This window comes from Crocodylus siamensis, chromosome 3, assembly GCF_052110815.1.
Source record: "Crocodylus siamensis isolate JL-2025a chromosome 3, ASM5211081v1, whole genome shotgun sequence".
Taxonomy (NCBI): Eukaryota; Metazoa; Chordata; order Crocodylia; family Crocodylidae; genus Crocodylus; species Crocodylus siamensis.
This window is the reverse complement of record NC_143397.1, coordinates 123,564,563-123,636,020: the sequence shown is the minus strand read 5'-3', so window position 1 is coordinate 123,636,020 and position 71,458 is coordinate 123,564,563. Positions and strand designations below refer to the sequence as shown.

The 71,458-nt window shown below is 42.7% G+C and overlaps 2 protein-coding genes and 1 long non-coding RNA gene across 5 annotated transcripts; 1 reads left to right on the top strand and 2 right to left on the bottom strand.

Moving 5' to 3' along the window:
• Positions 1 to 14,375: 14,375 nt before the first annotated feature.
• Positions 14,376 to 26,896, bottom strand: LOC149868766 (uncharacterized). 2 transcript variants are annotated; one of them, XR_016441328.1, is made up of 3 exons: positions 26,457 to 26,896; positions 25,449 to 25,592; positions 14,376 to 19,911 (listed from the first exon to the last, which is right to left on the bottom strand). It is a non-coding gene; the product is annotated as an uncharacterized LOC149868766 (long non-coding RNA). The 2 variants fall into 2 exon arrangements; XR_016441329.1 differs by lacking the exon at positions 14,376 to 19,911 and adding an exon at positions 21,154 to 22,233.
• A 13,749-nt stretch (positions 26,897 to 40,645) lies between these two features.
• Positions 40,646 to 58,112, bottom strand: ATPSCKMT (ATP synthase c subunit lysine N-methyltransferase). Of its 2 annotated transcripts, XM_090039130.1 has the most exons (6): positions 57,885 to 58,112; positions 54,467 to 54,557; positions 49,770 to 50,059; positions 46,883 to 47,020; positions 45,628 to 45,678; positions 40,646 to 40,865 (listed from the first exon to the last, which is right to left on the bottom strand). In XM_090039130.1, the coding sequence occupies exons 3-6, from the start codon at positions 50,004 to 50,006 to the stop codon at positions 40,665 to 40,667; spliced, it is 627 nt and encodes a 208-aa protein (XP_089895256.1). In that variant the 5' UTR covers positions 50,007 to 50,059; positions 54,467 to 54,557; positions 57,885 to 58,112; the 3' UTR covers positions 40,646 to 40,664. The 2 variants fall into 2 exon arrangements, with proteins under 2 accessions (XP_089895256.1, XP_089895255.1); XM_090039129.1 differs by lacking the exon at positions 54,467 to 54,557 and having other exon boundaries at positions 57,885 to 58,110.
• An 81-nt stretch (positions 58,113 to 58,193) lies between these two features.
• Positions 58,194 to 69,102, top strand: CCT5 (chaperonin containing TCP1 subunit 5). The gene is made up of 11 exons (XM_090039128.1): positions 58,194 to 58,436; positions 59,922 to 59,982; positions 60,070 to 60,234; positions 60,693 to 60,891; positions 63,100 to 63,292; positions 63,530 to 63,679; positions 63,863 to 63,982; positions 64,478 to 64,663; positions 65,981 to 66,118; positions 66,332 to 66,512; positions 68,810 to 69,102. Exons 1-11 carry the CDS (start codon positions 58,332 to 58,334, stop codon positions 68,935 to 68,937), a joined length of 1,626 nt encoding a protein of 541 aa, XP_089895254.1. The 5' UTR covers positions 58,194 to 58,331; the 3' UTR covers positions 68,938 to 69,102.
• The last annotated feature ends 2,356 nt before the right edge of the window (positions 69,103 to 71,458 follow it).

Below are 71,458 nucleotides of genomic sequence, written 5' to 3'. Positions count from 1 at the left end.
CAGGTGGTGGCCTGGTTCCCCAGCCTCTTCCCACCCACCCCCACCATGGCATGGGGGAGCTGAGAGGAACCATGCCTCCTTCCCCTTTCCTTATCAAATGCTTGCAGTTCTCCGCTTTCTTTGGTCACACCAGTACAAGCAGTCCATTGCCAGCACGTGATGATTGTGTCAGGTCTTTACCAACACCTCCCACCTCTCAATCTGGTCTGGTAGGGCTTGGAGCCAGCACACTGAGCTGGGGAAGGGCGGCATAAAGCCCCTCCCAGACCCTAGCTAGAGTTTTCCTGGGGTGAGGCAGTCCCCCTCAGGCTGTTTTCTCACTGTGCCCCATGCCCCCACCCCGCTCCAGGGATGAAACAGCTAGGGTAGATGTCCCTCTCCCACTTGTGGCAGACCCGACTGCAATCTCCAGCCAGGTTTCCCACCTCCACCCCTTTGTCAGCCAGCCCTCGCTGCCCTAGCTAGAAAGTAGAGGGGTAGGGCCAGCCCTGCTCTCTGGAGCAGATTGCACTGCCCAGTTCAGGGATGAAAAGCATGCTGGGGAACTCTGATTCAACTTAAGCCAGGAAGGGGTCTGGGACAGAAGTTCCATAAACAGTTTGACCCAAATCAGTTAAATCTAATACTGTATTCAACCAGGTGTCTCTCAAACCGGCTTTGGCCATTTTGAAACTGGTTTATGTGCACTGAGTTGTTGTTCTGTTACAGGTTTAAACCAGTTTCTGATCACTTAAATTGGTTTATGTGCAACTTCTGGCCCTATCTTATTAGTTTCCCTTCCTATAGTTATGGTGGGGGGGTAGAACCAGGGACTCGCAAGCAATCTGGAACAAGAAACAAGGCCTCCCTTTTATCTGGGAGTTGCAAAACTCCTAGGCTGCACTGACTTCTTCCTTCCTACTTGTTCCCATTAAATTTTTTACGCATTTAAAATAATAGAATTATAGAAAAATAGAGCTGGAAGGGAGCTCAGGAGATCATCCAGTCCACCCCCCTGCTCAAAGAAGGAGCATCCCTGACTAAACAATTCCTGACAAGTGTGTCTACTGTGCTCTTAAACTTCCAAGGAAAAAGACTCCACAAGCTCGTAAGGATAAGGGTCAGCAGCATATGGCCTGTGGGATGAATCTTGCCCATGAAGTCATTAGACTCAGCTCATGAAGATGCAGGACTTTGCCTGTGCCCATGCCCATGCTGGGGCTCAGCAGGGAGCTGGAAACTGTGCCAGTGCTACTGTCACTTCTCCCTGCCTGCTCTCCCCATTCCTCAAGGTGGTGTGAGGGTTCAAAGTGGAAGCAGCTTTCACCTCCCCACCCAGCACAGCTCCTTCTGGATGGAAATTGTGCTCGCACTGCATCCAGGGAACAGAAGCAGCAGTGGTGTGGAGCTGCACCAGACGCTGTTTCCACAGTGCTTCAGTTTCTCCACATTTTCTGCCCTGCCCCAACTCCCAACCCTGCCTAATAGATGCAGCACCCAGCTGCATGGCTCCAGTGGGCACCCAGAGAGAGCCCCCCAGCCTACATTAGGCTTGTTTTGGCCCACAGCTTGGAAAAGGTTGTCAGTCCCTGCTCTAGGTAGCCCATTCCAGTGTTTAACCACCATCCTAGTGAGAAAGCTCTTCCTAAATGCCAGTCTAAATTTTCCCTGTTACAATTTAAGACTTATTTCTTGCCTTGTTGCTATGGGGAATAATCCATCAACAACTTCCTTGTAGCCATTCTTCAGCTATTTGAAGACTTGTCAAATCTCCTCCTCTCCAACTAAATAATACTAGTTCTTTCAACTTCTTGGAAGTCATTTTTCCTAGGCTTTAATAATTTTTGTTGTGCTCCAGTGGACTCTAATTTGTCCACATTTTTCTTAAAGTGCAAAGGCTCAAGAAATAGAAATAACTCTGGGAGTAGGGACCACAGCCTAAGCTTCCCAACCCCAGATTTGGGACCTAACCACCAGGCTACTGAGTCAGGCTTCATCTTGCTTCCTCTTCCATGCCTTGCTTCCTAGTGGTTTCACTTAAGCAGGAGGGATGGATGGTAATCATCCCTTTTTACTCAGCCAATCCTGCAGTTTGCTGTTTGGGACACTCATAGGAGATGGAAAAAAGTGGGTTTGAATCCTCTCAGACAGAGGAGGGCCTAGAAGCCAGATTTTCCTCTTCCTGATGTGGCAGGTTAGAAAGTCCTTTAAAGAAGGCAGAAGGTGCAGCAAGTCCTGCTTGCTGGTGGGGAGTTTCAGGATGCTGGGAGTACTGAAAAGGGCCTAACTGAACAAGAGCAGAAAGGGCAGAAGAAGGAGCTTATAGAAATGAAAAAGCCATCACAACCAAAGGGAGAAAGGCACTAGTTTTCTTTACCACATGAGCAGCAGTATTTTGTTTGTTAGCCTAATGGGGAAAAGGTCATGTTTTTCTTTGTTTCACCTCCTCTGCTGAGGAGGGCTTTGAATAAGAGGACTTGTTTTGGAACTTAAAAGAACCCAAAAGACAAAAAAAAAACCCCCAAGACCAACTTGCAAAGGGCACTACTGGCACACACCTGAGCGAGTGCTCTAACTTCTAGTAGTATTCAATCTATGGCTTGCAGGCTGAATCCAGCCCCCAAAGCAACTCGATTCCACCCACGACACAGGAGATCACCAAGAAGCAGCGCAGCCTGGAACATCTCTTTCCCTTGCCCCGTGCCATGCCACTGATCCCCTCTACAGCTTGCTTGCTCTCTCCTTCCCTCTCCACTCCCAACCTTAGCAGCTATCTCCCTCTCCTACTCCACTATAAAATAGGAGCAGTGGCCTACAAAGTCACCATGTCACAAGCACCCAGCCCACTGCTCTAATCTATTGGACAAGTTGTGGATGGCACTTCTCAGAAATGGGACGCTGTATTCTGGATCATAAGTATACAGAAGAACTAATGATCTAAAGATGGGAAATTAACACACACCTTCATACTTAGAGTTTCTTATTGGAAGTCCATGGAGCTAGCTGGGCTTTCTGGATAGTCTCTTGGAGTTACCTAGTAGGGCTGTGCGAAACGCCTGCATTTCATTTTGGTTTTGGAGGGACAGTGTTTTGTTTTGGTGTTTCATAGGGCTGTCCGAAATGGCTGTTTCATTTTGGTTTGAATTCAGCATTTGAGGGACAGTGATTTGTTTCAGTGTTTCAAATCACTGTCATGTTTTGTTTCAGCTACAACTGTTTTGGAGCCATTTTGAAATTGATGGTGTTTCAACCATAGGCTATAACAGGGGATCACCAGACTGCCTACAACTTCATCATTTCTTGTCCAATTTTGATGAAACTTGCAGGAATGCTAGCTCTTTCTAAGGTCATGAAGCCTGCCAAGTATCAAGGAGATAGGTGCAGGGTTTTTATGAAACTGCATCTCAAACTGTTCAAAGCAAACACGTCACTTGCCAGCAGCAGCAGCCTGCTGTCATCCTGCATGAAGATCTGGGGGCCTGCTCCCCTGGGAGGAGTCTGGCACAGCCCTGCGGCCCCCCAGTTCTGCGTGCAGGATGACAGCAGGCTGCTGCTGCCAATGCCAGCACTGGGTTCTTCCTGGCACTCGGTATGCGCCAGGCAGACTCGGGTATTGGCACTGGCCCCAGCCAGAAGCAGCAACATGCTGTCATCTGCATGTTCCAGAGCTGGCGAGTGTCGAGTTAAAAATAAAATAAAATAAAGTAAATAAAAAAAGCCCCGCACTCACTGGCTCCAGCAACAGAGATTGGGGCATCTGAGGCCTCATCGTAGCCGAACCCCCCCATGCAGCCCGGGGCCATGGGGGACAGCAGGGACTCTGCCCCCCCACCCCCACCTGGTACCCATGTGGCAGCTACACCATTGTGTACTGGCAGTGTGGCCAGCGCCAGTACCCAAGTTTGTCTGGTGCATGCCGAGGTACAGTGCAGCTTGGCAGGGTACTGAACACTGTCTGGGAGCTGGGGTGGCTCCAGCAGTCATCCAGAGTTCCTGGTTTGATCCCCAGCTCTCGGATCATGCCCCCAGCTCTTCCTGGGGCTGCAGGCCCCCAGATTTGCCTGGTATTTCAGCAGGCTGCTGCTGGCTGGGGAAATAGCTCAGAGCCAGCAGTGGCAGCCTGCTGAAATGCCATGCAGATATAGGGGCCTGGGCCCTCTGGGAAGAGCTAGAGGAAGTGGTCAGAGAGCTGGGGGAAAGACTAGAGGGGGAGGGAAGTGAGCCAGGAACTGGGGGAATGTTTAGGGACCTGAACCTGCCTCTGGCTCGATTCCCCAGCTCTGGGGTTGGAAGAGACATCATGGACAGATCCTAGTCATTGGCTGGCTACAGATGTAAGTACCAGAGCAGTCCTTCCCACTCCTCCCCCTTCCTCTTTCCCTGCAAGCCTGCCTCTGAAACAGCTCCAAAATGTTTCGGAAAATTTTCAAACTTTTTGGATGGCCCATTTTGTTTTGAAGCCGTTTCGGAGCCCTGGGTTTCATTTCAGATTTGGTGTTTTGACCGTTGAAATGTCCGAATCCAAAACAAAATGAAACTGCCACCAAAATTTTGCACAGGCCTAGTATCTAGCTTTCCCCATTTCATTAGAGGCCCTCACCCTAGTCAAACTGGATTGCTCAAAGTGCCTAAAGTCTACCCATTAGCTGCATAAGAACCTTATATGGCTAAATCCAGTCAACTTAGCATGCTTTTGTGAGCTGATTGTGTGCATTGGGCCACTTTAGAATAGGTGCCTCTGAGACCAAACTGGACTAGGCCCTAAGAGAAAAGGGATTGTTGTTCCAGGTTGCCAGTTTATCGCCTCCCACAACAAAGGGGTATTCAGCAGGCTTTATAAAATTGTCCTTCCTGCCCTGGAGCATGCAATAGATGTGCAAAGAAAGGGCGCCAGAGGCTGAGATCCTCTCTCTCGCTCAAGGGGCATCAGCAGTAAGTCTGATGAAAGGCTGATGAAGTCTGAGGCAATGGAACAACACTGACAGGAAAGCAGAGGGGGTGGATGCAGATGGTGTTATTTTCAAATGGAATCAAAGATGTTAAAAAGTACCCTGTCACTGTACATTGGGCAGTTACACGTGGTTTGAGGTTTCAGGTATAGACATCTGAGCCAGCTTGGTTCTATTGCAACTATCAGAATTAGATATTTCTACTTTTTCCTGACAAAAGATACAGAAAAAGGAGGAAAAAAATCCCACAAAATTAAAATATTCTCTATTTTATACTTTGGACAAGCCCTTAATTTTACCAATATTCTTCATCCTTTCCCTTTTAGTTGTAAAATGTTTTAATAAGATACACCCTTCAGTGTGACAGCCTTTTAGATAGTGATAACCAATCTCTTCCATAGAAGAGGAAAACACAGTACTTGGGATGGGCTGAAGCTGTTGTTGAAAAAGCCTCATCCATTTTCCTTTAAGACAAATAACTCACAAATGGGTAGAAAAAATAACAAGAGTAGAAGATGCAGCTTCTATCTCAGGTGTTGAATGTTGTAACCTCAGTGATGGTGAAACATGGGCAGAGCATCCAGTCGTCTCAATTACTCCAAGACCTGGTCATGTTGCAGCAGCATCAGAACATTTAAGATGCTGTTTAACCGCTTCATGGGTCATGGGCTTTCAGCACTGATGCAATAAATGCAATCTTGTCTGGCTACACCACACTTTTATTAAAACAGAAGGCAAAGAAGTATAGGAAAGTAGAAAGAAAAACACTTAAAAAGGAACACGGCTTACATTCCAGAACTCGTTTAGATTTAGGAAAATCCTTAGAGGTAGAGATTGGATCCAGGCAAACGATCCAAAGAAATTTGTTTTTGATGAAACAAACAAAAAGGTTAAAAATATTGCAGGATTTTTTTTTTCCTTTTGTGGTCGGGGGGGAGGGGGGCCGGGAATTGCCTCATTTGACCCAAATTCACAAATAACTTTGATCTACTCCAAATTACATTTTCCAAGAAGTTCACAGCTTGTCAAAATAATTTTACCCACAAAATACCAATACCATCCAAGTCACTCTGTGACCCACGCAGGTCTGAATCCTTCCTCTGATCTTAAGAGGCAATGCCCCGAGGTCTCCTGGCAAGCACTGTAACCCTAGGAGACCACAGCATTGACAGGCATGATGAAGCTTTTTTCCTTTTAGCCCCTCTTTGGTCCCCTCAAGGCTTCTTTTAAAAAGGCAGTGGGCACAGGGGCCTCACTGTCTGTCTACTCTTTATGCCGAATTTCCAACATACCAAGTTTGGTCCAGCTTTATTCTACTTATTGGTCAGTCCTGACCAACACAGTTTTTGGGTGCTATTTATAGACTTCTGTTCAGGCTAATCCAGACTAATGCCATATTACTTTGGTCAACATGAAAGACAATAGAAAGAAAATGGCATTATGCACTTCTGGCTTTACACCCCTACCATAGCTCTGGATGTGTGAATGGTTTAGGTCAAACAACCCCCAATTCCATATGCTGTGGTTTGGGGAACAGGCCAACTGATAGTAATGGTGCCTTCTTGCAGCGACAGAGCACCTATTCTCTGCTAAGCTAGGAGGAAGGCTGTAGTTAGGATCTGTGTTTTTCCTCCATCTGTTCCAGTGGTAGGTTTGAGGAAAGAAGGGCAGAATTTCATAGAATCACTGGGTTGGGAGGGACCTCAAGAGTCATCTGGTCTAACACAGGAGGGGGCCAACCCCTAGCCTCAAGCCCAGGGCCATAGCTTTAACAAGCCAGCACACCCATCCCTAATCTATTGCCCAGTCCCAACTGGTAAATGGCTTCATACCTCTGAGGAATAACATTATCTCATGCATAAATTTTGCCTTCTTCAAGCCATCCTCCCCAGTCTAAATATGGTGCTGGGTCTATAGTGCCTAGACAAAAAACACCTAAGCACCCCCTTCCACTGCAAATGCATGCACAATTAGAAATCAACACTGTACTGTGTCACCTACTCAAAAAGAGAAAGATACACAGTAAATAAATGTGAAAACAACCCTGCAGTAAAAGCTTCTAGACAAAGTTTACATTTATGAAAGGAAAAAAAGGCTTTAGTCTAAACTAGAAGCTGCTTGTATCAAAACTATAGAAGAAATAAGCCATGTTCATGCACTAACAAGCCATGCTAATGTAATGAAACAAAGTCTCTTTGCTCTGAACATAGTGGTTTGTTGATATATTTATTACTTTGAATATAATCAAAGTATCTTTAATATAGTACCAACTATTTTTGAACCCCTGCCATTCCAGTCAAAAGTCAATGGAAACTAGAAGTGCATTGCACTTCTCAAAAATCAGACACTTTATTTTCAAATGCGTTTAACAGCTTTTTCATTTTTAGATTACTAGGCAAAGAATAATGGGGCTTTTCCTTTAAAGTACAGGACAAGTTGGCACAGCAGATTAGTTGAGGTAATCTGTTACTAAAATGAACATAGAAAAAGTGTCTATTGGTTTGAAAATAGACTTGGGACCTTATAATGTTGCTAAGCCCAATGTCCTGGTACATTCTGGTTCCCCAAACTTAAAAAACATCATCTCAGCCTGTACATTTCTTAAAGTATATATTGATATTGTTTGCACATACCAATGTTAAGATACCTACAGATGAAAGCTCTTAGAAGCTTTAATAATGACCAGAGCAATGGCCATATACCAGGACTGTCCACCTTCTAAGCACCCAGGGGCCCCCAGGTTGTATGACATACATGCGGACACTGCGCCCACACCCTCTGCTCCCTGGTCCCATGCTCCTCCACTGCACCATGCCACCCCATCCCATGTTTTGGGATTGGGGTAGGGTGGAGGGGGAAAAAGGGGAGGAAAGAGGGACCAAGAAGTGGAAGCCAGGAGGAAGGTAGGAGAGCCTTGATGCCTTGGTTGCTGATGCACCTGGAGTTAAGGGAGAACAAGAGCTGGGTTTTGCAAATTAACTCATGGGCCACGTGCAGTCTACAGGCTGCTAGTTGGACAGTAGTAGATACTACTGACAAGACTGATGCAAGATTTACAGAATGCATCGTATACCAGGGGAGACACATAAGGGGTGCACATGCACCCTCTGAGCATGGTCATGCAACCCCTACAAAAAGGCACCAGTGACACTGTCAGCAGTACCTGCCGGCAGTCACCGCTCACAACCCCTGCCACCAACACTGCCAGCAGCATCTGCGAGTGGTCCATGATCCCTGATGGTGGCAGTGTCTCCAAGTGGTTGCCAACCCCTGGTTGGTGCTTGTCACCCACCCACCCCCATCACCAACAGCGTCTCCGGGAGCTCCACACTTACTGCAGCCGTGCCCCCCCAGCCACCAGGGCCATGCATTGTTGCCCCTAAGAGCGTGAACAATGTGTTCATGCTGTACACACATGGTTGCCCCTAAGAGCCTAGTGCAGGGTACTGTTGAGGTTTCTTACTATTTCCATGTGAAGTCTTGTAGAGTTTCCAATTACTGTAAAGCCATTTTTAATACTTGTGACAGACTCTTCAGGCACCTCTGTGAAGGATTCCTGCAGGTACCTTTAGAGCCTGCAGCTCCCACAGGGACCAGTAGCTGCCCACATATAGGTCCTACTACAGAGCTCATCCTGAGGTGATGATAATGTCTCTGTACATCTCCAAGACAATTTTTAAATACCCATACCACATTTGCTATGGTTCCTGTATCCATATTCTCACACTATAGATAGTCATGCTTAGTGTATTATGGTACAAATAACATTCTCCTGACAAAAGGCCAAGGCCTGTCTTTAAGATACAGTCCCATCGCTCTCTACTATACCATCACAAATCCAACAGCTCACTTCTTATGTTCTGTATAGATGTGGACACCTCCTATGCCACAGCAGGCTACAGCATTTTCTCAGCTACACAATGGCCCTAAGTATCTGGCACATCTTTGTATTTCACCATTAAAAGCTACACAGGTCAAAGCTTAAAGTCAAGGTGGAAGCAGAAAAGCCAAGTCAAATATTTGAGACCAGCCATCTCAAGGCAGAGAATAAAAAAATACTAACTGTGAAGTCCTTGTATTAGTTCTGAATTGTATATGGAGAGTTGAGCTTTAATTTATTTAAATTGATTAACTATTAAATATCTTATTCTCCCTGCTCGTATTGGCAAGATACCCAAGACATTCATAAAAACAAAGCAAGTACCCTAGTCCCATCTACTGGCCAAACAGCACCCTCAGACCGTAGTGTATGTCATTCTCCAAAACAAATTAGACTTTCTTAATGATAATTGTTTATTAATTTAGTAGTGCTTGAAGTAATTAAAGATAAATAGCTTCATTTAGAAAAAATCCTATATTTGTTAATTAATAAGCAATCTAAGATTTCTTCTTTGCAGTGAAGAGAAATTCTGTTCAGTTGCTATACATTAATGAGCTAAATGCTAGACAAAGTTATGCGGAGGTAAATTTTATGTTTATTTTGTAATAGAGTATTTAAATAGCAATAGTTTTATTTTACTGAGTGTAAGTGATAATAGACCATGTTTATGATATATCAATGCTATACAGTAAAATGTTACTCTGCATCATATATCTTTCATTATGCTGCATTATAAAATGCTTTATAGAACTAAATAATGCAAGAAAATGGTAAGAGAAATGTTGCTTAAAAGGTTGTGTGCAAAAAAGCCTTTGTTAATTACAGTTAAAGGAAACATGCAAGAAGAATGGCAATGCTTATACATGTCACAAGATCAGGAAGCCCAGCCCTGTAAGCTCTTCCAGTTCAGACTTTCTGCAGTCATATTGGTCAGGGCTCAGGTTTTAGGATAAGATGAGTATGTCAATGTTTATCCACACAGCTCTGTCTCTCCTTTATCTCATTACAGGATGCACAGGAGATGAGTACAACTAGTTGATAAGCTGATTATTAGAAGGCTTCTAAGGAGGCCGATCTCTGCAGTTAGTTATCATCCATGTCCATTTCCTTATTAGGTAGAGTAGTGTTGCTGCTCAGGAACAATATTTGCCAAGTCAGGGACTCGTTTGCTGCTGGACCATATGGTCTTCCTACTGCCTTAAAATATTTTCTTCCAGAAGTTATGATGCAATCCTTTCTATAAAGATTAAGGCTTCATACAAGCCATTAGCACTTAGATTCTAGACTTCAAAAGGAATTGTAGCAGTGTTGTTTGCAATTAAAGAAAGTATCAACTAAAATACTGTATTGATTTAGAGGAAAGGCTAAGATCGGAAAAGAAGGACCTTGAAGGTGGTAACAGGTGTTATCTCTACATGGCTTAAAGTTCAAACCTGAGGTCCCCCTTTACATGGCTTGAACTAGTTAAGGTACCTCTTCCTGTCTATCTTAGATAATTACAGCAATGCAACAAATAGGAGAGATAAGTTGCAGGTATACTAATTCCTCAAAGAACTCAGCTCTGCTGACCTAGGTTCAAGTCCTTACCTTAATTGGGCTGGGAATGGGCTTGACCTTGGGCCTCGTACCTCCAAGATAATGATTCTCAACCAGGTGCCACAGAACCCTATAATGCCTTGAGATCCTTTCACAGGTGCCACACAATGTTAGCACGGTTAGATTTGACAATATTATTCGCAGGATAAAACACAGAGACAAGCCCACCTTTGGAAGTATACCACCTGAGAAAAGAAACTTGAAGATTGAGACCGAATATCAAAGCAACCCTCTAACCTGCTATTTAGGATATTTATGTGGGGGTTGAATATCTGGATTCCAGTTCCTGATCCAATGAATTGATTATTTAAGTAGTGTGGAATAGTCATATCCCTTCTTGGTTAGAGTGCTTTCCTGGGCAGTGGGAGATAAGAGCTGGAAGCCACATCAGGGTCAGTACAAGGGGGGGATCTCCAAGCTCCTCCTCCAGTAGTTTCACAAGCCTAGTCTTATTTCCTTTACTTTTCCTGCAAGTGCCTAAAGCAAGTTATTTTGCGTTGGCTCAATTGGAACATTCTATTGAATAAAATAAAAAATATTTAGTCTTTCATTTCAGCAAGGAACACTGAAAACAATGAAAATTCAATGAAAAAAAAAGAGACCCCCCTCAGTATCCTATGAACATCCTATGATACAGTTCTGTGTAGTGCTCCGAGTCTTGGATATATTGAGACTGTATTACTGGGTCTTTCCCAGTACAAAAAGAGAGAAAAAATGCATTACAGCAAGACAGAGATGGAAGGGACATGAATTAGACCTATTCCCCTTCTGTCACCATTACTCATTTGATTGAGTACTCCCTCTCATAAGTGCTACTCAACATCAGTAAGGATGTCTATCATATGTATGATCCATTTAAAGAGTCTGCAATCCCTTTACTATCACCCAATAGACTCTTCTGAAATTCAGAATCCACAGGAGGCAAGCAATAGTAGAGGGATAGGTCTTGTGTGATGTAGACAGAGCTGGTGATTTATGTAAGAAATTCTCTATTCGCTGAAAAGTTAAGTTCCAGGATCAGAAACACTATTTATAAAAACAGGTCATGTTCAGCAACTCTCTCCTGCTACCCTCCCCACCCTCAAAGTTGAGAAAGTTGTAAGGTATTTAAATCATTCTAAAAAGGAAGTTATGCAACTTCTTGTAATGATTTTTATTTAAAACATTTAAAATTTAACAACAACAAGCAACTGTGACAGCTGAAAATTATGTCTGTGTGATAAAGGTGCTTGCTGAAGGCTCTATGAAGATTAGACCAAGTGTTTTTTCTGTCATTTGTTTAAGTATTAAGCTATATGTTGTTGTTACAAGCCCAATTAAAGTCAAAGATGTAGTAAGGCCTTGTATGCAATGAGGTCTAGTAAATTTAGCAAAGCCTTATAAAAGTTGTAGTAGACTTTGTAGCATAGTTAAAATTAAACTTATCAGAAGAATGAAAGGCTTGTACTGCTATTGGTCAGTCTAAAGACAATTTGAAGCAGGGAGAATCTGGATGGCTGTAGGTTATCAGCATAGCTCCAAAGTTATAAATTGGCTGGCACATCCAGAAATCATTTAGAAGGAAGATGCAGCTCTGTAAAAGAAGCTCCTGACTTAAGATTAGCTGCTGGCCTAGATTCAGTGGGACTGTGGATCTTGAGGAGCCCAAGGACTGAATACCAGGGTCCTTCCCAGTACCTCTCGGACAGTGCTGATCGGAGACACCTGACTTTGTTGAGCTTTGCAGAAGATAAACTTGTCATATATCAGGCATCAGAGGGCACTGACAATAAGTTGCCAACGTGAATTATTATTGTCTGTCCTTGTTTTGTTATTTATACATAGTTGTGCATTTGTTGAGTCAGTAAACCTTTCTTACCTTTCTACCCCGACCATACTCTCAATCCCAAACCCTACGCGGGATGGGACAAACAACAACCACCATTTCCAGTTATACTAAACATTTTGGTCAACCTGTTTTCATTTTTGTTTTCTTTCTTCAACATTTTGCTAAGCAAACTAAAAAGAGAAAGAAAGCATGTATGCACATGTAAGACAAAGCACATGCAATGCCCAAATAGTTAAAAAACAAGCGATATGCATATTGTTTATTTTTATATAGTATTGGGTGTGCATGCAGGTTGTTCATTTTGTTTTTAACAGTTTGGTTCAAGCACCAAACAAATAAGATAAGAATTATTGTGTGTGACCTGGTTGTGATAATTCATAGTCTTGGACATCAGTGCTTCTGGGCCATTTCTTCCTAGTGCCTCCAGGCTGTAGACATAGGTACCAACTCTATGCCAATATTTACCAGATCCTACATAGAAACACTTCCCTGGATTAGGAAGCTATAAAAAATAGTTTTTTCTTTTCAAAGTGATGTGGCTTTATAAGTGCGGACTGCATCCAAGCACCAATTAGACACTCCATGGATGAGAGAAACAAATAAGTATTGTTCTGCCCTTGTGGTTTTTGAGATTCACTGCCTTTTCCTACTAAAGCTTCCAGATAAAATGTTGATAGATCTTCAACAAGAAGTAAATACTAAAGTGTGTACAGACATAAGCAATAACACTATAATGGTCATAGCAGCTCTCATACAGTTAAGAGGAAGACAGGTTTCAGGGATGAAGTGTGGAGGAGACATCAGGAATTAGCTTGTGTGCACCTATGGATTGAAATGCTAGGTGCACTAGAACAGAGGTTCCCAATAGGGCTGTGCAAAGCTTCGGTCCCCGATTTGATTTGGTGGAGATTTGGTCCAATTTGGTGGCCGAATCCAAATCGAATCAGATGATCCTTTAGTTACATCAAATTGAATTGATTCAGAGATTTGGACATAGACACAGCTTTAAGTGTTTTTTCTACATACCTCTAGGTAGCAGGGGCTCATGAATGCTGCAATGCTGGGGCGCATGGAGCATCCCACAGAAGCACTTCTGGTCCACTTTCGGGGCTGCTGGGGACCATGGTGGGGGGCCCCTGCATGCCCCTCTAGCTCAGTGACTGTTGCTTCCTGTTTCTGGGGGGGCACCCAGGATCCCCCTGCAGCCAATTGCCGAGCCAGGGATGCACAGGGGGGGCCCCCTGGCAGACCCAGAAGTGGACTGGAAGCACCTTCTAGTCCACTTCTGGGTTTGCCGCTGAGCATGTGGAGGCCCCCCTCTTCACTCCTGTGGGATGCTCCATGCACCCCACCACGGCAGCAATCGCAAGCCACACCAGCTACCTCAAGGTATGTAGAAAATGTTTTTTTTAAGTTGTGTCTTGGAGAATCAGCACTTCAGACATAATCAGCACTGAATCCTCAGATTCAGATTCTGCCGAATCAAATCAGGGACAGTGATCCGAATCAAATCACTGTCCCCGATTTGGGTCGAATTCAGATCCAAATCAAATAGGGGCCCGCTTTGTGCACACCTAGTTCCCAGCCACTGGGCCGCTCAGTTGGCTGCCGGGTCACGGCATGAACCCACCAGCTCGGCCCTGTCTGTCTGTCTGCCTGGGCGAGAGTCTTCTGTCACTCGCAGTCATGTACAAAGTTAAAACTGGACAGCAGGCAGCCCTGGGAGGGAAGCAGCTGGCTCCATGAGTCCCATCCCACTCCTGCCACCATGACTGTGCCCAGTGAGGCATTGCCCACACAGCAGGTACCAGGGCCAGTGCCCAGCCAGGCAGGACCCCTCTGGCCCCACCTGTGACTGGGAGTGGAGTGGATGCAGGTGGGGAAATGCAAGGGGTGGAGAGCAGGGAGGCAGGTCTACTTCTTGCTCTTAGGGAAGGCAGCAGAGCCCCTTCTTCCCAGGCAGCCCTAGCTGGGTCCCCCTGGACCACCACCTGCGCAGCCCCCTCCCCTGCATGATTCCCCAGTGCCCGCAGCTGCAGTGCCCCAACCTGCACCCAGGTACAAATGTAAGCATTTACAGCTGTACATATTTAAATATTTACAAGTTTAAATATATATATTAGATTGTTTCTATACCCTCTCCACCAACTTTGAGTGAGTTTGCTGCTCCGTAGTATAAAAAAGGTTGGGAGCCACTGCACTAGAAGCATCTTTATAAATGGTTCTCTTAGCAAAGAGCTAGTTTAGCTTTCTAAACATGGATTCCTCTTATGTTACGATGTAGCACATGGTGCATGAAACTGTGACAGCCAGCATGAAGCCAAGACACTGCAGGCATAAAAAGTGAAAGCAGTCAGTCATATGAAGGAGAATATAATACAGGGTCCAAGGAAACAGCAAACAGTGCCAAAGTGCATTTTGCTGATTTTAATGGGGAAAAAAGAAAGGGAAGAGTCAAGAACGTCAACATAACCCGGTACAACATTAGACTACAATACAGTACAACATTAAATATCTAAATAAGATTATCTAAATAAGGATACACTGCATTTTGCAACCAAAACAAACAAACAAACAAAAAAAAGAGTCAGTTCTGCTATCAGTTGAATTAAAAAGAATAGTCACTTTCTTTGTCTTAGAAGAAAAAAGACAAAAACGGGGTAGGTTAGAAAAGATAGCAAAGGAGGGAGAATAGAAACAAGGAATTTAGTATAGATTCCCAGGGCTCACAATGGCTGGCCAGCCCCAGACAGATGCCTTGAGCTGGTAGGTAGTCCCCAACAGCTATGACTCTGGTCTCTGGCTTACTATCCTGGCCCAAAATATTATTGAGATGGTCTAGTCAGGGTCTTTTTCTTTACCAATGTATCTCGGGCTAGGCAGAGCTGGATAAACCATCTGACTGCATCCTGCTGGAGCTATGCAGTTCAACTGGCCTCAGGATCAGGTTAAGGTCTGCCAGACAAAGGCAGACATAAAGGACAGGAAAGATACCTTGGAGGACAGAAAAGAGCACAGGAGGGAAAGCTAATAGAGCAGGTCCTCATACCCCAAGCAGGAGCCCTCATGGGTAGTGGCAGTCAGACATGCCTACTGGCACTCTTTAGATTAAGTATTGTTGCAAGCAGTGGGGAGTACACCTCCAGGGGTGGCTGCGATTCCCTCAGGTGGTCACACTGCAACCACCTTTCAACCCCAGATCCCCGATTTGGCTTTTATCTCCCCCTTGCACACCTTGGTATTACAATTAATATGCCTTTCAGGTATGCCGAGTTCTGCTGTTGGAGCCTTACTCCCTCTTGCTTCTCCCCAGGCTACTGGTGTGACTAATATGAGCAGGGCTCCATCTTTCTCTTACCCTCCATCCTGGGTTACAGCTTCAGCCCCTGTCAGGTTCCAGCCTGCTCCACTTTAGTCCAGGTTCCTGCCCTATCTGGGCTTCAGCTCTGTAGAGGTATCAACCTCCCTGCCTCAGAGGAAAGGGTAGACAAAAGTAAAAACAAAGGGGGAAAGAAACTACAGGGTACTGAGCACACTGCTCTGTGGCCTCCAAACATCCCTTTACCACCACCTGGGTCTACCAGGTGGGATCAATACAACAAACAACAAGAAGAAAAAACCCCCCAACAGTTTACCATAAACAGCCCTTTGGGCAAACTTACTCTTCAGACCCTTACTGGGTTAACCTAATAGTCCTCTATCCTTAGCACGTACTCACTCTCTCTCTACCAACAGAAGCACCTCTTACTAGGCTTGTGCTCCCTCCCTGCACCCCAGAGAGCTTTGTCCTTCTCTGCCACCAGGGCCAGCCAACAGCTTTCCCCTGGAGAAGAGTATATATACCAGTCAGCCCCTCCCTGCTGATCAGGAGACCTGGCTTGCTGCTCACCTGGCCCAGGTGCTGTTAAATTCCCCCATCCAGCTGCTCCTTGTTCTGCAGCCAGCTGCTTGTAGCCTAGTCTCTGCAGGGAAGGAGCCCATAACCAAGGACCAGCTGTCCTTCACTAGGTGGTCCCTGCTCCCACCTGCAGCAGGCAGGTTGGCCCCTTTTGTTCAGGGGGTTTGTGCTAGGCACTGGGAGCTCCACTACCCTGGCTGCTCTGACAAGACTGCAGGTAATTGCCCTCCCACTCAGAATACAAAAGTTCTTGTTTTAAAGGGACCTTGCTGATTTTTCTTCCCTGGCTTGCTTTCCCCTGTAACAGGGTTAGGGTTCCCTGATACACTCCAGTGATATTCATGGTGTATAAATGAAGGGCCAAGGCCCTGGAGAGAATTATGGGCCTCGTGGCCTTTCCTCATCCACCAGGAATCTCCTTGCCATTCATTCCCTTCTGAAGTCTGGTTCTTCAGGATCCCCAAAAGGGGTGTTGAGTGACATGTACCAGAGGTTTCCAACCTGCAGCCCAGTACTGGGTCACAAATGGTTGGCTGCCGGGTCATGGCATGAGTCCCCCATTCAGACCCCCAGCTGTCCACCTGGGTGAGCAGCTTCTGCCACCAGCAGTCATGTGCAGAGTTACAGTTGAGTGGCAGGACAGCTCTGGGAGGGAGGCAGCCAGTTCCACGTGCCCCATCCTACTCCTGCCACCATGATCCCATCCAGTGAGGCGCTGCCCACACAACAGATACCGGGCCCCAAGCCGGGCCAGGCAGGACCCCCCAGCTCTGATCGCAGCTAGGAGCGGAGGGATGTAGGGAGGGAAATGCCCAGGGTGGAGGGTAGGGAGCCACTTGCTCCTAGGGAAGGCAGCGGAGCTCCTTCTTCCTGGGCAGCCACTGCCTGCACAGCCCCCTCCCCTTCAGGGTCCCCCAGTGCCTGCAGCTGTGGTGCCCTAAGCTGCAGCCAGGTACAAATTTAAATATTCACAATTTAGATATGTAATTAGATTGTTTCTATACCCATCCTACCAAAATTCTTTGAGTGAGTTTGTCAGTCCACAGTATAAAAAAGGTTGGGAACCACAAATATAGACCATCCTGTCATTATCTCATTCACTACTTAGCCTGGATTTGAAGCATGCAAATTTTGATTCACTGATATTTGACTGACACAGGGGGAGGCCTCTAACCACCACTTAACCCATTAGCCTAACTAGTAGGGCACTTGCCCAGGGCATAGAACATGTGGGTCCTAGACCCCCCTCGACCAAAGCGGTTTGGACCCTGCATCTTCCATTCTCTACTTTTCCTTCTCCGGTGTCAAGGAGTTATTAGCTATGGTTTTTCCTCACCCCACTTTCAAGTACTTGTGTGCAGTTATTTATCTACCTAGGCAATCCTATTCCATTAACCCAAAGAGTCAAGAAGGCCATGGTGGAGATTTCTGAGCATGCTCAGAGCAGTAAACATGGGTACACAAGTAGAAATAGGATCTTAAATTGGAGTAAGTATCAAAAACTCCTCTTTTGTGGCCACATTTGGACCTAAATAGCACTTAGATACATAAAAGTAAAATACTTTTTGCCCCTAAATCTCTGAAGACATGTTTATGTCATATCTGTGGTGTGCCCTGGCAGAGGTGCACCTGAGCATACCCCTCCCATCAACTACTTGCACATACCCCCATAATGGCATCAACAGCATATTTCCAGGTTTGGCACATGTGGGCAAGCGGGGAACACTTGATAACATCCCTTTTCAAGATGTTAGAGACATGATGTAGACAAATCTTAGGTGTGATCCTATTCCACCCTGCTTAAGTCCCTGAAGAGAATGTAATGTTGACTGTTATACATGGTAGCTCATCCTATGCTCAGCCAAGTAATAATTAAGTCCCAACTTTCATGCTCTAGAAGCCAAGTTTGCATGACTCAATATTAAATCAGCTTCCTGACTGCCTAATTATATTCTGATGATTTTGCATTACAGAGTTTTTCAATTTGAGGGGAAATATTTTCATAAACCAGTGCCCACAAGAGGTTTGTGTTATATATTCAACATTTGGGGCACTTAAAGAATTCTTAGAATAGGCAGTGATTCAAAATACTCAATAAGAATTCTATTTATAATTGTTGGCTGAAGTCTGAACCTCTGTTATGGGAATTTTAGGAGGAACTTCCAGTAGCAGATGAAAAAGATTTGAATCTTTCAGCACTGGCATTTCCTTCAGATCAGTGTTAATTGAAAAAAGGTAAACATTATACCTCATCAGAGACCTATACTTGTAAACGTTTGTTCAAAGTGGTGCATTTACTAAATGCATCTTCAATAATTCTTGAAAATCATGTTATGAAATAAAATGCTTTATTCTGATGGGTCATCAAATGGACTTTACTCCAGAAACAGTCCTCACAAGAACATTATCCATATTGTAACCTAGGGTGCAATTTTTATGCCAGCACCTACTGCCATTTTTAACAGCAAGAATGAGCTTTAGGAGCTGTGTTTTGCACTCAGATCATTTAATATCTTTGCTATTTTTTTCCATAGTCCCTACTTGAACAAAATTCGTAATTAGGTTTTGAACTTATTGGCATGAGGACTAAAACCTTAGCTTTGCCAACACTGGAACGGAGGATGAATCATGGCATGGGAAATGGTGGGTGTAGTTTGCCAAAGATAACTTTGTAATCTCAGGCTGACGCTTCCTGGCAACTTTTCTTTGGCAGACTTAAGGGTGACCGTTCAAACCACAGAATAGAAAACATTTTTTTCTTTTTAACTCAGGGATTTTTGCTGATTCCATTCCTACAGTAGCTGATCATCACCTTAAAACAGGACTAGGTCCAAAAAAAGGTACACATTCTCCTAGTTATACCATACTAGTGTTTTGTGAGGGATGATGTCCATTTCTCCAGGCTGTTCCAGGTGGTCTGTTCAGACAACATTTTGATATGCCCTTCATACAGCATAAGAAGGAGAGTATCTTTGCATTAAACTTTAGCTTCTGAAAAGGAGTCCACTTTTCAGACTTTGAGGCTGCCTTTAAGGCAACCCACAAGCTCCAAAATATTCCAACAGTGTCCACCTGAAGAAACATTTGCACCATTTTTTTCCTGGTCACCACGTTTGACATTTTTTTTTTATGACTGCAGATGATTTTCCTGTGCATGAGAGATTCACAGAAGACTCTCTGTTAATAGGATCTTTCAGGGTGCATGCTCCCCACTAATCTGTGGAGCTGTCTGTCATGACATTTAAATATGGGGCTTCTGGCAGACAAGAGGCCAATGACAGAAATAGTTGGTTTACCCTTGGGCTGCTTGAAGCCATCATTTCTGGTTTATATTTAGGTTTGTGTTTGTGTTGAAGGGGTCTGTGGGGAGTCCTTGCCTTCTATAGAAAACTTTATTTCTGTAACTAAAGGCCCCGGGTTGTGGTTGGTTATAAAAGACCTCTCCTCTGTAGGACAAGGAGTTCCCAATGAGCCTTAATGGGTGACAGAACTGCAAAGCACAAGACTTGGAACAATTGGAGGGGCACTGCAGAGAGCCTAGTGCAGGGTTAAGCATGGTCAGGAAATGGGAACTCAGGATTGTCTCTCTGATCCGAAGGGTTATGAGCCACCCTAGACACAGAAGACTTCAAAACTACCTGAGGAAATGTCTACCTTGAAATCTCTTCAGTGATACCAGTGTGAGTATTAAAGACGTACAGCTGTGAGTAGCCAGGTCTTAATAAACTGAAACAGAAGTGGGCAGCATCCAAACAGGCCTGGTGTTCCAGCAAAAAGAAAGCTGTAGGGTAGAGAAGACATGTTTCAATAGCAAAACTCTAAATATTCTAGGGAATCACGAGTGTGCTGAATTTAATGTACCTCCCACCAGAATCAAATAACTGATGGAATCCCTTGATATGTTAAATGAGAAGGAGAAGATATTTAGAATACCTCATTCTCTACTAAAGCTTGTCATATCCTTTAAATTTCTCATAAACAGTGGCTGCTGATTGTTCTGATGTCCTTCTGATAAGAAGAAAAAACCTGGTTTGGATATTTGGGAATTATGTATTTACTGTTAACAACAATTCCATATTGTAATTCTGGACTTCTCTGTTTCCTGGGTCTCATGCTGTTTGTCTCTGAATTAGTCAAATAACTCACTCGTACTTTTGTTCTCTTCCTTCCCCCCTTCTCACTCTGTGCATGCGTGCACATGCAAAAGATGATATCTCTACCCTGTCCCCTACCACGTAGAACACTGGCTCAATATAGACCCAGAAAGGAGAGTGCTGTCTAGTTGTTCAGAAATGCTATTTCTTGCAGCATCTTTGAAGAACCTTCTGCATTTTGTGTCCTGAGGACTGAGTAAGATGAACTGCATTTATCTGGTACAATCTAAGGAGTTTACAACTTGAAGTGTTATGCTGTATGATGGAAACTTAGTAATTATTGAACAATATGAATCACAAAGATCACTGCAAGTGGGCTGCTAACTATATGGATGGATTTTTAGAGCAGACTCAGGATGTCAGGAACCTAGTTTCCATTCCTAATAGCAGCACAGTGTGCTTTGTCCAAATGCAAATGTGCTATCCTACACAGAGGTTCCCTGGTGATACCACTGCCGTTGGTTATGTGTTGGGGTTGGCAACACATAACAGCTCACATTATTTAAATGAGAAGGCACTGGTGGCACCATATTCTCTTGCAAACCCTGAGCCCAGTTAAATTCTGGGCACACTGCAAGGATTATTTAATATCTCAGCCTTTCTCTGAGATGGATGGGAGCAATTAAGCTATTGCTTACTTCAGTTTATATAAGCTTATTTAAGTAAGTACCTTGGGGTGGAGCCTGTCTCTCACTATACTTGCGGTGCCTAGAACAGTGGTTTTCAGCCTTTTTAGACCCAAGGCACCTCACAGCAGACTTGAGGAGCCCCTGGATAGACTTGAGGCACCGCTCAGAAAATGTCCGCTCTTGGTTTTCACTTGGGTTTTTGACTACAGAACAAATGAGAAAAGCAATTCTGTTGCAAAGAACGCAGAAAGACCACAACAGCTTAGAATGTTTTAAACACTACAGATTTCTATTTGAAATCTCTGGTTTTATCATGTCAATAAGGGTTGAGCACCTAACAGAGCTAACATTGCATGGCACCTGAAACATGTGAACAGGGTGCCTTTCACCTTGGTTGAGGATCACTGGCCTAGAAACAAAGGGGCCTGTACAGTCTGAAAATTAGATGCATCTTTAAATAACTATAAGCCCGCTAGTGGTGCTCGCTTCTACACAAAATGTTTACTGTGCAGTTGACTAATTAACTGTGCAGCACATGTTTCAGTGTCTACACAGGCACACCTATTAGGGTGCACAAAATTAATAAACTCTGCAGCAGGGTAGTACTTGTATATACAAGTACTACCCTGCTGTGGAGTTTTTTTGTGCGCAGCAAGATGGTGACCAGCTGGTTGGGACACAAGGATGCTTCAGTGCCAAAGGCTGCTTGCTGGTTAGCCCTGTGCTGAAGCACTGTTGTATCCCAGCTAGCCCGTCTGTAGCACATCAAGGGTCTCCTGCCAGCTGGGGTTGCTGCGACCCGGTTCAGTGTGCTGCAGTCCAGGCATGCATGTAAAACACATGCCTGCAATAAGCTGTGCAGTTTACTGCTGCCCCTTAATGGCACATGTAGACGCACCCACTATGTACTGTGTTTTAGTAACCATCCAACCCTGTTGTATATGGGTAGTTATGCCTTGCATGTCTGCATACAGTTTGTAAACACAGCCATGTAGAACCCAGCTGTGCCTATCTGGCTTCACATTAGTCTGTCATGTAAAGATCAAAAGACAAAATAGGCCTGCAATTGGTGGGATTCTCTAGGTGCTGCTTAATAAAAATAACAGTGGATCATTAATATTTTAGATATTTATCCAGGAAGCAGAAACAATGGATATGTTCATCTAATGTAACAAAACGAGTACTAACATGTGCGCCTGCCTCGTATTCAAGCCTTGATTCATCAGTGACAGAGGTCTTTAAAATTCTCTTTCTTGTTCAGTGGAGTTACTATACACTGAACTGGATCCCCCTCAGATGGTGGTCGTAGTCAGTTTATCCCTTTAAACATACAACAATCCAAGAGACATAAAACAGATCTATGAAAATGTTATTTTTTTTTTCCAAAATAGGTAGTTCTGTGTGAGCTATCAAGAAACAGTATTGTAAATGTGCACTCTTTTCAGTGTTCAGGTCTTCAGGATTGCATTATTACAAATGGGTGTTTATTTTTAGCCTTTCCCCCAATTTATCCCTTTATGCTAACATTGTTCAAGTTTCTGAGGGTCAAACAGAGTTCAGTACTATAGGGAAACAGTTAACTGCTGAACAGCTCTGTCAGACTCCTGTATTTAAGGAGACAAAATTGCATATTACAAGAAAATGGTTGTTCAGCTACTTTTCATTAACAATTTGTCTAAAAAGAGACAGACTCAACTGCATCTATTGAAACTTGGAAGCAACAATTTTCATGTGCTCCATAAGGATTATGCCATACTTCAAGCATATGACAAGCTACAAATATTATGAAAATTCAGTACTGAGCTAGTAAAGGACAGCAGCATTGTTTTGTCACTGTTTAATTGAATATCAATAAATAGTACCTTTTTTTTTTAGATACATGGTTTGCCATTGATCTGAAGTCTCCCTCTGAATTATTGCAACAATTTTATTTTATCTTTCCAGCAAGGTAAAACATAATTATTTCTAAAGGACAGCTGCTAAGTATTGTTAAGATAGTGAAGACTAAGGAGTAGAATAGGATACTTTATCCCTGTGTTTTCACATTAAGTGTACAGAGGGGAATGGCTAAATAATGCTATGCCCAAGGGGCAGATAGGTGAGATGACCAGAATGAGATTGCTAAATTACCTAAGCACATGTCAAGAGTGTGTATAGAACGCCTGGACCCATGTAGCATTAGTTCAGAAGCTAATTGCTTCTGCAAGTTTCATTACGTTCTGTACTGCTTGGCTGACAGCACAACAGCTGCATAGACCAATCTCTGAATCCATATCCACAAAAGCCATCCCTGCTGGTGCTAGAACTGAGGGCATCTGGTTGTCCCACAGGACCATGCTTAAGGAAGTTTCCCCAGCCTTTCAATACACTTGCAGAGCTGATCAATATAGGGAGATGCCATACAGTATAAAGCCCACTGCACCTGAGGAGCATACCTTTCTGTGGAAGAAAAATGAGTTTTTTTTACCACTGTTCCTGCACTAGATTTACCTTGGAAGATGGTTTTAGTCTCCCCCTGGAACTTCAGAGGAGCCATTCTCCTACTGTAGGCTGCTAAGGAGAATTTGTGGCTCTCACAGGTTATGATAATTTATAAAACCCTGAGGAAAGGGGAGGTTATTGTCACTTTCCCCTCTTGCAGAACTCCACAGAAAGATGTCCTGTTCATAGTTATGTCAGAAACAAGGAAGAGCTGGAGCTACAGTATTTTCCATCCTCGTCTTAAGTGCTATGAGTGCAAGGCTCCAGCAGCATTCCGATCTTCCGCAAAGAACAACAGCTTCTCCATCAGATCTGTCTCTATTTCAGAGTTTTAGTAGCTGGTTCTCAAATGGGGATATGGGCTGCTGTTTGGGTGTGTTTACCCAGTCTGTTCCGAGAGGTAATATCAAAGCAGGAGGTATTAGAAAATTGTTTTAAAGGGCAGAAGGAGGCCAAAATTAACATGTGCACACCCGGTGACTGAACCTGTTTAAATTCCAAGATGTGGACAGTTGTTAACCTAGACTAGACTAGTGATGACAGCAGGTCACACCTCTGGAATCTTCTAACATACTTGATGCGTGAGGACCTGATTGTTTCTTAGTGGCTGGTGAGAGTGGGAGATGGGGCAATATCAGTGCTAGTTCAGTAAAGGCAAAGCCTTAGGCTCCAGCAGGATGACCCCATAATAGTGTGGGGTCCAGAAACAGGAAGATCAGAAACAGGAGCAGCAGAAATGACCTGAATTGTAAGAGAGTTTGTTGGCTTCTACAGAGCTCCAGGGAATTGACAGTCTTCAATTTATACCAAATGGCCCCGTATACTATTACTAAACATTAGTGTCACATTGTCACAGGGTACTACCTCTGGAACATTTACAGCCTAGCTTGAGATATGTTACCAAGATTATTTTTCCTTTTCTTTTAAAATGAGGTGGCAATAAATGTTACTTTTTCCAATGAAGAACAAATGCACCAACAGCCATATTTCCTCCTATACTAGCTGCCTTTTTTTTTTTTTAACCAATTATATGTTAATGAACTTATTTTGCACCAGAATCATTTGTTTTCTAGACATCACCCATTTTTCAGAAGAGACAGTGAACTAAATCCCATCTCACTTTATGTGCCTAAGTAGTAGTAGATGTGTAATTGCAATTTTTGGCACTTATGCACAGTTAGAAAAATAGGATCACCCTGCCTGTGTACCTGATGGAAATAAAGTGGAAGAAGAGTGTCTTCCCATGTTTTAGCCCAATAGCCTAGTGACTAGGTAATTGTGCAGGGAGTGGAAACTCATGTTCTAGGCCACCCTTCATTTAGAGTGGGTTTGAACCTACATTTCATAGCAATGTGTTCTAACCACCAGCTCTCCTCTTGAAGCTGGCCCACTATACCTTTCATTTCATATTCATTTGATAAGATGCATATATGTGTGTGTGTGTGTGTATATATATATATATATATATATATATATATATATATATGTGCAAGTAAGTCATGCAATTGCCTTATACTCTTCTGCTTGGCCCCACATCTTCCCCATGCTTAGCTGTCTAGTGGACCAGCTGCAAAAGGAGGGTGGGAAAGAAGCCTGTATAATGCCTCACCTGTGACTTGATGGCTAGACCACTGGGCTTGCTGGAAGCAAGAGACACAAGTACAAACTATCTCTGAGCAAAGGAAACCAAGGACTGGGGCTTTCTGCTCCCTGGACAAGTGCCCTAATCACTAGGCTATTGGGATAAAAAGTGGCCTGTCAAATATCTCAGAGTTTTGGACAGAAGACTTATTTTCATCTTTTCAAGTACTCTACTGGCATGAAGTTTTCTAAAGCAAAAACTATGCTATGGATTGTTTTCCTAATTTTAGTGCTGTTTAATTATTTTAATCTAACACTATCTATTTCTGCTCTGGCATGTATAAAGAGCCATATGCTGAGTTCTCTGTTTCTGCTTTTCAGGGCTTAGGTACCTTTTTCACTTCAGCTGGCCCATTTATGTCATTTATGCTGTTTTCCATAATGTTTTGTCTTATGTAGCTCTTAAGCCTTACCTGACTGAGTTAATTGATTTCTGATTCCTGTATCTTGTTGCACATCATGCAAACACATGTTGAAGAGCTATGTTGTATTACAGATGAGCTAGATCAGTTGATTGTGCCGTGATACAGCATCACCACCACTTGTCCTGCTGCTTTCTATGAATGCATTAAAATTAGATATTAAACACTTTAAATCCAAACAGCATTTTGCACAACAGAAATATTTTGAGAAATGGAAGCTACACATGGTAACATAGCATGATGCTCCTGTTGTAACCAAGTGTCTTATTTGTTTAGTCCCATTACTACAGATAGGCACTTCCATGCAATCCTTTTTTGAGAATGCTAATCTTTTAAACTAGGTGGAAAAAATCAATGAGTAATCATTTTAGTCCCTTGTATGGCCATTTGCAATAATATCTTCCATTATTTATTGAATACACTTCAGACACAGAGAGCAAACTGTATATTTGAGACAGCTTTCCGGTTACTCTCCCTGTCTTTGACTTCCTTAGCTTGCCAACCAGGGACTTTGGAGTAGCTTTAATAAGGTTTCTACATCTGGCACAGTAGACATGATACATTGCTTGAGGGTGACAACATGTGCTGGATCCAATACCTATGTTGCTACTATGGGAGCATTTAAATCTCACGATACCAATTAGTCAAAGGATAGTGAATCTCTCCTTGGATTATCATATCAGCCTGTTGAATCTTATGCTGGATTTAATAACTCCTTTGCTGAAGAAATCTTCCTCAACTGCGAAGGATATAAAGGCCTGATTCTTCTGTGCCTGACCAGTTGTGTAGCAATTTATAGCATTCAAAGGAGTTCTAAGGGCATCGCCTGGGTACCAAAATCAAAACAGTAGTATTTTGCAGGGGTTGTAACCAGATGTATACGACCATCTAAGAAAGGAGTAAGGAAGTGAAATGTGTGAGGGGGAAAGACCATATGAGAGGAAGACGACAGCTTGTAAAAGTGAAAAAATCAGATGATTCTGTATGATGTGATCTTACCAAGAAACTTGGTGTCCGAACAACATTTTCATCAATCTCTACTCTTATGCTTGTGAAAAGGCCAAACTGTTAATCTCCCTTTCTCTGCATCCACCAGCATCTTCAGTACAAAGAAGTGCTAGCTTCTGTTTGGAATCTCACCTGGACAAATGAAGACAAAAGAAACTGTTACAGATATGCTTCACTGAATATTCTCATTTATGTGTGAATATTGCATTTTGCACAGAAAATTTGCCAGCAACACCAGATTACTTTTTTTTTTTAAATCTGTCCACATTTGATCAAAACAAAATTAGCCTCTTTCACTTTGAGCAAAATTCTTCCACTACTGCATGATCATCTGCTCGGGTCGTGGCCTAAGCATTCTATTTCCACTCAGACAGACCTGGCTTTATTTGCATAATAGACATTTTTGCTGCACAAATTTCTCTCCTTTCAGAGTGCTATGAGTGTATTTTTAGCCAGTATATTACAAATGTAAATTTAGCCCAAGTGAATTATGCATCAATTTCATGGGTTGAATCTCCTAGGCAGTGGAAAAAAGTATTTTCTCAAGATGAGATTTCAGAAGATTTTTTTTTTTAAAAGGTGGCATAATTTCTTATTTATTTATTTTTCTGCATATTTCAGTTACCCTCTGTAGTCTCACCAGGGAAACAAAAAGAATAATTATTCTACAATCTGTACAACAAGACATTTAAAGAGAAGCCAAAGGAGTGAACAAGCATCTACAAAGAAAAGTAAACTTACAATATCACATCTGGCATTTTAGATAAAGCATCGCTCTTGAATACAATTACCATTTAGTAGTTAACGCATCTTCAGTGATATAGGAGATAATTTAGTGTTCTACTTTTCAAACAATGATGTGAAACTTTTGGTAATAAAGGACAGTTTGAAGGAATGGAAGATCATAAAATGGAAAATGTAATACATCTAGATGGCAGAATGGAGACAGCAAGGCATATGAAACATTAAATGGGACTACTATCACTGTAATATTTTAGAAAGTGGCAAGATTCCTGGTCCAAATGTCCTAATATAGTTGAATAATAAGGCAGGGCTAGACATCCCAAGTAAAAGGACTTATGCATTGGAAAATGATATTATTAATAAGTGTCTGATACAATACAAGACAGGCTCAAACAATAGAATTGGGTACAACAAATATGCTTTGACAAATCCATGTAGCTTAAGATATTTAAATTATCCGAAAAACCAATGATATTCTCTAAGCAAGTGTCTAGAAGTGGCATTTTGTGTCATTACAACATCTTCACGTTTGTCAAGTTGCACACAAATCTCTTTGACAGTAATAAACGTTTGTTTATGACAGATGTTCATTTGACGATGATCAGTTTAACCAACACAAAACTGCAGTGAACAATACCAAAGCCATCTACTGGGTAAATAATCCACTAAATTGATGTGTGTGGAATCTTGAGGGATTAACGGCTTTAGCTAATCCTCCTAGAGTGAAAAGGCAATAACACAACTTGACATTTATTGTCTCTAAATATGAACATTCTCTAAATTAAACCATTGCTTTTCCTACTGTAACTAGTACTAGCCAGGAAGCAGGGCATAACAGAGAGGGGCAGGGAAAAATTTAGTAGCTTCCGTGTGGCAGCAAAATCACTTCTCTGCCTGTCATGCCCATTTATACCAGAAGCAGTCAGTGTGGTAGAGGTGATCTTTTATTAAAGCAACTAGACAGTTACAAAACAAAAATTCTTTATTTCCAAGCTTTCGGGCTCATGTGGCATTCCTCAGGCAAAGGAGAATGCAAAGATAATAAAACTTCTCCCAGATAGAAATGAAAATTCATATTGTACAAGAGAGCTGGAGGGTGGTGTAAGTTCTCCTGGCTGGAAAAGTTCATTTTATGCAAATTAGGCTCATTTGTCTAACCAAGGCAGTTGTTAAATATGTTCCTGGTCTATGTATCTTCACAATGAGATCTGTAAAGCTCTGGTATAATCTAAATGCATGACAGCAAGTTAGGATGCCACCACGTGGATACTCAAATTGGGGTGCTGAGCTTTCTAGTTGGTAGAGTCTGGGGCTGCTGCACAGACACCCTATTCAGTTTTAGAGAAAGAGAGACCCTGATGAAGAGTCTAAGAGACCCTGATTTAGAGTCTAAGAGAAAGAGAGACCCTGATGAATTCCACGCAGGCTCACATCCAGCCTGCCTTGCTGGAGACAAGGTTGTCATGATGTGGAGCACCTGAGGGGAAGGGACAAAAAAGGAGGGGAAAATGAGAAGACACAAGACCCAAGAGAGAAAGGTGTGGTCCAGTGGTGTGAGTCAATGTGCTGGGATCCAAGAAAGAGCAGCAATATTGCTTATAGTGGCTGTGTTCTTTGAGATATGTGGGTTTCACAGGCCCTAGTATAGAGTGTATATGCCCCTCACATGTGCAAAATCCAAATCTTTTTGAATAGCAGTGTCTCCTGTGGCGGCTGCTCACAACCGTCATAGCCAAAAGTAGAAAGAGCATGAACGTTAGCCTCAATCTCTACTCAGTTCCCTCACAAGTAAGAATCTCAGGCAGACAGGTTTGCATCAGTGGGAGAGGAGGGTGTGCCATAGGTCCCGAGGAACCACAGCTTGCATTGCTACTGCTGAGTGATCGTCCACACAGATTTCTATGAAAAGCGGGATGCACATGGTGTGGTGCATCACTCCATAACACAATGCATATTTTTCTCCAATTAAAAGAAACTAGAAGCTTTACTAATATGCTAGGGGTTTAGGTCTATATTATTCAGTCTAAGATCCAAGCAAAACAAACGTAACTGCGCTTGAAGGGCCTGACTGCCAGCTCCAGGGTGAGGCAGACATCTAGTGCCAGGGTGGGGGGGGTGCAGCTGTTACCCCACAACCTGGCCATGGACAGAACTGTTCACTGCACCCTGACATGGGAGTCTCCCAGACACCCTCCCATAGCCCCAAAGTGCCCCTCATTGTCCTTTTATGCATTGCTCCTGCCACCTCCGATGCCCCCTGGCTCCACTGTGTCCCCCAGTATCCCAAATATCTCCTGTACTAAGCCTTATTCCACCATGCCCAAAGCCTCCTTGATGCCAGCATGCCATTTAGCCCCACTAAGTTCTACCGTACCATCACAGCTTAAAAGAAACATTAGTGCCAAAGTTTTTCAGTTTCAGGGCAATGCGAGCGGACCTTAATGCATGAGGAGGAGGCCTGAGGAGGAGCTTTAAGTCTCTTACTTGGGCCTGATGAAGGTGTTTTAAGCCTAGAAATCAGCCATGATCATGCAAGACACCAGTGCTGCCACTCTCAGACACCAAGTTCAGTCTTGCACCTACAGCTAAGTTTGTGTGGGTGCAAAAAATTTAGGAGTTTTATGTTTCATTACTGTTCTGAGAGTTTACTCTCCAGTGAGTTCTCAGGCTGTTTTCTTCCAATACATACATTTATTTAGAGGGTTTTATCTTCCTTCAATAAATACATGCAAATTCCTCAACTTCACATATGAAAATTCCTTCATGATTAACAGGAATGATTTGTATTTGTTTAAGAGAGAACAGACCTGGGTATCTTCTTTTTGAATAAGGTAGAGTAGATATGTACCTTATAGACTAAGATATATGTAAAGAGCACAAGCTTTTGTGAACTCTTCTCACTGCACAGCAGACATCGTAACTCAGTAGTATTAGCGGAGTCTATAGCCAGTGGGCTGGTCTCAGAAGATCACTTTTAAATTTTCATCCACCCTATGAATATGCTGTTATGATAATCCCTCTGTAAGATAGTAGCACTATGTTGCTACAGTTTACAAGGAGAAAATCCTAAGGATAATAAAAGGTACAACTGTCCAATTTCCTTCTAATCCCCTTATTTCCCTATTGTCTACCCACTTGCCAGAACAACCTGATGTAGATAAACAGGTTTTAGCATGCTGATTTCATCAGTATTATAGACACTATTACTAAGATGATTAAAAAATTGACTTATAAGTAAATTAAAAGCAATTTGTAGTTAGGAAATATGGTATATAGTTTCTAAACAATCACATAAGAGACACTGAGAATGACCAAACAGTATTTTCAATTGTTCTTACAACTGTTAACACTGGCTAGGCCTCACTGGATAGATATGCTAAAATTGACTAAAATGAGAGATAACCATGTAGTTGCTTCTATAAAATGTTATACTCAGGATTCAAGGAAAGTAACTTTGAATGTACTAGTCTGGAAATGTTACTATACTACAGTGGTGCCCAACTTTTGGGCAGTGCCCGATCTGTCCACTGTCCAGTTTTTGCTGGTGGGCCTGATCCAGTGTGTGGGGTGGATGGGCATGGGCAGAACCTAATCCAGGCATGGAGAGGACAGGAGACAACCCGATTCCAATCCAGCCACATGGGGGCGGGGAGGGGGAGGCATAGCCGCACTTTGATTTGGCAGCACAGGGAGGAGGGGGTGTGACCTGGCACTGATACAGCTGTGAAGGGGGAAGGAATCACATTGGGGGATATGTCCTGGCTATGTGGGAGGAAGGCAGCATAGACCGGCCCCAACCCAGTCACACAGGGCTTGGAAATATGGTAGCAGGGGAAGAGTGACAGTATTAATTGCCACTAATCCCCCATAGTCAAATTTCCTGACCTTTGCAGGCTGGATGGCATGGCTCTGTGGACCAGATATGACTCAGGGGCTGGGAATTGAGCACCCCTGCTATAGTATAGTACAGAGTAGAATAAACAATGCACAGCGATACTGTGTGGGTGTGTCTACACATGAACCTTAACATGGCTCGCTGGCCGCCTGCCCTGGTCAGCACCCTGGACAGCCCCTGGGAGCCTGCGGCAGCGGTCAGGCAGTGCCAATCAAAGGGTTGCAAGCCTCCAGTCCCCACAAAAGTGGTCAGTCTAGCCCCAGACCAGCCCTGGCTCTGACCCCAGACAATAGTGGCTAGAGCCAAGCCAGTGGGGCCCCATGCTGCCATCAAGTGCCGCCAAGATGAAGAAGCAATAGGTGCTGTTCTGCAAGTGCCAGGGGCTCGTCTCTCTTCTTGGCCTCCCTGATCCAAGGCTGAGCCCCCGACTAGGGTCAGCAGATGCAGTCCCAGCCTGCCTGCTGTTTTGGAAGGGAGTACCAGTGCAGGCTTCTAAGGGCACCTGAATCCCAGATGGCAGCGAAGTATCCCGTCCCTACAGGACTGCATTGCCTGGCCAGCAAACCCACCCCAAGGAAGAGCCATGGGGGAGCTGCTAGCAAAGGCCCTACCCACCCTATGCTGCCTCCTTCTCCCTGCAGGGAGTTGCAGGGGGGCCTTTTCCCTATGCTTTGACAGGAGCCCTCATGCCTTCTGCCCCCTCTGCTGACTTACCGCACACTGGCAGGGACTGCTGCTGCTGGAACTGCTGCTCCTGTACCTGCACTTGCAGAACAGCACCCACCACTTTTTCATCTTAGTGGCACCCAGTGGCAGCACGGGGCCCCACAGGCTTAGGTCTGGCCTGCTCATTCACATAGCATTAAGGCACCTTACGACGTCTACATGTGGGTTAAAGCACCTTAACTAATCATGCCTAAATTTGATATTTGCTTTATGCAGGTATTAACTTTAGGCACAATTAGCCTAAATTCACCATTTCTAAGGTGCATTCAGGGAACACACATGTAGATCCGTGCTCTTAATGTGCCTTAAAATGGCTAATTTACCTTAAATCATCACATATAGATGCACCCAGTATGCCTCAAAAATCTTTCTGTCTCTCATACAAAGATTTAAAATATTCTATCAGTTCCAGGGAAATTCCTTAGTGTAAAGGTAGAGAATATGACCCCAGTCCAGGGGTAGACAATTATTTTGGGCAGAGGGCCACTTACTGAGTTTTGGCAAGCCATCGAGGGTCACGATAGGCAGCCAGGAGCAGATAAATATTCATTTTCTAAATTTTTTAGGGGCCCCGCGGGCCGGATAGAATGGCCTGGTGGGCCACATCCGGCCCCTGGGCCACATTTTGCCCACCCCTGCCCCAGTCCATGGCAGGTTTGAGGTTAATGAGCTTACTTGTGTGTATAAAGGGTTATAAATACATAAGGTGTGTATAAGGATATGTATGCTGGTTCTTGATGACTGCCACAGCAAGCAGATTTTTTTAACTAGCGGAATTTTTTTAAAGCATCCATTGTGCCCAAGTGACAGACACATGACAAATACCTGAGTCAACCTTTGGCTGCAGCAGCTTCTGCTGGCAGGTTAAAAAAAAAGGTGGCTCAGAGCGCGGGGTAGGAGTCCCTTGCTAAACCCTGAGAACTATGCACTAGTAGTTTCTTTCACCTTTTCCTTTCCATATCTTTATTTTATAGCAGTCAGCTTCACCTTCAGAAGCAGTAGTCCTGCTATTTGAGTGAAAGGAGAACAACCAGTCATTGTCACTAATGGTAACATTCCTGTTTCCAAATCATCACCTTTTGTTGTGTTGAGTTATTAATGTTCAAACTGACCTGCACATTATGAATTTACTGGGAAATTGAATGAGTGCCTTTCAGCAGCCTGGCAATTCTTGCACTAGCAACCGAGCTTCCTCATTGTCCAAACGTATTTAACCACTGTGCCAAATTACTTTTATAGCACCTGTATGGTAAAAATAAAGTTCTCATTGTTTATTATAAAGCCTATTGAGATAGTCTGCTTTACTGGGGGGGCGGGGGGGCAGGGGAATCCTCAACAATTGGATTGCCTTTTAGTTAAAATTTATTATCATTGCAAAGCCTGAATTACCCAGCAAAAATACAAAGGGAAAATCTCCAGTTGTGAAATTACAAATTCCTGCTGTTTCTCAGAGCCAACAACCACCATTTGCAAACTATGTCACTGCCAGTTTGGGTGGCTCATTCTTCTGCAGCATTTGACATTTTGGGCAGTTGAGGTTAACAGAAGCATTAGATTTATAGAATCTGGCAGATGTGAAATAGAACTTCCACTCTGTTTCGTACTGGGAATTTGCAGGAGATTGGTGTATATTTTTATACCATACCATTCTGTGTTGCTATTTCTTAGTCTCCGTTCCTCATGTTCTTGCCTCACCAGAAGAATAAGACGGGTTTTCTTTTCCAGTTAATGCAGAGTAAACAATGTTCCTTCACAAATCTGCAGTCCTCCTTTCCCAGTTTATTTAACCAGAAAAAAAAAATCTGGTAAAAACAGGATGGAGTTACTGCATCTTTGGTGCAGAACTTTCCTCATTAAATTATCACCAGGTATTGCACTTAAAAAAGTGTCCAGAAACAATCCCCCAGAACAAAATCACCCAAGATAACAGGGTTGTTTCCCCCCCCCCCCTACACAGCATGGATAGTTATTTAAGGAATTATACACTAATGTTTTTATGTGGATCTTTTATTGGCTTTGTTTGCATGGCAGTGTGTAGATTTATTTTATTTTTCCGATTTTATCTGTTTTCCTAAGTTATTTTCTTGGGAGTCAGCATATTCTTTAGATGTTTTATGCCCATTGTAGTTTTGATTTTACAACAGTAATTATTGGGGGGATTTTTATGGGTTTTTTTTAAATTTTTGCTATTTTTTTTCTTTTTCACATTTGCTTTCTCTCATCTGTTTTGGGATTCCTAGAATTTTATTTACATAGTATTGCCTTTTATTTCTATCTTGTTTTGGAAGGGGGGGTTGTTTTCACTTTTGTTTTAACCTCATTTTTGTCTCTCTTTTTTTTTGTGGTTTTGGGTTTTTGGTGTAGTGTTTTAATTTTTTTGGGGGGGGTGTTGTTTCCTTAATGTTTTTGTTTAATCTTTGTCTGGCCAGAGCTTGTGTTATTTCTTCTCTTGGATGTAGGAGAGTTTATGATTTTTACTATATTTTTATACTATTTTGTGTTTATTTTTTGGCTTTTTCCCCTGCTAGTTTTTCCCCCTTATCTGGGAAAGATTTTGAATTTTCCCCCATCTTCTGCAAGCTTCTCTTATTTTTCATTTTGCATGTTGTTTTTCTTACCCTTTTCTATTGTGGGGTATGCTTTTCTCTAATTTATTTTTTCAGTTTTACTTCCCTTTCCCAAGTCATTGCTTCATGTGGTTCTGTTGTATTTTTAATCTGTTTTTCTTTTTTCTATTTCAGTTTTCCTAAATTGCTTTTTCATAATTCCCACCCTCCTTGTTCTTTTTTCTTGTTGTTTGTTCTGGTTTTGTCTCTACATCCTGTTTTCTCAGACTGTTGTTCTTCTGCATCTGTTTATTGCTCATTTTTATTCCCTATGTGTTTTTATTGATGTGTTCATTTCCATCATATTTTGGAGCTTACTTATTTTCATATGGCTTCTTGTATATGTTTCTTGTGGACTTCCCATTTTTTCAGTGTCTATTTTCATGTGATTTTTCAAATTTTGTGTTTCACTCTACAAGGTGCTCTACTCCATATCTCATTCTCACCTCCTCTGATATTCTTGTTCATCTAATTTGTGTGCACTTTTTGAGGGATTTCTTTTTTTTTCTGTCATTTATTCTAGTATTTTGCTCCCCTTATTGTGTTGTTCCTTTTTTCATTCTGCCTTTTTTGTCTGGCTTTGACCCTTATTTCTTGTTTTTTGGCTTTTTTTTGTGCAACTCCTTCAAACTTTTTCTGTATATTTTATAAGATTTTCACTCCTTTATGTATTTTATGAAGCATTTTAATTTTCTTAGCGCTTTGCCAGCTTTATATTTTTTATTAGTTTATCAGGTTGTTTGCCTCTCATATTTTCATAATTGTGTTTTACTCCATTGTGTGTTATATTGCTTCCAACATAGCCTGCTTCATTTATCTAGTTTTCCTTCCACTTTTGGGGACTTTCATATTTTCTAAACATTCTTGTTCCTTGTTTTTCCTGTTAGATTTTTGTGCTTTTTAATTCTGTTTTCATTTCTCATGTTTCAGATATAGTTTTATACCTTTTGTTATTTTGTAGAGAAAAGTATTGCAAAGGACATATTTGTTTTAATTATTTTCATCTGACTTACACATTTTCTTGTGCTGTTAGCATTCTTCTAGTCTTTCTTTGATTCTATTTTTTTTTTGCAATTAGTGTATGTGTCTAAACACCTGCCTGCTATTGTGTATAGGCTTTGTCTATTTTTCCCCTTTTGTTTTCCTCATTTTCCTCACTCTTGTTCTGTATGGTTTGCTCCTTTTGTGTGTGTGGGAATGTGTTTTTCATCACCTCCTACTGAGACTGATACACTGAAACAGTGGAACTGCTTGCAATGCTCTACAGTCTGACAAGCTACATGGCAATGGGAGTGTTACTTTTAGCAAGGGAACCTATGGTAAACAGCTTGAAGAGGAGAGGCCAAGGAAAACAAAGTGCCAGCTCCCCATATTTGCAAGTTGGGCAGGAACCTGACCATCTCACCTTTTGTGAAAATGTATTCTCAGTGCAGGAGAGGGAAGATCCCACCTAACTCAATGATGAAGCCTTAGATCAGTAAGCAAAGCCTAAGTGATGGCAGGCATCAAGCACACCATTGCTTCACCTAAAAACTGGTATCATTTGAAGAGGATTTTCCTCCAAGTTTGTTCCACAAAATGGATAGGATTCTATAATGCTGCCGTAACTCATTTTGAAAGGAAGATTTTACAGAAAACCTTTGGTGCACAGTATGATCCCATAACGCAAAAATGGCATGTAAGAACCAAGAATATGTTATATCAAATGTATAAAGACCCAACCCCGACAAAGGAAATTAGAGCACAATGACTACAGTGGCTGGGCAACATAGAAAGAATGGAAGTGATCCAGACACCACAGAAAGTACCGGAGGGGAGAATGCTACCTGAAAGACCAAGATGAAGATGTCGGATGATATAGTGTCGGACCTACAAAAATTAAATATGGATGACTGGGGGATGAAAGCACACAACAGAAGGGAATGGAAGAAGATATGGAAGGCAGCCACAGGCCTCTAGAGCTGATAGTGATAAACTATACGCACACTACACATAATGCTGTAAGTTGGAAAAATCTGTTCAAAGTATAAGAAAGGGGGCATTGGGTATTAATATTCCTAGTGACAGTGAGTGTCCCTGGATGCAAGACTAAATTGTATAAAAAAGGATGGTCAACCCAGAGACCCCAGGGGGAAGAGTTGGCATTCACCTGATTAGCAAGGATTTTAGTTTTCCATTTGTTACAGAAATCTGTGGTGAAACATGTAATCCACATTTTTTCAAGAATTACCATAACTGAGTGAGAGTAGGTTCAGGCTTTATATGAGGAGGCATTACTTTATGGATAGGGCTGACAGGCTCCCAATGGAGGTTGGATAGCTATCTGGCTGGGGTATTATTATCCCAGCACTTGTTCCTGCCCAGGGCACGGGGTCAGACTTGATGATCTGTTCAGGTCCCTTCCGACCCTAGAAACTATGAAAACCATGGCAGTGTCCTGCAATGAGCAGCGCTATTTCTGCTCTCTCTTTTTGCCACAGTTTTTGTCTTTCAATGAATCAGTGGTGGAGGGAGTGAGCTGCTGATTGGCTGAGAGGCAAAAACTGAAGCAAAAATAAGAGAGAGCAGAAATGGTGCCATTTGCCATGGGACACCACTGCACTTTTGGTAGCTTGCAAGGAAAAAAGGGGTTTTTTTGTGTTTTCTAAGCATAGATTTTCTGTTTTTTCCTGCAGAAAACTAGATCTCTGCTGATCAGGAGTGACACTGTACAAGAAGTTAACAGAAGAATAATTATGCAAGACATGATATGTGAAGACAACAATCATTCAGTGATATGCCCCTGCAAATGAATGTAACGAAGAAGAAAAAGAAATTTTATGAGACCCTACAGGCTCTCATTAGTAGAATCCTACAGCATAACATCCCTGTCATGCATAAAGATGCAGCACTAGGGAAAGATATGGTATACATTCAGTGACTCTTTTGGCACATATGGTATTAGTTCACGTAACAGCAACAGGAAACAGCTTATGGACCTTTGCCAACAAATTATCTTGTTGTGGCAAGAACTGATTTTCCTCCCCAAGAGGTTCACAAAGCAACTTGAGGCTCACTAATCAGTCTAGCAAAGAATGAAATTTAAACAGATCAGTTTTGAATTTGTAGAAAGTTTCATTCATCTCTTCAACACATTCACGCAGGGATAGAGAGAGAGAAAGGCAGACGTGCAGCAGCAGGCATCATCTGTGCGCTGCCAGCAGGCAAATGATGCTTAAAATGTTTAAAATTACCTGCAAAAAAAGCAACCAAGAAAATCAGTTCCTCCAGATTTACAGACCGCCCCCCTCAACAAGAAGGGCATTTCAACTTCTTCACATACGCTTTCCATCTGGAAAGATTTGACGACGCAGAAAAGGCTTTGAGGAACATGAAAACACACATGTTGAGAGAGCTGAGAACAACATATTGGGATTTTCCAAAGGGTAGGAAAGGAAAATATGTTACAAAGACCATGTGGGATGCTAGTCAGAAGACAACTGATGAAGCCAAACTTTCTCATTGCTAATGGGCAAGAAGAAATTATGGGAAGACTGCTAGCTGAGCTTGCATATCAATAAACGCTCATTCATCTCACCTTGCTGAACATTCTACGTGTGATTTTTGGGACAGGCATAAAATTCCTCAGATCTCAACTGTGCCATTAGTTTACCATCTACAAAGAGCCTCAGCATATTGCAGTCCCTGGAAAACATAATCTTTTGATGCAAGTAACCCATAAGTGACAGTTCTTACTGATGGGACAGGAAGCACAGCTTCTTCTGAGACTTGTGCTCATTTTACCCATATGACTCCAGGAAGGCCTGATGCTTCACTAGTCCCCTCACAGTCTAGGGCTGTGCAAAGTAAGGCACCTCTGGAATCTATGAATGCTCCAAAACCTTTTGACTCCTTATGTTGAAATGCAAGTCAGAGCGGTTCTGTCCAACTCATGCCCATGCCCCTTGACTCTGCTCAAAGTAGATCGCCAAAGGCTGCTTCTGCAAGATGCCACTTCAAATGGAGGTATTAATTCATGGCTGTAACTACTTAAGCTACTAAGACAGAGACTTGGCTGCCTGTACCCAGTATTCACCTAGTAACTCACCCCTTTACAAAATCTGTATGAAGTGCAGGAGGCCTTCAACCAGTAGCTTGAGGGAAGGAGAGAGGCTGTAGCAGTGGCTGGTAGTGCTGCCATAATTAGCACAGCAAGAGCTGGCACTGCCCCTGCCTGCAACGTCTTTGGAGGGTGACAGTTACCCGCATCCAGGCAAACACCAAACACCTTCTACCTGAAGCCACATCCTACTATCATCCTGCACCTGCCTAACTAGTTGATGAGAAGTTTTTTTTCTGGTGGTTGGTGTCCTATGTATACTTTCACAGGTCACAGGAACAGTGGCTAGGATGGGTCACCATGAGTCAGGAGAAGAACGGTAACAGCAGCGAGCTAATCCTTGTCTCATTGTGGAGACTACGATTGAGTTGTAAGAAACCTGGCACTCTGCACTTTACTGGACCACCTGACAACACGGATGCATGAATCTTCCACAAAGGACCATGATGTCCTGCAGCATAGTCAAGAAAGGGAACAAGTATTTCCCTGCAACTGGAGTTCTTTGAGATGGACTATTCAAACGCATAAACTCAGTGAGGGTTCACATACCTCAACCAAACTTAGAGACTGACTTTACCTTCATGTTCTCCATGTAGTGTACCCTTGCCTACCCTTTCATAGTCTATTTCAAGGACAAGAGGGAACAGACCACAACTGAAAAAAGAACTAACAACAGCTGATTCCATGGATCTACATGTCAGGCTAATAGAGATAGAGGGAGAGTTTTTTAGCTGTGGATGAATCACCAAATCATTAGGGATCATACAGAAGGTCATAACTATTTTAGAGGGTAATAGAGCTGGTGAATGAAATGAAGCCAGCAAAGGGAGACCAAATTCTCCACATCTGGAAGGAGCAAGTACTGGGTGACTTTCTCCAGGCAACACCTTTCAGTCCATGATGGACCATGATGACAAATTCTGCCTAATTTGTCAAGAGTGACTTCGGTGAAAGGAAAGTCATGGTGATCTGCAAAAACCTGTACCAGATGTCTTTCCTGAAAGCTTAGTTCTACCTAGAAGCAGCAAGTTAAATAAGTTAATACTAATTCACAAGGCCATTGAGACGTGGACATTCTCTACTAAGCATCTAAAATGTAACCCAGGACCTTTTTCACCATTTTCCTTTTCTCTCTTCATGTCAAAATGTGTCACATCTTAATTTGTAATACCAAGTATACAAGGTCAAGATAACGGGCTTGGTTCTCCATACCCTGCACAGTGAACAGTCACTTGCACCTATAAAAAGTGTGTATAAAACAGATATAACTCATTCCCAGATCAGAATTTTACATTCGCTTTGTATAACCGTAACTGCTCAAGGTGCAAGGCAGTAGAGAATCAAGTTCCATCTCATTACCTGTTCTGAGAAACAATTTGCACAAAACCTCTGGCATTTTGTTTATACATTGATCCTTAACAGCAATAAACCTTGCTTGTATAAACTCTTCACGTTAAAAACTAGTGGAAAATGTTTTCATGCATCTTCTTGTTAAGCAATGGGAGCGTCTACACGAGACGTTTACTATGGAGTTGCCTTAGTTCTGCAGCAAAATGTCAGTGTCTACATGTGCGATACTATTAGGATGGAGTAAAACAATTGACCCTGCCATAGGATAGCACTGCCAGACACAAGTACTATCCTACAGTGGAGTTAACTTCACTGCAATGCACGTACAGACACTGACAAGGTTGGCTGGGGCATGAGGATGATTCAGTGTGGGGGCTGCATGCTGGCTAGCCCCCTAAGCTTGGCGGTACACCCCCTGCAGAAAGCACTGCCCATGCTGCCTGCGGGCGATCGCTGCTCGCCACCCTGCCCCCCCACTGCTGGTGGCATCTGTGGGCAGTCCCCAATTGCTGCTGGTCTATGGGTGGTCGCCGATCACTGATCGGCTCTCACCCCCTGCCCCCACCGCTGACACCACTGTGGCCGTCTGCAGGAGGTTGCTGTTTGCTGCCACCTGCGGGAGCTTGTCTGGCCCCCCACAGCCTCCAGGGGTGCATGGTGTTCATGCTAATACTTACTGTTATTATTCTGCTGCTTTAGCAGCCATTGAAGACAAAGATGAGTGTTTTGGTGTAAGAACCAAAAAGTTAGCATCCACAACACTTTTTAACCTGACTTTATTATGAGGAATGCATAATTGGCAGAGTCTCTGAGTATCTCTTGTCACTTCCTTTAAAATTTTTTAAATCATAGGCCCACACAGTGTCTATTCCCTCTCCAGTAGTATAATCTGGCATCCAATGTGGGAAAGGAAAGCGGCAGGCAATGACTCTGGCATCATACTCGAGTTCATCTTCAAGCTTCTTCTCCAACTGTGGCATCTGCAGAACAACAACAAAAGCCACTGAGCGGGTAAGACAGAAGCATTCTCTCTTGAATTATTTTAAATGCCTGAGACAAATCCAAGGTTTAAAGATCTCTGTTTTAGTCCTTGGAAGCTTTTATGATGCAGAATCACATTCTTCCTAGCTAGCTTTTCATTTACTCTGATGCTTAACATTTACATACATTTTTATAATTTATGATCATTTTAAGTAAGAGCTAGATCATCCCCTAGGCAAGAAATCTGAGTTTGAGGGGAAAAAAACCTGCACTATTGGATTCCTCTTTCAGCCTACAGCCCTGGGAAGGGTAAGTCCTTCTGTTATGTCCCAGGTTCCATGTCCCTCCCATGTCAAGGGAAGGTCAAGGTCTTTAGTGTTCCCATGATGGCTCTTAAAACAGTCGATGCTTCTCTGATACCTCTGACCCCAAGTTAATATAAATTGGGCTGTGGTTACTATGTGAATAAATATTGACTTACATCTGAATAAGCAATGGTGTAGAGAAATCAATCACCTTGGCCCCAAACTGTCACCATGTGCAACAATACCACAGGACCAGCATGCACCACTCCTTTTACAAGTACAACCCCAGGGCTAGGGCTCCACCCAGTCCTACTCCCATCCATTTGTAGAAGACTGGGCAGATAATCAAACCCAAAGAAAAAAAGACTGCCTTACTAGCACAAAACAATGGTTCAGCTACCTGGTCATTTTGTGTCCTAGAGCATAGAGGCTAATTTTTATTACAATTCAGGAAACAGATGATGATGTTATGCTGACATACAATAATGTACAACTGTTTAAGCAATTTTTTAGTGTATGAAAAGATATTTCTCTCAAAACATATTTGTAGATGTGAGATTAACAGCCTAATTGTGTTCAACAAAAATATTTTTTTCATGCACCGTAAATTACTTGCCTCTTATTTTCTAAAAATTACTATAGTATCAAAAGAAAGATAAGTAATACATACATATATAATGCATCTTAGAAAGCCACTGCCTGAATTAAAGACTGTGTTAAAAGAAACCAAAAGTTTCTTACAAACGCAATAGACAAGGTTTTATACAGAACTCTTCATGTCATCAGTGGCAGGCAGACATTCTTTCCCCAGCTCCAAAAAACCAAAACAACAAAAACACTATCAAAAGTTGCAAATAGTTTCTACTGTCAAAACCTTGAAAGCACATTCTGCAGCTGCAGAATAACTTTAATGTATCATTCTTTTAAAAGATAAATTGAAGTTTCAAAAAGATCATTCTCTTTGAGGCACTGATATTCACAGACTTACCACAGATTACTTTAAAATATTTAAGCATTCTGTATTCCAATTTTGTTCAAACAAAGAAGGCCTGTAAATATCTGTGCTACTATTCTTTTATTTTCTGATCATTTTGCTTATTTAACATTGACTTCGATATCTCAGGCTGAGCTAACATAAACCTCAAAATGAAAAGAGCCAATTCTGCTACACACATTACACATAAATAAATAAACAAGTCTTAACATACAAAAATGCAAAACACTGGCACGATCCATCAATTTCAGGCATAATTACACTGAAGTATTTTGAAAATCAGTCACTGTATTATATTGTAACTATAACTCCAATCCTTTAACTGGAATTGGCCTATACTAGTAAAATGAAATGTCTCAACAATATTAACTGTTTAGATCTTTTTTCAAAGATGCATACTGCATATGTGCACTTTGGGGGCTTTCTTTTTTTTTTTTTTCACACACTGAATATGTACTATACTATATTAATATTGTCAAAATTTCTATTTTTTTAAACCCTCCTTTACTACAAATGTAATGTTTTTTTACTTTGACCAAATCCTACATAGCACTATCAAACCTGTACCTTTACAGAAAGCTTGCATGAATGGATGGATGGATCATTCAGTGTATCCCAGGGATCATTAAATCCAGACTGTGCAAGTTAGTTATAAATGTCAAATGGCAAAACTAAGGCAGCTGACAGTCATTCAGTTAAAGGCAGGATGGGATCTGATGTGTGATCCCAACAATTGCACCTCTTCCATGTCACATATACATGGCAGGACAGGCAATTTTGGGATCAGAGATCAAATCCCAAGAGCATCCACCTGGCAGTACAGTGGGAGACCAGGATCATGATCCCAAGCTCCCTTTGCACTGGCAAAGGTGCCTGGCAATCAACAGTTTGTCAGGGGGCTCTGGGAAGCCACCAAGCTAGTTGTATAACGTTGTGGCTGGTTTCACTTTTTGTTGTGTCATTAATTGTATGAACATCTGACCAACTACACTTTAAGGTATGATTAACAGGGTTCATGAACAACATGTGCCCCTGGAGGCTGGCGGGGCATGGCAACTGCCCACAGGCAGCAGCAAGTTGCAACCGGCTGCAGGCACTGCCGGCACCATCAGCAGCGCTTGTCTCAGGGGGTGCATATGCACCTCCCATGCATCGCCAATAACTGAGTTAAGTGCATCTTAAGTGTAACACCTTCCAGGGGCCTAAGTAACATGTTTATGGCTTTTGTCTAGCCCAACACTACTTACAAGATATATTCACCTATACAAAAGAGATGGAGAAAATAAGTCAGAGGTTCAAAAGCTAGGTCCAATCATACAAAATGATGAGACTCCCAACTCCACTCTGACATCAGAGCAGGTTGTGAGAAGTCCTAAGTTCTTCATATGTTTGAGCCCATTGCATATGTGGCAAGAATTACAAACACACAAAAACTAAAAGCCCAATCCTAAGTGTGCTCTTATTCCACTCTGCTCAAGTCCCCAATAAACGGGTAATGCAGAAGGTATATGGGCCTTAGGGCTAAGATGATAGTATGTTACAAAAGCAGTAGCTTTAATGTTTCTTCAAGGACTTAGCAAAGCGGAATAAGACCACACTTATGTCCCTAACAGGTGGAATATGATCATGCCCTAATTACTTTGACTGGAAGTATTTTACACAAGGTTTGTGGAAGTAAAATATTTTTTCTTTTTTTTTTTCCTTTTTGTAAAGGCTGCGGCACTTTCCTCTACTATTGAAACTGATCAAATAACCCAATGGCCAATTTGCACCATATTAGGCCCCTACTAATTAAAAACTACATAACAAATGTTTTCATTCAGTTGGATGACATTTGCTGTTCTGTGCAACTGTTTTCTTCTAATTTACCATGTTGTCTGTCTTCATCTGCACGTTCGCCCTCGGGGATTCTGCAATGCGGCTGCAGAATTTCTAACTGCAGATTCATAGCTGTACCAGCAAGTGAACCAGACAGTGATCATGATATCACTCAGTACAAGGGTGCCCTAATTTTTTCACACATTAACTGCAAAGACAACCACTACACTATGGTCTTGTCAAAATCATGCAACCAAACACTTGGTATTGTAAGTCAAAGATATGCTTGGAACAAAGGCTTCTAGTGCCCTCTCCTGGAACAAAAATTACCACTACAGTAAACCAACCAATATAGGTCTATATCTCAGCCTCCTGGGAACAAATGCAATAAAACTTCTGGAACACATTCAAATATTGAAGAGACATTTCCTTTCAATATGCTAACAAAAGTGAAAATAAAATTTAATTATAAGCTACATAATTATCAAAATGAGAGCATTGTGGCCGGTGCTTTAGTCAGATAAACCTTTAGTACTACAGCCTTCAAGAACAAAGAGGACAAACAGAAGGAAGATATTGCTATATTTCTTCCTGCAACTCCTTGTTAATGTTGCAACAATATTTTATCACAGATTATTCCCATTACAGACTACATGTCTAGGCCATATCAGTATGATACAAAGCTCTTCATACATTCCATCTCACTGAGACAGCTCAAAAAAAAAAAAGCATTTATGGGGAAATGAAATGGGGGTTTTTGAAATGTGTTTAAAGCACATAAAAGACAATTCTCTAATACAGTGTTTATTTTAAAATGAGAGGAATTTTAGTATAAAAAATCCAACAACACTTGGGGGAAAAAAAATGTAAAAAATTAACATGAAGTTTGACAACATCCATGTAGTATACCACAAAATTGGTTGCTTTCTTGCAATACCATTTTCACAATATTAAACAGCAATATAATTTCAGAAAGAGGCTGATGTTTCTGAGTGATAGACAACTTCCTCTAAAAATAAAAAAATAATTTCCCTGTATAATCTACAAACTAGTAATCACACTAAAAGCACCCCATCCTGCTAATCTTTACAAATGTATTTGAGGGTTTTTTCAATGCTACTAAATGAGGTGTTTTCACATTCTGAAGAATGCATGAACAGAATATTGAACTTTGATTTTCAGCCAACCAGTCCACAGAACTGAGCTAAAATTAGTCACTGCTCATCTTACTTGAAAATTATCTTACTGAAAAATCTGAAGAACAATCAATTTCAACTGAACATTTCATTAATTTTTCCAAGTAATTAAAGATGCATGTAGAAGGTCACAGCATTAATGTTCTAAACTGTATTGAAATGTGGATTGTGAGAGGCACTGAACTGAAGTTTCAGAAGCACACTTAAATACTTGAGATTTATATTTTGTTCACAAGCTTCAAGTTGTAGCAGCAGGATGCAATATATCTTAATAATTATTAAATACTAATAATCTAAAATCCATTATGCTGTTAAAATAAGTAACTGAATGTCAAATGTACTACACTAAGTGGGCTCATTTTCTAAATCAATATAGCAATTTCAACTGGTTTAGTGTAAGACTACTATAGACAGTTAAAGATAAGTTAAAAAAAACAGAGAGACTTACCATCTGAGGTACCCCAAATATAACAACATTTGTATACTGGGAAAATCTAACCTATAAAAAAATTACAAATATGTTTATTATGCAGAGTATGTATAATCTAAGATGATACCAAAATTATTAGCCCACCTATTCATTCCCTTGCCCCAGGGACTAGGACAACAAACCATGTAGAAGCCGTTACAGCAGCTTTAGGCCACTTAAAGATTTCCCTCCACACTAGGTAGCTTTGCAGACTGTGCCCCAGACTGGCTCTACGTGCCACCTGTAGCACACAACTCAGACTAGCCCCATTCATCATGTGCCACACGGTGGGCTGAGGCAAAGGGCAGTGTGTGCTACATGCAGTGCCCAGGTCTGGAGTCGGCATGCATACTGCAAATAGCACACAGGGCAGTCCAGGGCACGCATGCTGCATACATGTCTGAACTGGATCAGCCCTGCATGAAGGATCTGACATGTTGGATTTGCATGGGCCTGATTTAACTCATTCAGCCATGTTTAATTTCAAGGTTACTGTTTTCAAATTTGCTCCTTGCTTCTGTCTGCTCAGGAAGAGAAGCATCTGACAGTAATGAGAGGTGGAAGGGACTGCCAGGGGAAAAAGATGGGAGGATACAGATAGTTAAAGGGCTACTTGACTACGTAGATTTATTTTCCCTGCTCTGAATGTGGGAGGGGGAAAAATTCAAGGCAAACCTCTGATCATTCAATTCTACACCTGGAAAATTGTAACAAATTTATAAAATGTCCATAAATAGAACATAATTATTGGGAGGCCGCCTAATAACTAGGGTCGTCTTCTATTTGAGTAAATGCAGTAATTAAATGATCGTATATTGTTTTCAAATAATACAACGTACCTATATGTATGCACGCATACATACATCCACACACGCAAGCACAACTATACATACATCCACACACACAACTCCATATTCTACGGTATTTAGAAGTTGTAAAAAAAACTTATGATTTACAGCTGATTGAAAAACAATGTGACTATCTAAGTTTACCACATAATGCATGCATGCATAATTTGGTAACCTTATCTTTCATATTTCCCAACTTTTGGATGCTTAAATTAACCACGTTAAAAAACCCAAGCTAAAATAATGTTAACAGACTATCACAAACAGCTGTATATTTTTCTTTAAAATGTAAAAATTTAAATTTAAAAATCCTTTTTTTTTAAATTCACCAGTCAATTTATTTTGTACTTTGGTTTCTATAGGTAATTTTTTAAACCAATGCATACCTTCCATAAATCTGAAATGTAAAATTTGGCATCGTGATGCACACCTTCCCTCCAAGCACAGTATCTGGAGTACCAGACTAGCCAGGGATTTAATTCATAACCAACAGCTCTGAATCCTTCTTTTGCAGCTGCTATCACCTACAAAGAAACAAAAAAGGATCTTTATTAAGGACCAGAGCAAGTTATAGCATGCCACTGTTTAAACCAAAATTGTGCTTACTTCAAGTAAGCACATAAGAGAAAAATGTAATTTTATTCAGAGCAGAAATCAAGGAGTCCTTTATTTTTGTCTATTTTCAGGACTGGAGCTTTCATTTAGAAGTTTTTACATGCAAGCTTAATTTTACTGCCTTGACTATTTCCACTGAAATAAATTAAAACATTCCTCTTTATAAATTAAGTACACAAGTACATTTGCAAGATTGGTGTGCAAATCCAGAACACTGCCATGACTTTTGCACATATTTAAGAATGCAACTAGCATTGGTGCCTTGCCTATAAACTGGTATGGACAAAAAGCAGTGAAACAGAGTATATGTGCCTGTGCTCATCTACAAACACAGGTGGTGTCCCAGCCGCCTGCGGAGGGTTTAGATTGAGAGTGTGGTTGGGGGTAGAAAGGTAAGAAAGATTTACTGATGTAAAAAAACACAACTACACGTAATAACAAGACAGACGACGACAGACAAAAGCAATTCACGTTGGCAACTTATCGGCAGTCCCTCTGATGCCTGAGACACAGTAAACTTCTCTTTCCACAAAGCTCAGCGAGGTTAGGCGTCCCCGAGCAATGCGAGGGGAGGACCCTGGAATGCAGTTCTTGGGCTCCTCGAGGTCCACGGGCCCACTGATCCAGGCAATAGCTAACGAATCCTTTTCACAGAGCTGCATCTTCCTTCTGAATGGTTTCCAAATATTTCAGCTAATTTATAGCTTCTGAAGGACACTGATCGTGTACGACCACTTAGATTCCTTTTTCTTCAACTCTTCAGACTGACCAATAGCAGTACGGGCCTTGCACTTCTTTGGTGAGGTAATTTTAACTGTGCCACAGGGCCTTACTACTCTAGGCTTTGCTAGATTTACTAGGCCTTACTTTACACAAGGCCTCACTACATTTTAAACTATAATTAGGTTTTTAGCAACAACTTACAGCTTAGTATCTAAACAAATACATAAAAACATTTGGTCTACTCTTAATAGAGCCTTCAGCAAGCACTTTTATCACACAGACATACTTTTCAGCTGCCACGGGGGACCTGGAACCTCAAAGGTCATTCAGGTGTCTAACTCCCATTGATTTCAATCATTGGGAGTTAGACACATAAATTACTTCTGAGAATCTGGGACAATGCACTTAACACAGAAAGTGCCAAAGTAAATAGTTTTTACTACGGTCCTTTTCTATTACAGGTAATTACACAGTATCGTTGTCATGAATAGCATACCACTGTTTCAATTTTAATAATGGATGTACGATTTAAAAATTATGATTGTCAGCCTGCTTTTGTTAAGCAAAGTAGTCTAGATTCTAAATTTTAAAATATGTAAAACTGCTCACCTGCTTCACTAATAAGCTACTGGTTGCAGGTTATATTCTACTCATCATAATAATAAGTAATCTCAATAAATCCTAATTAAAATGAGTAAGGAAAGCATGCTTTGGTATTTAGTATAAATAATTTCTAGCTCCTGCAGCTTTACATGAAAAAAACATTGTAGGTCCCACACATAAATAAAGCCATGCACTCATGTTCTGATTATTCAGAGATCAGACATAAAACAATATAAGATTAATGAGATTATATGGTAATACCATGTACAACTTGCAAGAAGTATGAAATACAGGTTTGACAAGTATTTTAGTGTCTGCCTCATGAAAACTTTGATTAGGAATTCTGTATGACAAAATTATAGGAATATAGAGTAGGAAAAGGAGCAGATATTTTTGTTTCTGAATAAAACTGGTCAAATAGCATTCAAGTCACATAATCTAATAATTTTGTCACATTTCCACGATAGCATTTGAAGAATCTTATTCTCGCAATCTGCCCAATGGTACTCCTAGGTAAATGAACAACAGCCTGAAGTTTGTGACCTGCACACTTAAGAACAGCTTCACCAGTTTTGGGCTGGATCCACGAAGGGAATAAAGTATGGTAACACACAACATCATCATGCCTTCTTTTGAAGTGTCTGGCACCTGGAACGTGATTCACAACCCTGAGTTAGGTACTCAGATTCCCCATGCAGCATGTGGGGAGACTTAGGTGCCTAAGAATAGGATTCACAACAAGCAGCATGCTGATTTGGGGGCACAAAACAAGCCAATGGGTTTGTGGGTTTGAACCACTTCAGGTCAAGCAAAACACTGAATCCAGGTTTCCCATTTCCTGGAAGAGCACCCTAACCTCATGGCTGTTAAAGGCAAGCACTGCTACCATTTTCATTCAGAATGATCATAGCTTCTGCGTTTTGCCCTGAATGCAATGCTATGCATGTTCACTATGTTCCCAGTAGACCTACTGGATCAGACCCCACAGGCAACTTATAAACTGTCTAATTGGTGAATCCCAGTTCAACATAGGCATGAAATAGGCACAAAATGGTCACCCTGCCAAAATGAACATAGTTCTGGGCATATGCAACGGCATAACTTTAGGCAATTTAGGAACTTTGAAGAAAACTTTGGCACCTATGGACTTTGGGGAGCCTAAGCAGTTAGGAAGGGGTTTTGTGAATCGTATTTTGGCACTTAAATTCTACACAAGGCTCATTAGAGCTTCTTCTTGTGGATCTGGGCCTTTTTTGAAAATTTCTAGGGTTGAGGGGGACAAAGTTGCAACATAATATCATGCACAAAATTTAGGATATTTAGAGCACTCACAATTCGTCCATCTCCACTACCAATATCGACCAGAGATCCATTTCTGCATTGTAACATTTTCAGAACATTTTCAGTCTGAGTTGAAGTTGCAGGAACAAAAGGCAGGCAAATTTTTCTCAGTGCTGGAGTTATGAAGGGAGTGACAACAGCATAGAGTGCTACCAGTGTCCCACCAACAACACCAGTAACCAGCAATCCCCAGTTCTTTTTTCTTGAATTGTCATTATCAAAACTCATATTCTAAGATGTCTTGTGGATGGCTATCTTGCTTCAACATTGACAAAGAGAAACTGAAAAAAAAGGAAAAGCATATGTAACAACTTATTTGAAACCAGAAATATGTCACCATTTTAATAGGCAAGTGCTTGCTGATGATACCAAGATATTTGAAAAAACATGAGTTCATAATAAAGCTTCCATTTCCTCTGAACCGGAGATAAATTCCCAAATCATATTAACAAAAGATGAAACTGTCTTGGAGAAAATTATAAGGTCCGAATTTAATTTTAACATCTATTCTTCCCACTATATTCTATAATTGTCTTTTCTGCTTCACCTACAACATTCAAATATTAAGCAGTAAGGAATCTATTTTCATCTGTGTTTCAGGGAATTTACATGTTTAACTCCCATTAACACAAATAGAAGTTAAGTACATAAATCCCACATAGCAAGAAATGAAACACCTACCCTCAAAGGAAAAAAGAAAGAGACTGTTCTTTTTCCTAATGATTACAAACTTTCTACTGAAACTAATATCAGTAGCCTTTCTCTCATCAAAATCCAATTATTTTCTGTTATGAAAGAAGAACTTTTTTTTCTCCTTTTAGGGCAGACATGTTATATTAAGTAACTGAAGTGCAGTGCACAGCTGGATGATAACATTGTGGTTTAAATAGTCATAGTAGTTAGATTAAAACAGTACACAATGCTTCTCTTTATCTCATTTGGTTTGTAGTTCTTGGGAGTGCTATGTTATATGTCACTGCAGTGCAATGCAATACCATGCAGATACCCCAAACTAGCTGTGTTTGTTCTCAAGTCCCAGAGCCAGCAGTGCAGTCATAGATTTCATAGACATTAGGGCTGGAAGGGACCTTGGAAGATCATCGATTCCAACCCCCTACCAAAGAGGCAGGAAGTCAGCTGAGGTCATAGGACCCCAGCAAGATAAATATCAAAATTTCTCTTGAAGGCATTCAAAGTAGGTGCTTGAACCACCTTGGATGGCAGGATGTTGCAGATCTTGGGGGCTCGGACAGTAAAGAAATTCTTCCTTATGTCTGGCCTGAAACGGTCTTGTAGTAGTTTATGACTGTTTGACCTTGTCATCCCTTGGGGCACTCTGGCGAACAAGTGTTCCCCCAGATCCTGGTGAACTCCCCTGATAAACTTATAGGTGGCCATCAGATCACCCCTGAGCCTGCGCTTTTCCAGGCTGAAGAGTCCCATAGCTCTCAGCCTGTTGTCGTAATGTCTGTTTTCGTGACCTCTGATCATGAAGATCAGAGTCACGTTGCTGTGGCTGCATAGGGCCAGCTAACAAGTTAAGTAGAAATGTTTATTAACCTCAGCACTACATCCCAGCTAATCGAGGGTTAGCCCTTGCATGCTACAGATAGACCAGTAAGAATCCAAACATCAAACATTTTTACACAAAAAGAAGCGCCTGGCGCTATAACGCTTGCAGTTGTATAAGCAGTGAAATCCACATCAGCAATGAGAAAATGGCAGTGGCTCAGTGGTGGAGCCGCATGCGGCCAAGGTGGGAGTGGGGGGAGGCATGGGCACACGCAGCTGCCGGGGCAGCAATGCAGACGGCGGCGGAGCAGAGGGCGCCTTTCCAGCACATCCTGGGGAGGCTGCGGCTGGGAGGACAAGGAGGAGCCCGGACTGGGGCTCCTGTGCGTGGCAGCAGCTCTCCCTGCTCTGCTCCACGCCTCGCTGCAGACATGCTCAGTTGAGCCGAGTCTCTGTTGCAGCCTCTCGAATGCACTGAGGAGCCCCCGCTCCCTCCCACCTCCTGCAAGGCAGAGAGTGGCGGAGGCTGCAAAGCGCTGCACAGGTGTCTCCTGACAAGACACATCTCTCTCCACCTTTGATTAGTTTCCACTCTGGCTGATATCTTTTCCACATTTGATCTGTCGACTTGCATTATGCTTCTTTCATTATGAAAAAGTGTTTATTTTAGTCAAGTGTTTGGTATTTGGTGTTTGCTGGCCCGCTGGGCAACCCTTGCAAAGCCAGCAGACCAAGGCACTTAAGGGAGCCTACCCCTGCCCCGGCCCTGGCACAATCTGTGGGCAAGGCAAGAGCCCCCAAGGGGACACTTGCCTGCCTGTACACTAATGCCAGGAGCCTGACTTCAAAAAAGCTTTCAATCTGGTATCCCATGATCACCTCTTGGCCAAACTGGCCAGTTGTGGCCTTGGCTCCACCATGATCCGCTGGCTGGGAAACTGGCTCCATGGTCAGACCCAGAGGGTTGTAATTGATGGCAGTCACTCACCGTGGTGCCCTGTGACCAGTGGGGTCCCTCAAGGCTCTGTCCTGGGACCCATACTGTTCAACATCTTCATTAATGATGTGGACATTGGAGTCAGGAGTGGACTGGCCAAGTTCGCCGATGACACCAAACTTTGGGGCAAAGCATCCACGCCAGAAGATAGGCGGGTGATCCAGGCTGACCTGGACAAGCTCAGCAAATGGGCAGACGAGAACCTGATGGTGTTTAACACCGAAAAATGCAAAGTTCTCCACCTTGGGAGGAAAAACCTGCAGCATCCTTATAGGCTCGGCAGTGCTACGTTGGATAGCACTACAGAAGAAAGAGACTCGGGGGTCACCATTGACCACAAGATGAACATGAGCCTGCAATGCGATGCTGCGGCTAATAAAGAGACCAAAACGCTGGCTTGCATCCATAGATGCTTCTCGAGAAAATCCCGGGACGTCCTTCTCCCCTTGTACTCGGCCTTGGTGAGGCTGCAGCTGGAGTACTGCGTCCAGTTTTGGGCTCCACAATTCAAAAAGGATGTGGAGAAGCTTGAGAGAGTCCAGAGGAGAGCCACGCACATGATCAGAGGTCAGGAAAACAGATCTTACGATGACAGGCTGAGAGCCATGGGACTCTTTAGCCTGGAAAAGCGCAGGCTCAGGGGTGATCTGATGGCCACCTATAAGTTTATCGGGGTGACCACCAGGATCTGGGGGAACGTTTGTTCACCAGAGCGCCCCAAGGGATGACGAGGTCGAACGGTCACAAACTCCTGCAAGACTGTTTCAGGCTGGACATAAGGAAGAATTTCTTTACTGTCCAAGCCCCCAAGGTCTGGAACAGTCTGCCAGCGGACGTGTGGTTCAAACACCTACATTGAACACCTTCAAGAGTAAATTGGATGCTTATCTTGCTGGGATTCTATGACCCCAGCTGACTTCCTGCCCTTTGGGCAGGGGGCTGGACTTGATGATCTCCCGAGGTCCCTTCCAGCCCTGATGTCTATGAAATCTGTGAAATCTGTATTATTTCATTGTTGCTTTTATAATGTTTTTATTTTGGATTTTAAACCACATTTCCAGTCCCATTTCATTGTCACTTCCTGCAACTTCATTGGTTTCAAAGGTCACTTCCTGATGTGATACCACTTCCCGTGATGTCTTTGAATATGGCTTGCCGGCCCACTGGGTAATAAAAAGTTCATGATCTGGCCGCATATTCAAAAAGGCTGGACACCCCTGTTCTAAACACTGTCCAGCAAAGGGCAATGAAAATGGTGAGGCATATGCTGATGGAACGGAGCTTATTTAGTCTGGAGAAGAGAAGACTGAGGGGAGATTTAATAGCAGCTTTCAACTACCAGAAGGGGGGCTCCAAAGAGGATGGAGCTAGACTGTTCTCAGTGGTGGCAGATGACAGAACAAGGAGCAACCATCTCAAGTTGCAGGAAGGGAGGTGTAGGTTAGGTATTAGGGGAAACTCTCTCACAAGGAAGGTAGTAAAACACTGGAACAGGTTACTCAGAGACACTGTGGAATCTCCATCCTTGGAGGTTTTTTAAGACCCAGGTAGCCAAAGCTTTGGCTGGGATGATCTAGTTGGGGATGGTCCTGCTTTGATCAGGGCTTGAACCAGATAGCATGAGGTCCCTTCCAACCACAATACTACCTTGCCAGAAATCTGATTTTCTTTAAAACAAGGTGCATGTACTATATTAGTCTTATAACCCTGAAGTCATCTAGGCCATGGACAGATGTACATCTGAAGCACTCTCGTGCCATACAGATATGCAGCACCTTACTAAAGCTCTCCTGCCAGACTGCTTCAAAATCACAGTGGTGATTCCTAGCTATAGGGCTGCTCAGTTCTCTGTGGAGTGTGGAGCAGACAACCCATGAGCGCTCTCCTGTGTCTCAAGAACTGCAGAAACTGAGGAATATTTCTTGCCAGCCCTCCTGGAGAGAGCAGTACCCCCACACTATGAGCTGATGAACATGGCTGAATCTTAGCTCCTGACTTTTTATACTTCCAGTCTTTCTGTCAGGTGACAATCTGATTAGTCCTCATTCCAGGGCAAATGTGGTGGTGGGAGGGGGGGAGAGTTGACAAGCCTGTTGGTAACTTTATTGCTTAGATAATGTTTTCCCTGGTGGAGGTTGGGAAGAACGACAGCTCTGCTCATTGAAACCCAGCTTCTTACCCAGCATTTGCACGTGAATACCAGGCACCTCCATTTAAGGCCTACTTACTACTCAGTCTGTGCTACCAACCTCTAGAGTGTCAGGCCAACACTGAAAACAGTAAAGAAGAGAAGAGAAAAAGTTAGTAACAACAAGCCCACAAATCCAAAGTGGAGCCAGCAGCTTCGCAAAGATATATATATACACCCTAGCCAACTTTACAGTGTTGTCATCCAAGCCATTAGCATTGCCACACACAGTACCCCTGCAGCAGCAAGGTCCCTTATTTCTGCTGGCAGAGCAGCACCACTTCTGTAAATTACAAAAGGTTTTTGCCTGAAAGCATACATAGATGTGCCCGCACTCTCTGCCAACTGCTGAGGCACCTCTACCAGCTGATGCCTCCCAGCGTGCATGGCATTCCCTGCCGGAAACTGCACAAGTAGAGACATGTTCTAGTGGCTTTCCTGCGGTGGCTGCTGTGTGCCTGCAGGCAACCTGTATCAAACACAAACCCAAAGAGTATGTAACCTTGTAACCACCGAAAGCTGTAGCAATAGACTCCTCAAATCAATGGGGGCTAAACATTTTGGCAGACATGGCACAAATTAGCCCTACACGCACCCCCAATGCCACTCCGATCCCTTTCCCTTACCCAATGTGCTGCTCAGCTTTCTGCTCTTCCCTATGCTCCATGCCTAATCTGATGCTCTGCATGCTGCTCCCTGGCCTCTGTCACTGTGCTGCCTGTTCCCTCCTCAATATGCCACATGACACACACAAGTTACCCGTGCCACTTACAGCACCCAGGTTGCAGGTTAGCCATCCCTGCCCCAAATCATCATTCATACTGAAATAATATTTTGTAATCACGTAAGAGAAACTTACAATAACAAACACACAATTAAAAAAAAAGTACTCTCTCCAATACATACTCACCTTTTTGTTCCACAGTTAAGTTTTACGGACGTCGTTATAAGCAGATGAGAAATGAGACACTGCTGGATTGATCATGAAGATTGCATAACAACAATGCATCATGAACGATCCTCTATCAATTGCTATTAATTTGTACCTTTCTTTACCCAAAATATTTTAAATGCCACTACAATTTTACTTGACAGCATACAAATTTATATGATCAGTATGCTGTATGCATTTTGTGGTAAAAGGCAGTTTAACAAATGTTAGGTCTGCAACAATAAAGTACGTATGTTATTTCAACAACCAAAAATATGTAGACATCTGATTTTTGATCTCTTGCACTTTGCTTTCACATATTAAAAGGGCCAGTTGGTACTATAAACACTAATTTACTGAAATTACCATACTTTCTCAAACACAACATACACCTCTTACCCAAAAAATCAGACCCCCCCCCCCATGTTTTAAGCAAAAAAGCTAGGTGTTTGGCTGGAGAGAGAAGCACCCTACTGTGATTCTGCTCCACAGTGTAACAACTTGAGTATTAGTACAGGTTTCCCTCGCTTTATGCAGGATCTGTATGTGCAAATTCGCTCTTACGTGATGACCCTTTTTATACCAACAACTCGTTATATGCAAGGTAAATCTACTCTTATGCGATCTGTATGGTGGAAACCTGCAGTCAGCTGCTTTGTGCATTGCACTGTGGGAGTGATGAGCACTAAAATATAGGCTCCCGTGTGGCTCTGTTCTCCTTGCTCATTATCTGTGACACGTGGTTCTGTAGTTCCCATCGCCATTATGATAGTGCCCAGTGCTCGTGTGTACTGTCTGCTGCTGGTGAGTACCAAAATTGTCTTGTGAAAGTGGTAGAAATGGGTCTGGGGGTCAGCACAGCTGAGGTCTTAGAACACATCCCTATTTGCTACATTATAAAGTGGGTTTCCTTTATGCAAATTCAAGTTATGCACTGCTTTCCAGGAACGCACGTACAGCATAAAGCGAGGGAAATCTGTATTCAGGCTACTGAAGGAGTCAACTGACTTACTGGCTCATTGTTCTTCACTCCAGAGATATTAAGAACCCTCTCTCCTTTTTAATGGTCTTGATGTTCTCCTAATCAAACTAACCTTTCTTTGGGCAATTTTTGCTGTGTGTTCATTTGTCTTGGTCTCTTATTTCACAGCTTCTTCAGCTGTTTTCAAAACCAGAAAGCTACCTATAAACTTGCTGGACATTTGCTGGATTAATAAAGTCTGCTGGCACGTGCTAATTAACGCACTATAGCAGCCTCTCTGTCATGTGTATTCAGTGTCCTGCACTTCCAAATGGTGGTGGAGGCACTTTAACTAAAGCTCATCAAACAAGCTTTAAGTTAAAGCGCCCCGCCACCATTTTGAAGTGCAGGTCACTGAATACATGTGATGCTGTGGGTTCTTTAAATACAGTGGCTCTCAGAGCTGCTCTAATTGAAGTGTCCCGCTTCTCCACCCTGGAGCACGTGGAAAGACGCCCATGGCAACCAGTCTTCAGTAACAGCTTGGGCTTTAGTTAAACCAGAAAGGGAGGGTGATATAGCTAGAGTCAGCTCTGTCCCTCTTCTTAGCAACCCTAACTCTGGAAAAAGCTTTTTTTTTTCCATTTTGCCTTTCAAAAAAGAAGGTGCTATATTTGGGGATGTGTTCTATGCAAGAAAATACAGGTATAATCAAGCATCTAGCCTGATAGAGATTATTTTGGAACGTGTGTGATGAAAGAGGCACAGCCGGCTGATTTTTACCCTGCTTCTAGTTGGGACCAGTTTGGTGATGGGGCTCAATGCCAGCAGGCTTTGCTGTAACTAGTTTTGTAAGCAGGCCACCTACATGTTTGTCCCCGGGGGCAGATGAAATTCTGCCCAGCACCAGGACCCAGAAATTGCTCCATAACTGATTCCCTGTGGCTTTGTTTTATTCTGGGAGGGGGAACTGAGCCTCATCCCCAAGTTGGTAGTTTTGTCATGGCAGCCACAAGCATGGGGTGGGAGCGTGCAGACCTGCCCGGCCTCAGGAGAGCAGTGGGGGCGCTGAGAGCGGGGAGAAGGGGAAGCACCAGGAAGGGCACATCAGGGCGCTTGAGGCAACTCCAGGCTGAGCTCATGCCAGCCCCACCCGGCACCCACATAGCGGGCACCGCAAGGACCAGGGCAGGGGGCGGGGCCAGAACGTCTGCGAGCCAATAAGGAGCCACCGCCCGCCCTGGAGCGGGACCTTGAGGCGGGACAACACGGAGCCGCTTAGCTGAAATGCCGCGCTTGCGCATGCTTGAAGCGGCCCGGCTGGAGGGCCACTCAGCTTGAGCGTCTCTGTTGTGCATGTGCACAGCCACGCGCCTTCCTGCTTCCAGGATAAGGGAGCCACTCCCCCACAGCTCGCTTCATCGCTGATTCCACGCGCTCGCTCCAAGCATAGACGTGCCCGACTCTTCCCATGGCTCAAGTTGCCACCCATAAAGCCCTCCCTCGCCCCCACTCACCTCCCGCGTAGGTCTCGCGAGACTGCAGGCCCCACTACCTCCGGGCACTGCGGCACGGGCGATACCATCCGGCGCGGGGGGAGGAAATGATTCGGGTAGATTTTATGGGGAACGCAGTGCCCGCACCTCTGTCCCCGCCCTGCTCACACAAGGCTCCGGCCCCGCCTCCCTCCCCTTAGGCTGCAGAGCCCGGGGGGTGGCTGCGACGGGCGATTCCGTTAGTGGTATCTCCCCCGGGAAGGGCGGGGCGTGAGCACCGGCCACGCCCCCCCTTGTTCCGACGCTTCCAGAAGCGTTAGGCGGGGGCATCACATTAGACAGGAAAGAGGCAACCCCGGCCTAGGGGAAGCGGTTGCGCAGGCGCGGAGTGACATCGCGCGCGGGGGGTGGGGCTGGGAGCGGCGTGTGCTTGGTCTCTGGCTGGTATCGGGCGGCGGCAGCGCCACCATGTCGGCCATGGGGACCCTCGCTTTTGACGAGTACGGGCGGCCCTTCCTCATCCTCAAGGATCAGGACCGCAAGAGCCGCCTCATGGGGCTGGACGCCCTCAAGGCAAGTGCCGCGCGCCCCGCCCCGGGGGGGGTCTCCGGGCCCGGAGGCCGCGGCCTGTTTCTCCCCCACCCCGCCTGCCTGCCTCTGCGCACGCGCAGGGCCCGAGCCGGGGTTCCCGGGGGGCCGGTGCAACTCTGCTGCGTGGGGGGTGGTGTTGGGGGGGGGGTCTTCGAGGTCTGCGCATGCGCTGGGCCCGAGCGCGCCGGTTCCACTTAAGAGCGCAGCTCGCAGTGGGCGCCGCCCACGTGCTTGGAGCTGCTGCTCTCGGCCGCCGCCAGCGGTGCTGGACAGGAGCCTGTCTATACCTGGGCTCTTGTCTCATGTTGGCCGTGGGGGTCTGCAGGTCTGCATCCACGTGCCTGGTTTTCATCAGGGCCCCCAGGCAGGCGCCAGCAGCTAGGTTTCACTCCTGTTTTCTTGCCCACCAAAGAATGCCAGAGCTGATCTTTTGTTCCAGAAAGCGTGGGCCCGCAGACTGGTTTCAACACTGGACTCCTGCTTGAAATCTCTGGGTTTCTTTGTTGATGCGTGTTTGCATGTCTAACGGCTGGTGCCGCGTAGCACCCTATAGCAAATCTCAAGGTGCACCCACCCCCCAGTGTTGTAGCACCTTGATTGTGACTTTTGGTCTATGGGTACCATGCTGCTTCTTGGGCAGTAGAGAAATATCCATGTTAGCAGTTTTTGTTTTATTATGCTGTCATGAAACACTGATTCTCTTAGCCTGGGGTAAATAGATGGCCTCTCTGGGGCGTGCAGCAGATCAGGGAGGGGACAAGCAGTACAGCAGCAGGTAGGGTAGGAAGCAGAAGACAGAGTCTGGCAGAGAATCCAAAGTGGGTGGTGGGGAAGGGGAGCAACTTTTTTATCAGGCATTTTACAAATTAATCCTGCACCCTCCCCAAGTACCACTCCAATCCCCTTCTGCCAGCTCTGCTGCTCTGTTTTCTGCTACCTGCTCTCTGCTCCCTGCCTGATCTCCTGCCTTGTGCTTTCTGTGCTGCTTGTCTTGTATTGAGAGCTGCTTAGGGCACCTATACATGTACGGGGAGGCTGCTCAGCATGTTGAGCAGACTCGATTAATTGAGCCTGCTTGAGCATGGCAGTTACCAGGCTCCAGCAGACTCCTGAGTGCATCAACTTCCCCACACTGAAAAATGGCAGCAGGAGTGCTGTTTGAGCTTTAATTAAAGCACCACTGCTGCCACTTTTCAGCACAAGGACACTGATCCACAAGACACTTCGGGTACTTTAATTAGACTGGCTCTTGGACCTACTGTATTTAAAGCGTCCTCCCCCTACTCTCTGAACATGTGTGTAAATGCCCTTATGTTCCTATGATAATTTCTCGTGTAAGGCAGTAGAATCGAGGTCTCATTATGGTGGTTTTTATGTAATTTACTTGGGTAGTGTCATTAGGAAAGTATTGTGACTTTGAGACAATTAATTCATTTTTTAATTTATATTTGCTCTTTGGTTTCATAGTCTCATATCATGGCAGCAAAGGCTGTGGCAAATACTCTGAGAACATCACTTGGACCCAATGGTATGTATGAGAAGAAGATTGAAGTAGTTCTCTTTCAGAGGTTTTTTGCATATTTAAAATGCAGCAAGTTGCAAATATTTTTTTCAGGCCTTGATAAAATGATGGTGGACAAAGATGGTGAGGTGACTGTGACAAATGACGGTGCCACTATTCTGAGCATGATGGACGTAGAGCATCAAATAGCCAAACTTATGGTAGAACTGTCTAAATCGCAGGATGATGAGATTGGGGATGGAACAACAGGAGTTGTTGGTAAGAAAATACTTCTGATTTGTTTAAAATGTAGTGAATGCAGTCAAACTTAACTTTTTCTTTAAGAGGCTGGGGCTGCATAAATAACTCTAACATGCTTGGAATTTTGAATTGTCCAGTATGTTGGACCTTGTTGCAGCGCCTATATCAGGAAGGGCTCATTTTTTAAGAGTAGACTAAATTTTGAGCCAATGTTACATCTCCTTTCTATGTTTTATTTTTTCTTGTGTTTTACAATTTTTTAAATTCAAACTCATTTTTTTAAGCAAAAGAAATAAATAGGATATCTTCCCAAAGAACACGACCATTGGATGTATTCTAAACTTCTGTGTCATTTAAACTGTAACATTGCAGCAGCAGGTCTACTAACCCAAATCTTTATGTGCTCATAGGGTCTTGTTAGTCCAAATAATTTAAAATGTTCAGTGAAAGTAACTTGTCTGAATTTTGTTTTATAGTCCTGGCTGGTACTCTGTTGGAGCAGGCTGAACAGATGTTAGATCGTGGTATTCACCCTATGAGAATTGCAGATGGGTATGAGCAGGCAGCCCGCATTGCCATTGAACATCTAGACAAAATCAGTGACAGCTTTCCAGTTGATCCTCAGAACACTGAACCTTTAATCCAGACTGCAAAAACAACTCTGGGCTCTAAAGTGTAAGTTTACATTGGAAAAACCTGGCAAATAGAGTTTGGTACTTCAGGCATTTTGAGGGTGAACTAAGAACCTTTTCATTTGCTTTTTTGCTAGGATGTAGTGTGTTACATACAGAGCTGTCCCCAGGGGGAGGGGGCGCAGTGTGTGCAGACAACACCACTGGCATGTGCAAGGGGTGCCATTACTCTGCGGCCACCACTTCGTGCTCTGCCTGCTCACTGCCCCCACAGGCCAATATGTCCCAGGCCCTGCACACCCCTAGTGTCAGCTCTGGTTACATGTGTCAAGTTTAGGAAGCACTTGCCAAGATAGCATAAGGTACCAAAAAACTCTTTTCCATGCAAGAGCAGAAAATAAGCAACATGTGACAAAGTACTGCAATGCGAGTTCATTTATGTTGTTCCAGTATGTTTCTGCTTCTTTTTTTTGTGAAAGACAATACCAGCTGTAATACAAATGCTCTTTAAAATCCGTTACATTTGTCAGACTTTTAGGAAAGTTTATTGTAAAAGCTATACGCCTACCCTTTTTAATTGCAGTTCTCTTTAAATGAATTATGTAAGAGTAAGTTGATTTTGTTCCCATTGTGGAGTCAGTCTTGTCTTTTGATTTCAAGTTTTAAATAATGTACTGTACTCCCCTTTTTCCTGAAAAAGCAAGCTGGGTCTTTGGCAGATGCATACAAGTTGTCTCATGCCCCAGTTATGGTGACAAAACAGAGAAGGGAAAATATATATAAAAAAAAAAAGGGGGAATTGCACAGATAAATGCATTAGATTGTAATCTGGTTTCAGAGTATAGTTTCAAAGTTACATAGAAGAGAGGTTTCTATTGGTCTCTGTATATGAACTGTATAGATATAGATTAAAAAACGTGTGTTCGCGTCCCTTTTCCGCAGAGGTTTTAATGTACAATATAAATATGACATTTCTAAAAGCTTTAATAAATAAGTATACCTTTAAAAGAATTCTAATGTAGCAACAGTAATCTAGGCTAGGGTTGTTTACAAACTTGTTCATGGAGTGTGGCAAGCTTATTTGCACCAGGGTTTATTTAAAGTTTGAAAAATTTTAATGTGTTGCAGTAGCTTCACTCAACATACTTAATGTGGTTAATCTGAAGTGGAACTCAGTGGTAGAGAAATACACTGTAATAGGTGATGTCAGACTATATGGGATAATTTTGTGTATCCTGCAGCAACCAGTTCCATTTGAAATGTCAGGGAAGTTATTTTTTTGTGCTGCTTTCTCATTAAGTGATGCTTGGTTTAATTTTTAACTGGTAAGTCCTGTTAATGATGCTGGTATTCTACCTTAGTTAAGCAGCAGCAAGAGAATTTTTAGCAGAAAAATACTTTTTCTAATTTCTGTGTGACATTTGCCATAGGCCAGAGGTCATCTGGCTTGTGGGTCTCATGGAGCAGCAGGGACAGAGCTCTGTCCCTGAATTCTGGAGTACATAGTCATGTTGGGGACACGTTTCAGTGGTGAGGTACGAGTGACAGCTGCATCAACCCCCGTAGCTCTTTGATGCTGATGTTGCTTACCTCCCTGCTGGACCTGGTCCATATCCAGAAGATATTCAAGAAGTGGTATCCACATACAGCACCAGGATAGAAAAATGTTCCCTCTCTCTGCCCCTCCTTTAACTTAGGGGTGTCAAATTCATCTGGCTCCATGAGCCAGAGCAGTGTCCAAAGCTGATCTGTGCATACTGGATCATTCCTGTGCACTGGCTCCAGTTTTCGGAGCAAGTCTGTGGGCTGAATCTGGGCTGGCTCCAGAGGCAGCATGCAGGGACAGTCTTGCAGGGCACTTCATATAACACGTAGGCTGGCACAAGGCATGTGCTGCATGAGTGCTTGCACCAAATTGGCCCTGTGTGCTGGCTTCTGCAAACAGGAATGGTCTGTGGGCTCAATTTGAATTAGCTGTGGAACTAACTATGGGGCTAATCTGGCACAAGTGCTACGTACAGGTTTGGTGTAAGACCCACAGGCCAGATCACAGAGTTCCACAAGCTGCAATCTGGGCTGCATGCCTATCTTTAACACACATGTGCAAGCCCAATTACCAGGATATCAGTTGTTCTGCAGCAAACATTCAAAGTTAAGTAATATTGTTGTTTGCTATTAGCAAATTATTTTCTTCAGAGGGAGAAGTCCCTTCAAAAAAATTAACCAATTTCATTTTTTTGTTTAAATTTAGAGTTAATCGTTGCCACAGACAAATGGCAGAAATTGCAGTAAATGCTGTTTTGACAGTAGCCGATATGAAACGCAAAGATGTTGATTTTGAGCTGATCAAAGTGCAAGGCAAAGTGGGAGGCAGATTGGAGGATACCCAGTTGATCAAAGGAGTGATTGTGGATAAAGATTTTAGCCATCCACAAATGCCTAAAGTAAGAATATTTTTTTTTCTTTTCATGTCATGTATAACTGGTTTACGTAAGGTCTCCTCAGGAACTGACTTTATTTCCACTGCCTTATCTGAACACCTCTTAAGTCTGAAAAATAGGAACTTTTTTCTCTCATTTCCAAGATCAAATGAAAACCAGTGTTAAATATGGTGTCTAAATGTTTGTGCAAAAATAAAGATACTAAGGTGAAAATTAATCCTAATTTTCATTGTCACATAGGAAGTTAAAGATGCTAAAATGGCAATTCTCACTTGCCCATTTGAGCCACCTAAGCCTAAAACCAAGCATAAGCTTGATGTAACATCTGTAGACGATTACAAAGCACTGCAAAAATATGAAAAAGAAAAATTTGAAGAGATGGTGAAACAGGTGAGAATTTTTTTTAAAGTTTATAGGGTCGTTGTTTTGAAAGCTTTGCATTTCAGTGTTTTCAGGTTCCCATTAAATATTTTTGTTTGTAAGTTGACCATTTTCAATACAAAACCTGAAGCCTTTCAACAGGAATTATTCCTCAGTTCTTATATTTGGTCATCAGAAATGTTTTACTTTTAGATTAAAGACACTGGTGCCAACCTTGCTATTTGCCAGTGGGGTTTTGATGATGAGGCAAATCACTTATTACTTCAGAATGAGCTGCCTGCTGTTCGTTGGGTTGGTGGACCTGAAATTGAAGTAAGTAATATTTTCTAAAATTTCACTCTACATCAGCACTAACGTTCAGTTACTCTAGGGCTTCATTTTGGAGGAGAGCACCACACTTTGCATACTTTTGTCCTGATAGCTCCTGTAAAAAAAACAAACAAAAAAAACGAACTACTTTAGCATGTGTGAGAGAGGCCAGCTGTGAATGGGGTTGTAGTCTGTCATGGGGCTCAGTGACAGAACCTTTATACAGATTCTACAAATTGTAAATAATGATGAAATTTGGAATTGAATTTGAAAAATGGGACTGGAGCTGAAAAGGTAACCAGTATTACCTCACATTTAAAATCTTATATTTTGCTCTGTAGAAGGAAGATGTTCCCTTAAATTCACTCTCAGAAGGTGTGGGGGGGGGGAAGCCTGCAAGTCCAAGGACTCTGATCGACTTTCTACCATCAACTCAAAGCAAAAATGTTTTGAAAGGTGTCTTCTCAAAATGGTTATGATGTGTGTTTTACCTTTTAGCTGATAGCCATCGCAACTGGAGGGCGCATTGTTCCACGTTTCTGTGAACTCACTCCAGAGAAACTAGGTTTTGCTGGTATTGTTCGAGAGATCTCGTTTGGAACAACAAAGGATAAGATGCTTGTTATTGAACAGTGTCAAAATTCCAGAGCTGTGACCATCTTCATTAGAGGAGGAAATAAGATGGTGAGAGATTCAGCATTCTAATAAGAGTTTGACATGCTCTCTGCTAATTTCTGTCTGTTTTGCCCTCTGCTATATCTGTAGTTACATCCAAAAGAGTCTTGTGTTCTGCCTTGTCTTAATTTAAATTAATTGATGGACGGGAGAGGAGTAAAATCAGTAGTCTCTTTCTCTAAAACAAAATCAGTAGTCTCCTTGACTGCTTGCAAGTGGCAGCTCATTTCAAAAAGTACTACTGCTTATGCTATAGAGAGAAAATGCTGATGATCCTTTATGATTAGTCACTGATCCTATACAAACTAGAGTAATTCTTGCGGATATTCCTTTTTGGGTTTCAATTAAACTATTCCTATGAGTTAAGTTATATAGTAGTTTTAGAGGTTCAAGCCTTCCTTCATTTTCATTTGCCTAGCTTACAAGTAAAAGTGGAGGTCTCCTGCACAAAGGTGCAAAATTTTACTGCTTTGCAAACTAATCAGTTTAATGTATCATTTTGTCTTTAACCAAAGTGTAGGAAAAGGGGAAAAATATGGGATATACCTTAAAAAAAAAAAATCTGAAAATCTTTTTCGTTTTTTAAGTCTTTAAAAGGTTTGATCTTTTTAAATAAATAAAACGTTTTTAGCTGATGGCTGGTAGTTGGCTTTTCTAAAATATGATCCATAAATACTGTTAGCTTCAAAATCTGTTGGAGTATGTGTGTGCAAACTAATTAATACAAAGTAAAAAGGGATGGAGATTTTACTGCACCTAGAACTGTTCACTGTCACTGTCTGCAGTAACTATCTGTGTATACATTCTGCATGTGAACAGAAGAAAACTAAGTTGGAGTAATTTAGCTAGTTTTGCTGTCTCCGCTTAAAAAAAAAAAAAAAGAAGGTAACCTACTTCAGGACAGGATAACCTTCATTTTTTTTTCCAGGGTAAAAGTGTGCATACTAGCAGATAGTGCAGAGTAGCTGATTCACAGTAAATCACTGTCACTTTTTTCACTTTATGATAACTAGTTGCTCCTGTGCACCTGCTCTTGGAAATGCTGCAGGTCAGAAAGGAGTTTTGGTCACCAGAATAAGCTGTTGCAAATCTATAAAGATTTGTAATTGTAATTTAAGTGCATTAAAAGCCGATTATTCCCAGTTGTGAAGTTTTTGTGTAGAAGCTGTGAAAGGGGAATATCTTGATCATTACAGCAAGAGAGATTATTTCAGTATTAATTGACTATGAAGTCTTTGCTTTTATATTAAATCTAAATTAAATAACTTTTTCCGGGCTTTAATTTCCATGTTGCGATATAACTTGGTACAATTTTGTTATCTGAAGATTATTGAAGAAGCAAAAAGATCTCTTCACGATGCATTGTGTGTAATCCGAAATCTTGTTCGTGATAATCGCATTGTATATGGAGGTGGTGCTGCTGAGATCTCTTGTGCTTTGGCAGTCAGCAAAGCAGCAGATAAGGTAAAAAGGACTTCTTTTGACTTAAGGAAAATACCTTTCTAATACAGTTTTAAATTGTTATGGAAACAAGTATTTAAGCACCTCAGATTTTCTTTGGGATGGGGATAAATCATGTTTTTAGGACGTGCTTTTCTGTACTATAGGTATAGACTTTTTTCACCATTAATATGGTAATCTTTGTTCACACAAGCTGTGTATTTCTTTGTGTCCCAGTGCCCATCTCTGGAACAGTATGCCATGAGGGCATTTGCTGATGCCCTTGAGGTCATTCCAATGGCTCTTGCAGAGAACAGTGGCATGAACCCTATACAAACTATGACTGAAGTGCGAGCTAGACAGGTGAAAGAAAACAACCCTGCTCTTGGCATAGATTGTCTGCGCAAAGGAACAAATGGTAAGAAGTGTTTGATCTACTATGTATATTGTAGAGGAAGCTCACATTTAGTTCTTTCTCAAAAATCTGAAGGCTTAATTGGTCTGCCATGACTGTTATGCAGATAAAAATCTTCATATGAAACAAATCTACTTGCTTTCATTACTCTGTGTAATACCTACAACTCTTTCCCCCATGCTGTTTCTCTGCAGAGGGAAGAAAGTAATTTGAACAATTAAGTCTAAGGCATTGTAGGCAATACTTCATAAAATTATATTAATATATTTATGCATATGAGAGACTGAGGTTACTGGCAAACATTACATGTATTGTAATGTGTCACACTTTCAGCCAATTCATGGCACATTAAAGTAGCAAACCAGACACAAAGATATTACACCTTTAATGTAGAACGTTAAAGTGAATAATTGGCATGTATTCTGGACTTGGGTCTGGGCTGATACCAGTGATCAACTGATCTGCAGGTTCGGGCAGGGGGCAGCATCAGTGTTCAGGACACAGTTGCCCCTTAAATGACAGATGCTGAGCTTCCAGTGCAATTTTGGCAGTCTCGTGATTGGAATCTGTGGAATTTTTATGCCCAATCCTGGAAGTAGTGTGCCTTGCTGTGCACATTTGGTATGGGAAGGACACATGTTTTTGTTCAGGAATGAAGTTTCATGGGTCCCAGTTACACAATTATATTAACATCTGCCAGGGGCCTCAGTAACCATCTCAGATTTGATTTTTGTACTTTGCCTTTTTGTACTCCCTCATGAGAATACGTAATTATTTACCCTTTTTCAGCTTGTTTGTGCTTTTACTTGTCTTTCCCTGGCATATGAAAATTTCATTTATTCTTCATTGCAAATTTTCCTAAATTTCATGGTGGGGTAGGAAAAGATGGAGCTGTTGTTAAGATGAACTGTTAAAGGACATGTGGATTAATCTTAAGAACAAAGATGCGTGTTCTTTTTTACGACTAAGTTAGCCCACAGTAAGGTAGAGTCTGAATTTTGTGGCATGTTAACTCCGTGTATAGACAAGCTTTTAGTATTTCACTTGTTTTTTATTAATGAATGGGGAGTGAGAGTTTGATAAAAAGCAGTGCATTCTTATTCTGAATAAAAGAAAAGAATGTGTTCAAAGCTGTGTGATGACCAGCAAGATCAAAAACAATAATCCACATTTGTGTAGGGACTCCACATAATAGGAGAACTAATAGCATTTTTGTAGATGCCATTTTCCTAAGTGGCCATCAGTTCCTAAATGCCATGACCATTTTGATTTAGCATCAAATAATTTTTCTTAATGTTAAATTAATATGTGTGATCACTTGCAGCCTGCTATTTTTTTTGTAAAGGGAAAAAACTCACTGCAATACACTTGAGTAAGTGAATATATTATGTATTCACCCTTCAAATCTGAGGTGAATGGGAATATCTTGTGAATGAGATATTAACTAGGTTTGATCATTTGGACTTTTATGCCTGGTCTATAGTTGGTTATTTAAAAAAAAAACAAAAAAACCCACTGAGCAACCAACATCTCCTAGTATATATAGTATGTGTGGAATTCTGATGTGAGGTTCTTGCCTTATTAGTTGATCACTTAAGTCTAGGTAATGAAAGAACTTAGAAAATATGTAGTTACACCATGTAAGCAAAGTACTTGGTAATAGTCAGAATTGAGTTCTATTTACACTAATCTGAAATTTGCTTGCTTTTGGAAGTATAACAATTTTTCTTTTTTTTTGCTCAAAGTGATGCTACTTAAGGTAGCGTTTAGTAGTGTGCAGTAAGAGAGTACTGTCTATGCTTGTATGTACGTGCTTGCTCTAATTAGAGTGGCAATATAATGGTTTGTTTATGGTTTTACATTTTGGAGGAGAATCTTGTAGAGAAACTGAATTTTTGTAGAAAATTGATTAATGTAGGGCTTTAGGCTCCAGGTTAACAACTTGAAAGTTTAAAGCAATTTTAAAACTCTAAAGAGTTTCCTTTTTAAAAGAAGACTTTACATTCACTTAATTACAATTTGAGCTGTTGAATTGGCCATACAGAGAAATTCAGAGAAGTGTGTAATTTTTCTAGGTAATATCAGCAGTTCAGTTGGAACATGTGCTGTTCTTCCTTTTGACCTCCCCCAACCCCCACTTCAAACGCAGTAGAGAATAATATTTATCTGCAGTTGTATTCTGGGTTTTAATATGGGTTTGTTTATAGGATTTTAAAACTCAGATAATTCTATTCTCTCTGCTGTTAACATGTAGTTCTGATTTTTGGCCAGCATACTTACATTTTTTTCTTCCTTGACAGATATGAAGCAACAGCATGTCATAGAAACCTTGATTGGCAAAAAGCAACAAATTTCTCTGGCCACTCAAGTTGTTAGAATGATTCTGAAGATTGATGATATTCGTAGGCCAGGAGAATCTGAAGAATGAAGAGTGAGCAGCAAGGAGCAAAATGTAATGGGGCCACTGTAGGAGCAAAATCAACAACGCTTCATCTTCAGTTATTTATTTTTTACATGTCGTCTTTTCGTTTCAGATTCTGTAACTCCTCGTTCTTGAAAACAATAAAGTACAATTTAGAAGTTGTGGCTTTAAGACTTGTTCAGAGGCATCATTGTCTGTTGAGGTGTTTCCTACCAAATTATTCAAGTTCTGTTAGACCGGGGTGCTCAAGACCAGGGCATTCAAGTTGTTAGACCGGGGTGCTCAACATCCAGTTGACTTCATGGCCGTGGAATCCTAGAGTATGCAGGATTTTGCTTATAAGTTGCTCTCTTGCACCTTTAGGGAAGTTTGAGGGAACAGGGCTCATCATTTTGAATGGCAACCTGTAAAGATGCATGATGCTATTACAGTACAATGTTCCTTTTCATTTGTCTCCAAAGGATGATGATATGCAGGCTTCCTGGTTTTTCTCTGATAAAGGAATTGCAAATTCTCTGATTTAAACCCCCAAATCGTTGATTAAAATTTAAAGACCCCTCACAGCTCCCAATCCCCACCCCCCCACCAGTGCCTCTCGTTCTCCCCAGTCCCCTGGCCTTGCTGGTGCCTTTCATCCTCCAGCCACAGCCCCTTGCCAGAGGGGGCCCCCAACTGCCAGGGCTTTGGGGCCAGGGACTACAGTCCCACTCCCTGCTGCTTGCAGGGAGACCAGCTCCCTGTCCAGGCGTGCACTGCCAGGGGGCAGGGGTGACCCACGCCCCCAGATCTGTGGGTGGGGCAGGCTGTATGCTGCAGGCTCAGGTGGGGCTGACGACCCATGCCCCCCAGATCTGTGCACAGGATGGGTGGAGGCGGCCACAGGCTGTGTGCAGGTTCCTGGCCTGTTTCCCTATCCTGGGGCCTCTGTAGTCCAGTGGGTGTGACCTGGTGCAGCCGGGAACAGTGGAGCCACATGGAGAAGCAACTTGCCACTGTGAGCTCTTTGCTGCTTGGCACTGCACCCCCTGTGCTCATGTCTGCGTGGGGGTGGCAACGCAGGGTTGTGCCCCTCAAAGCTGCCGTGCACTCAGGGCATGTTGCCAAGCAGCGGGGGAAGTGCAGCTCCTTGACCACCACTCCCATTGCCCTGGGTGGTGGGAGGAGAGGCAGAGGAACAACTTGATTGTGGTCAGACAGTAGTTCCTAAAAGTTCCCTGACATCTGCCCTTTCTGTGGCAAGAGGGAGATGCAGCTGAACACGCACTGTCCTTCAAATTTAGTTCTTCAAGTTCCTCCAAAACTTTATGCTAAATTTCTGGCTGCACTTTCCCCACCCTTCTTTTATCCTTTCATGCCCCATAAAATTGCAGGACATGTTTGTCATCTTTCTAGTTCCCTGTAAATAAGCTATCTGTGCCATCAGCAGGAAGATGTTTCATGGAAGTATGCCTCTGGATTTTGTGGGGCTAGTGTCTGGTCTCTGGTTACCTCTGATTTCTGAAGACCGTTCTGGGTGGTGTCTGTTGACCCCCTAGATGTTGGCTTAGGAAATGGTATTTAAAGGTTTGTGTTTTGGGAATTGGCTTATAGGGATTCAGGATAGGCAGCGGGGGTTAACTGATTTCTAAAAAAACTTGGGTCTCGCACAGTTTCACATAGTCTTGGAAGCAGAAAGGCCAACAAAAACACACAATCTGGAAAACAGTCTGGCAACCAAGCGCGTATGTACCATACTGTTCCATGACATGGACGGGGGGGGGGGGGGCCTCTCAGTCCTAAATCCAGAGCCGTTAGATGCCTTTGAGGAATAGTGGGGCCCGTCTGCAGCAGCTAATGGGCATCTCCTAGGTGGATGAAAATGGTAATTTCATGGGTCTGCCCTGTGAATAAAGTATGCACATGAGGTGAAATTATCACTGGTGGTTGGCTGCATTACCTGCAATATCACAACGTTCCTCTGTCAGGGTCTGCTGTGGGGCACCAGTTTTTTCCCAGCTGTCACCAAAATCCAGACCACTACCTAGATTTAGGCTCTCCAGGACTGGAACTCAAGCCTGGCAACCCCAGAAATGGCTTCCATTATCTGATGGGATGCTGTTCAAGCCCTACTTCCTTGTGAATATAGCTATGTGAAATTTTATGGCCAAGGCCTTTTTGTGGTGAAAATGGAATAATCTGCTCCAAAACATTTAATGAATTCTCTTGGTTTGGCTCAGCTGTTTGCTTCAAAGGAAGCAAAGGACTGCCCCAGATTCTGAAAGGCTTTGCCCTGGCATTTACAAAATGAATTATTTTGATTTTTAGAGTTAAAATTACTTTTGATTGCAAATTTTTCTCCACATTTATTTTGCAACTGTTATCAACCTTGCAGTGGAAGCTTTCAGTTCAGGTTGGCCAAAATGGAGCCAGGAGCAGCAGGGAGAGGAGGGATCCACATGCACATGTGCCCCCGTACTAGACCCAAGGCCGCCGCAGCAGCAGCGGGGGCTGCAGCAGCTGATCCCCCCCAAGGTAAGTGGGCAGAGGG

Excerpts from the sequence above, each read along its gene's own strand:
- ATPSCKMT (XM_090039130.1), bottom strand. The coding sequence starts at position 50,006 with ATGAGTTTTGATAATGACAATTCAAGAAAAAAGAACTGGGGATTGCTG. Across the intron at positions 45,679-46,882 it reads ACATTTCAGATTTATGGAAG|GTTAGATTTTCCCAGTATAC; the intron begins GTATGCATTGGT and ends ATTTTTTTATAG. Across the intron at positions 40,866-45,627 it reads TATTTGGGGTACCTCAGATG|ATGCCACAGTTGGAGAAGAA; the intron begins GTAAGTCTCTCT and ends GTTGTTCTGCAG.
- CCT5 (XM_090039128.1), top strand. The coding sequence starts at position 58,332 with ATGTCGGCCATGGGGACCCTCGCTTTTGACGAGTACGGGCGGCCCTTC. Across the intron at positions 59,983-60,069 it reads AACATCACTTGGACCCAATG|GCCTTGATAAAATGATGGTG; the intron begins GTATGTATGAGA and ends TATTTTTTTCAG. Across the intron at positions 63,680-63,862 it reads TTGAAGAGATGGTGAAACAG|ATTAAAGACACTGGTGCCAA; the intron begins GTGAGAATTTTT and ends TTTTACTTTTAG.